Source organism: Meles meles, chromosome 8 (assembly GCF_922984935.1).
Source record: "Meles meles chromosome 8, mMelMel3.1 paternal haplotype, whole genome shotgun sequence".
NCBI classification, from domain to species: domain Eukaryota; kingdom Metazoa; phylum Chordata; class Mammalia; order Carnivora; family Mustelidae; genus Meles; species Meles meles.
Genome location: NC_060073.1, coordinates 13,706,912 through 13,767,859, shown reverse-complemented (window position 1 = coordinate 13,767,859; position 60,948 = coordinate 13,706,912). Strand labels below are relative to the sequence as shown.

At 39.3% G+C, this 60,948-nt stretch overlaps 2 protein-coding genes and 1 pseudogene across 2 annotated transcripts; all 3 read left to right on the top strand.

Moving 5' to 3' along the window:
* Positions 1-834: 834 nt before the first annotated feature.
* On the top strand, positions 835-1,745 carry LOC123949445 (annotated as a pseudogene).
* Positions 1,746-18,323: 16,578 nt separating this feature from the next.
* LOC123949956 (putative olfactory receptor 5AK3) lies at positions 18,324-19,253 on the top strand. The gene has a single exon (XM_046017719.1). It carries the CDS (start codon positions 18,324-18,326, stop codon positions 19,251-19,253), a length of 930 nt encoding a protein of 309 aa, XP_045873675.1.
* A 6,273-nt stretch (positions 19,254-25,526) lies between these two features.
* LOC123949958 (putative olfactory receptor 5AK3) lies at positions 25,527-26,456 on the top strand. Its single transcript, XM_046017721.1, has one exon. It carries the CDS (start codon positions 25,527-25,529, stop codon positions 26,454-26,456), a length of 930 nt encoding a protein of 309 aa, XP_045873677.1.
* Positions 26,457-60,948: the final 34,492 nt, after the last annotated feature.

Here is a 60,948-nt window from a genome sequence, read left to right as displayed (position 1 = left end):
TAGGGGCGCCTGGGTGGCTCAGTGGGTTATGCCGCTGCCTTCGGCTCAGGTCATGATCTCAGGGTCCTGGGATCGAGTCCCGCATCGGGCTCTCTGCTCAGCAGGGAGCCTACTTCCCTCTCTCTCTCTCTCTGCCTGCCTCTCTATCTACTTGTGATCTCTCTCTGTCAAATAAATAAAATAAAATCTTTAAAAAAAAAAAACAAAAAACATGAGTGATTTAAAAAAAAAAGACATGAGTGATTTTGTGTCCTTCCTTCTATATGCATGTGTGTACATATATAAAATGAGAGAACTATTTGGCATGTAAAGATGGGAGTTATATGCTAAGGATAGTTGTAGAAAGACATTCTGAAGGCAAACATGTGTAAACCACGACCAGATCTCAGAAAATTTCTCTAATCCATGCTACTAATTTCAGGAGTTGACCAGGATTAGATGAATAAATGGCTGAGAAAAACTTGCAAGTAAAGAAAAAGTGCAAAATCATATTTGAATATTGTTGCCAGGAAATATGGATACCTGTTTAATATAGTGGAAACATGTGTTAATCTATGTTTCTTAGAATCACACATATTAGAAGTGGATCTTCTATGAGATCTTCATTTTTGAAAATGAATCCATGGCTCACATATCACTTTCTATGTGATGATTACTTATCAGGGAAGTAGTAGAAATATAGAAAACAATAAATCATTTTTGTGAGTGTTTGTCATAAGAAGTGAACTCAAAAACAGGTGGCTGAAATATAAGAAACTTCTTTTAAGAAGTTGCAAAGATTTTCTTTCTGTTCTTGGTCATCTTCTTCTTGGTCCTTTCTAGGCTTCAGTAGCCATGACAAAACAAAATAGCACTGAAGTGACTGAATCCTTTCTTCTGGGATTTGGTGCCCTACACAAGTTTCAATACATCCTCTGCATTGTATTTCTGGTCATCTGTGTGACCACCATGGAATGATCCTACTCATCAAGACAGATTCCAGATTTCAATCATCTATGAACTTTTTCCTACAACATTTGGCCTTTGTTGATATTTGTTATTCCTCTGCTATCACTTCCAAGATGCTGCAAAACTTCATATTAGAAAATAAGTCTATATCATTTGAGGGCTGTGTAATGCAATTATTGGTTTATGCAACATTTGCACCCAGTGACTGCTACGTCCTGGCTGCTATGGCATTGGACCATTATGTAGCCTTCTGTAACCCACTTCACTATCTCACAATCATGTCTCAAAGAGTCTGCCCCCAATTGGTAGCTGGTTCATGTGTCATGGGTTCAATAAACGTTTCTGTGCACACAGGTTTTGCATTTTCACTGTACTTCTGCAAACCCATACCATCAATCGCTTTTTCTTTGATGTCCCCACAACTCTTGCTCTTTCATGCTCTAACACTGACATCAACATTATACTCCTTGTCTTTGTGGGATTTAACTTGATGTTCACCTTGTTGGTTGTCATCTTTTCCTACACGTATATCATGGCTGCCATTCTGAAGATATCTTCTGCTGCAGGAAGGAAAAAAGCCTTCACCACATGTGCCTCCCACCTGATAGCAGTAATTAGTTCCTGTACAACCCTATCATACATGTACTTACAGCCTCGGGCTAACAATTCCTAGGAGAATATGAAAGTGGCCTCTCTTTTATGGCATTGTGATACCCATTTTGAACCCCCTGGTCTATAGCCTGAGAAATAAGGAGGTAAAAGAAGCTCTAAAACTGATGAAGAAAAAGTTCTTCTAGGCTGGACACAAGTTTTTAAAATTCAGCACATCAGAGCATCAAGTACGGATATTTGACCATTGCATAATGTTTCTAAAGTTGGGAACACATTCACATCTTGCACCAATGCTTTTCAATAGGCAAGTTCTTAAGATGCAAGAAATATGGTAACATCTCATGGAACTAGTTTTCCCCTGAATAGAGTTTGAGAAATATGTCTCAGACTGCCCATATTTTATTGAGATTATTTAAAATATTAAAAAGTATGTACAGACTTCATAAAGTATTTAGTTGCTTCAAATATATTTCAGATGTGTTCTTAAAGACTAGAAGACCTCAATTTTGTATATAATCAATATTAAAATTGAAGTTCATTATTTTCCTTTCACTTAAATGACTTCCCTAAATTATTTACAAAGAAACTTTTCATATGTTCTGTTCCAATTATTGTATAAGCATGAATGTAAAATAAATGCACTGCTTTGTAAAGTCCCTTATGACTCTGGCTATACTTCCTACTTAATAGTCCAATATAAGTTACATTCTCTAGTACTTGAAAACGCTTATTTCTTATGTGATTATGACTTATGTTTGTCATTAGTTACCTTCTTTATTCCAAAACCATCTCTTTCTTGCATAAGGTAAGGAAACTTCCAGAAATATCTTCTTTATCTCTCCCTACTTAAGATAGAAAAACTAGAATGTAGATTGATCCAAAAACCTAAACAATTCACTTATGAAAGGGCAACAATCATTTTAATCTAGACAAATAATTTTAAACCACAGGAATTCAATGAGAAGTTGAAGGGAGTCCAAGAGCCCTTTGAATCAGGAAGATAAGTTGTTACCAGAAGTGCTTAAGTAGGTATATTGAGGACAAATGATGGAAACCACCACATGAATCTAAAGGGGCCATGCTAGTTACACAAAAAAGCAAGTTTCACATGAAAATAACACCCGACAGATTAAAGATCTGTCAGAAAATGTATTGTTAAGTGACAGCAGAAAGAAAACAGAAAACAACTAGAGAAGAAGAAATATTTTTCAAATATTATATCATGCATCCATCCTGAAAGAAGAGAAAAAATTAACCTGGACTTGATGTGGGATGACCAGAGTCTTCCCAGCAAAGACTCCACCTTTGCAAAGGAGGAGACCTTCTATAAAGGGAAGGTCCAAGTACCTTCAGAGACCAGGATCAGGATCAGTTGCTAAAGAGTCATTAGCAAAGTAGACAAAGGGTGCCCTGAGACCCTGGAAAATCAGAGACTCATGTACAATATGGTGTCTATTGTTAAAATACTGTATTGTATAGTAGAAATTTGCTAAGGAAGCAGAAGAAGGAAAATTGTAATCATATTAAGTGATGGATATGTCAATGAGTTTGATTGTGGTGATCATTTCACAATGAATACTTACGTCAAAATATCAAGATGTACATCTCAAATATATATAAGCTTTGCCATGTATACCTCAGTAAAGCTGGAGGGGAAAGATGATGAAACAAAAACTGGGTACATTTTGGGAAGTCTAAATGGCCAAATTGGAAATAGGGTGCAAGATGGAGGGTCACACAGTACTCTGCATTCAATACCAAGGTGAAAGAAATCCCAAAAGGAAGTAAGTTCTGTGACAAATGGACACAAGCAATGAAATCTGTGAAATTTATATGAAGGAAGAAATGGTTGTTCTGGGCTGTGACAGGGAATGGCAAGGGATTGTTAGCACTTACCCAAAAGAAAAACTTCCCTTTCCGCATATAGAGTAGTAATGGTGTGACGCATAATCATACATTGTTTCGTCAATCGCCAGCTACACCTTATTGCTTCATTAATCATCAACAGTCCGTGATTTAAAGGGTGTTTCAAGTCTGTCAACTGTCTCTAAAACATTATGATAGAAGCTCAATTAGTCAACCAAAATTTGAAGTCGATGATTAGCAAGATGACTAACTTTACAGAAAATATTAGTCTAGACCAAGATGGAAGAAAATATAGCATCACACACAAAAATGTGGAACAAGAAAGACACAAAGAAAAGAATACCTGAAAAGAAACAAAGAAAAGAAGAAAAGATACCAGAAAAGATACAAAGAAAAGAAGCTGAAAGACAAATTGTCTACTCACCATTCTGCTGCAAAATGTAGCTGGTTGTCCATTCTCCTTTTACTCCTTTTTTGTGTGGAAGATGATGCAGTCAGGTAAGAAGATTACACTTCTCGGGCGCCTGGGTGGCTCAGTGGGTTAAGCCGCTGCCTTCGGCTCAGGTCATGATCTCAGGGTCCTGGGATCGAGTCCCGCATCGGGCTCTCTGCTCAGCAGGGAGCCTGCTTCCCTCTCTCTCTCTGCCTGCCTCTCTATCTACTTGTGATCTCTCTCTGTCAAATAAATAAATGAAAAAAAAAAAGAAGATTACACTTCTCAGCTTTCTTTATAGCTAGGATGGCATATGTCTTAGTTTGTTTTCCTGGGATATGTACTTGGTAAAGATAACATATGCAGGAGATGTGAAGAATTAACCATAACCTAAAGGGCAGTCTGGCCTATGTCTTCAGCTACTGGGGTGATCTGTAAGCCCCTGGAATATCATTCCTGACAGGAGTGTCTTCGTTTGCCTGGAGAATTTGGCCACTGAACAACCTAACATTGTGATTTATGATAGAAGCTTTGAGACACGCCTCATTAGTTCTAACTTTCAGAGACACTTGGGGGCTAAAGTTGAGAATGAGAGATCAGCCACATGAGAACTGTGTCCTACCTAGAACCATAAAGAATCTGGATACTGAAGGTGAGTCTCCCAGGTCAGCAGCACTCCATGTATGTTGCTAACACGTTGGTGTTCAGGAGGGTAATATGGCTCTGAGGACGATGGAATTTTCGTGTTTGGATCCTCACAAACTTTGCCCTATGCATTTCTTCCTTTGGCTCATTTTAATTTGTATCTTTTTATTATAGTAAAACTAAAATTATATGTATAGTCCTTTCCTGATGTGTTAGCCAGTTTGGACTCTATTACAAATTACCATAGACTGAAATGGCTTCTAAAAAACAGAAATTTAGTTCTGGAAGTTTGAAGTCTGAGATCAGGGTGTCAACATGGTCAGGGTCTGGTGAGAACCGGCTTCTGGATGGCAGACTGCCAACCTCTGCTGTGTCCTCAATAGTAGAAAAAGATCTAGAGAGCTATCTAGGGTCTCTTCTATAAGAGCATGAATCCCACTCATCAGGGCTACACCCTCAAGATGTACCTCCTCCAAAACCTTCACCTCCTGATACCATCACATTGAAGATTAGGATTTCGACAGAAGGATTTGGAGGGACACAAACATTCAATCCAAATCACCAGAGTTCAGTGTGTCATTCTAATGAATTGCCAAGCCTGAGGGTGATTGTGGAAAAGCCCCCACATTTGTAACCAGCTGCAAATGACGGTGGCCCTAGGGACCCCTGGACTTTTGACTGGTGTCTGAAGTGACATCAGTCTAACGGGAACTGTTTGTCCACACTGTGCAATTTGCTAACCTTTTGGGTGGGAGTTATCCCAAGCAACAAAGAGCAGGAAGCGTGAGATATACAAAAACAGAAGTAAGGAAAGGGCAAATAACTTAGCTGGCTTACACCCTGGAAACTAGAACTCAGTCTCAGTCCGTGAAGGACAAGTCTGTTATTCAATCGTTCTGCCCCATTGCATGGAAGTCACCCAAGGTTGTCCTCAGGCTTCAGAGACATTCCTGAGGCAGAGAAACAGAGAGATACTATAGGAAAACTCTCACTAGTAGCACACACAGCACTGTCCACCACAGATGCCTGAAATCAAATAGCTGAGGAGATGTAGTACAAGACACTGAAACCTCTGCTACCCATATAACACATTTCCAGCCAGTGAGATGTGAGGGAAAATCTGCTGGATTGGGGGAAAGCTCGCATTTTCCTAATAAAGAGCATATATTTATATTCATATTCATATACACAAATATATGGTTGTCACCCTACCTTCCTGGATCCTTTTTTCTGCTTTGAAAGGGAATGTGATATCTAGAACTATAGTAGACAGTGGATTTTTTTCTTCAAATAAAGTGATCAAAGTGCTAATAGAAAATATGTACCATTCTATACACAAAAATAAATTCAAAATGGATGAAAGACCTCAATGTGAGATAGGAATCCATCAAAATTCTACTGGAGAACTTAGGCAGTAACCTCTTTGACATTGGCCACAGCAACTTCTTTCAAGACATGTCTCTAAAGGCAAGGGAAACGAAAGCAAAAATGAACTTTTGGGACTTCATCAAGATAAAAAGCTTCTGCACAGCAAAGGAAATGGTCAACAAAACTAAGAGGCAACCCAAGAATGAGAGAAGATATTTGCAAAAGACATTTCAGATAAAGGGCTGGTATTCAAGATCTATAAAGATCTCAAAACTCAACAGATCTCAAGATCTCAAATTCTCAAACTCAACACCCAAAAAACAAATAATCTAGTCAATAAATGGGCAGAAGACATGAAGAGACAGTCTCCAAAGGTGACATACAAATGGCCAACACACACATGAAAAAATGTTCATTTGGATTAGTGTGGCCAATGGTTTATCGATCTTATTGATTCTTTCAAAAAACCAGCTTCTAGTTTCATTGATACGTTCTACTGTATCTCTCGTTTCTACCTCATTGATCTCTGCTCTAATCTTGATTATTTCCCTTCTTGCATGTGGAGTTGGTTTGATTTGTTGTTGATTCTCCAGTTCTTTAAGGTGTAGAGACAGCTGGTGTATTCTGGATTTTTTAATGTTTTTGAGGGAGGCTTGGATGGCTATGTATTTCCCCCTTAGAACCGCCTTTGCGGTCCATAGGTTTTGGACCGAAGTGTCTTCATTCTCATTGGTTTCCATGAATTGTTTAAGTTAATCTTTGATCTCCTGGTTGATCCAAGCATTCTTAAGCAAGGTGGTCTTTAGCTTCCAGGTGTTTGAGTTCCTTCTGAACTTTTCCTTGTGATTGAGTTCCAGTTTCAAAGCATTGTGATCAGAGAATATACAGGGAATAATGTCAGTCTTTTGGTATCAGTTGAGTCCTGCTTTGTGACCCAGTATGTGGTCTATTCTGGAGAAGGTTCCATGTGCACTTGAGAAGAATGAGTATTCTGTTGTTTTAGGGTGGAATGTTCTGTATATGTCTATGAGGTCCATCTGGTCCAATGTTTCATTCAATGCTCTTATTTCTTTATTAATTTTCTGCTTCGATGATCTGTCTATTTCTGAGAGAGGCATATTAAGATCTCCTACTATTATTGTATTCATATCAATATGACTCTTTATCTTGATTAATAGTTTTCTTATGTAATTGGGTGCTCCCATATTGGCGGCATAGATATTCACAATTGTTAGATCATCTTGGCGGATAGTCCCTTTAAGAATTATGTAGTGTCCTTCTGTATCTCTGACTACAGTCTTTAGTTTAAAATCTAATTTATCTGATATGAGAATCGCTACCCCGGCCTTCTTTTGAGGCCCATTGGCATGAAAGATATTTCTCCATCCCTTCACTTTCAGTCTGGGTGTATCCTTAGGTTCAAAATGGGTCTCTTGTAGACAACATATGGATGGGTCCTGTTGTTTTATCCAATCTGCAACCCTGTGTCGTTTTATGGGCGCATTTAGGCCATTCACATTGAGAGTGATTGAAACTGGCGGCATCACGTTACCCGATTTCAAGCTTTATTACAAAGATGTGATCACCAAGACAGCATGGTACTGGCATAAAAACAGACACACAGACCAGTGGAACAGAGTGGAGAGCCCAGATATGGACCCTCAACTCTATGGTGAAATAATCTTTGACAAAACAGGAAAAAATATTCAATGGAAAAAAGACAGTCTCCTCAATAAATGGTGCTGGGAAAACTGGACAGCGATATGTAGAAGAATGAAACTCAACCATTCTCTTACACCGTCCACAAAGATAAACTCAAAATGGATAAAAGACCTCAACGTGAGACAGGAATCTATCAGAATCCTAGAGGAGAACATAGGCAGTAACCTCTTCAATATCAGCCACAGCAACTTCTTTCAAGATATGTCTCCAAAGGCCAAGGAAACAAAAGCAAAAATGAACTTTTGGGACTTCATCAAGATCAAAATCTTCTGCACAGCAAAGGAAACAGTCAACAGAACAAAAAGGCAACCCACGGAATGGGAGAAGATATTTGCAAATGACAGTACAGACAAAAGGTTGATATCCAGGATCTATAAAGAACTTCTCAAACTCAACACACACAAAACAGATAATCATATCAAAAAATGGGCAGAAGATATGAACAGACACTTCTCCAATGAAGACATACAAATGGCTATCAGACACATGAAAAAATGTTCATCATCACTAGCCATCAGGGAGATTCAAATTAAAACCACATTGAGATACCACCTGACACCAGTTAGAATGGCCAAAATTAGCAAGACAGGAAACAACGTGTGTTGGAGAGGATGTGGAGAAAGGGGAACCCTCTTACACTGTTGGTGGGAATGCAAGTTAGTGCAGCCACTTTGGAGAACAGTGTGGAGATTCCTGAAGAAATTAAGAATAGAGCTTCCCTATGACCCTGCAATTGCACTGCTGGGTATTTACCCCAAAGATACAGATGTAGTGAAAAGAAGGGCCATCTGTACCCCAGTGTTTATTGCAGCAATGGCTACGGTCGCCAAACTGTGGAAGGAACCAAGATGCCCTTCAACGGATGAATGGATAAGGAAGATGTGGTACATATACACAGTGGAGTATTATGCCTCCATCAGAAAGGATGAATACCCAACTTTTGTATCAACATGGATGGGACTGGAAGAGATTATGCTGAGTGAAATAAGTCAAGCAGAGAGAGTCAAGTATCATATGGTCTCACTTATTTGTGGAGCATAACAAATAACATGGAGGACATGGGGAGATGGAGAGGAGAGGGAGTTGAGGGAAACTGGAAGGGGATATGAACCATGAGAGACTATGGACTCTGAAAAACAACCAGAGGGTTTTGAAGGGGCGGGGGGTTGGGAGGTTGAGGAACCAGGTGGTGGGTAATAGGGAGGGCACGTACTGCATGGAGCACTGGGTGTGATGCCAAAACAATGAACACTGTTATGCTGTAAATAAACAAATAAAAAAAAAAAGAAATTTTGCTCAAGTCAACCAAAAAAAAAAAAATGTTCAACATCACTAGCAATCAGGAAAATACAAATCAAAACCACATTGAGATACTACCTTACACCAGTTAGAATGGCAAAAATTAACAAGACAAGAAACAACAAATGTTGGAGAGGATGTGAAGAAAGGGGGACTCTCTTACACCGTTGGTGGAATGCAAGCTGGTACAGCCACTCTGGAAAACAGTACGGGAGTTCCTTAAGATGTTAAAATTAGAGCTACCTTACAACCCATGATTGCACCACCAGGCATTTACTCCAAAGATACAGATGTAGTGAAAAGAAAGGGCACCTGTACCCCAATGTTCATAGCAGCAATGCCCACAATAGCCAAATGGTGGAAGGATGCCCTTCCCCAGATGAATGGATAAAGATGTGGTTCATATACACGATGACATGTTATTCAGTCATCAGAAAGGATGAATATCTACCATTTACATTGACACAGATGGAACTGGAGGATCTTATGCTAAGCCAAATAAGTCAAGCAGAGAAAGATAATTACAATATGGTTTCACTCATATGTGGAACATAAGGAATAGCACAGAAAACCACAGGAAAAGAGGGAAAACTAAGTGAGAAGAACTCAGAGAGGGAGACAAACTATAAGACTGGACTCCAGGAAACAAAGAGGGAGTTGGGTGGATGGGGTAACCAGGTGATGGATATTAAAGAGACTCATCACAACACGTATTGTGATGAGCACTGGGTGTTATACACAACTAATGAATCATTGAACACCACATCAAAAACTAATGCTATACTATATGTTGGGTAACTGAACATAATAATAATAAAAAATATATATATGTTGAAATAGTAGTAACTCTCTTCATCACATTAGGGGCCTATGCCACTAAATTTAGACTAGCTTTGATTTTTTTTTTCAGATAACCATATTTTTTGCTGATTATGACAAGGTCAACTTTCTGGATCTAAACACAGATTGTTAGACATATTAAAAATTGTTCAACCTGGGATGCCTGGATATTTCAGTTGATTATTGACTTGGTTTCCACTCAGGTCATGATCTCTTAGGTCCTGAGATTGAGCCCCACCTCTGGCTCCGCACTCAGTGGGGAGTCAGCTTGAAGATTCTCTCCCTCTCCCTCTCCCCACACTCTCTCTCAAATAAATAAATCTTTTTCAAAAAATTGTTCAGCCTGATTTCTAACAAAAAAATTTTTTAAAGAGTTGTTTTATAACAAGGCAACACACACACACATACACACACACACACAACACACACACACACACATCCTTAATGCCAGTAACATGAATTAAATTTATCCTTTCTAGAAAGCTGAAAAGCTTTCAGCAGAAAATAACTACTAACTGTTGTTTATTCCAATCCAACTCAGCCCCCGGAATCTCAAATTCTTGAGGGAGCTAATATTGATCCCTTAGGCCCTAGCTATAAACTCCCCAATTAGAAGAAAGCAGACAGAAAGACCCTGGAGGCAATCAGCCAGCATCGGCTGCAGAAAGAGAATCTGGAGGCAACTCTGGTGTAAGTAAAACAAAGCAAATCCCATTTTTCAAAATCAGCCACATATCATCCCACTGAGTGCTAGGAATGTTTCACCCAAGACCATGGATAAGCCCTTCATCCCTGGTGATCTAATGGCAGTGGAGAGAGGGATCTGAATTGGACTGGATATGAATGAATAATTATTAAAAGATTAAAAGAATAAATGAATGAAAGCTGTCTTCATACATTATTTGCATGGGCTATTATGACCAATTCTGAGTAACCATTCGATGCCGGGCCCTGTGCTGAGAATTTTACATAAATCACCTCACTTTGTCACATCATTACAAGCAGCTTTTACTTCTTTCTCTTCCTCTTCCTTTTTAAGATTTTATTTATTTATTTGACAGACAGAGATCACAAGTAGGCAGAGAGGCAGGCAGAGAGAGAGAGAGGGAAGTAGTCTCCCTGCTGAGCAGAGATCCTGATGCAGGGCTCAATTCCAGGACCCTGGAAGCAGAGGCTTAACCCCCTGAGACACCCAGGCACCCCTTCCTCTTCCTTCTTAAAACAGTTAAAGCTATTTCAAAAAGAAAAGGTGCTAAAGTTTTTAAGTTTAAAGACTTTCTCTCTCCACTCGCATGCCCAGGGATAACCACTAAACATTTGTTATGGATCCTTCTTGAGCTTTTTCATGGATAAAGAAAGTGAGAAAAAGAGAGAACGGATGTGAATAAATGTTTAATTTTTAACAGGGTCCATACTTGGGGCACTTGGTCGATAAAGTGTCTGACTTTTTTTTTTAAGATTTTATTTACTTATTTGACAGAGAGAGAGACAGCAAGAATGGGAACACAAGCAGGGGATGGGGTGAGAGAGGAAGGGAAGCAGGCTCTGAGCTGAGCAGGGAGCCCAAGGTGGGGCTCAGTCCCAGGACCCTGGGATCATGACCTGAGCCAAAGGCAGAAGTTTAATGACTGAGACATCCTGGTGCCCCAAGTGTCTGACTCTTGATTTTGGCTCAGGTCATATCTCAGGATCCTGGGATCTAGCCATGTGGGGCTCCTTGCTCATGGGAGTCTGTTGGAGATTCTCTCTCTCCCTCGCCATCTCCCCCACCCCCGCTCTGTGCTCAAATCAATAAATAAATCTTTTTTTTTTTAAAGTGTCCGTGCTTTACATCTTACTCTGCAGATTGCTTTGCTCATTTAACAATATGACAGGATCACCTTTCTATAAGAGCCCATATTTTCATCATACTTTTTGGACAGTGTATTAATCCCACAATATGAATCTATCCTGATTTATTTAGCTCTACTTCCAATTTTTTTTAAAGATTTTTATTTATTTATTTATTTGACAGAGAGAGATCACAAGTAGGCAGAGAGTCAGGCAGAGAGAGAGGAAGGGAAGCAGGATCTCTGCTCAGCAGAGATGCTGAGGCAGATGCGGGGCTCAATCCCAGGACCCTGAGATCATGACCTGAGCCAAAGGCAGCGGCTTAATCCACTGAGCCACCCAGGCACCCCCTCTATTTCCAAATTTTTGTTTTACAAAAATGTTACACTGTTACAATAAAAATTATGACCTTCTAAGCAATTCTGTGATCCCATCTTATAGACAATGGAACAAAGGAAGTTACATACACACTTTGTCTCTATGAGGTGGTGTGACCACAGTTCAAACCCAGGTCAGTCTATTTCCTTTCTACCAAATGGCACTGAATATAAAGAATGCTTCAGAAGCACTAGGGTTCTGTATGGGTTAATCATGTTCATAATACTCAAATACTTTTGGTAGGAGTGTGTCCCTTGTTCTGGTTTTCCATAGCTCTTGAAAATTGCTGTGAAAATTGTCCCCCAATATGCCATATGTTTTATTTAAATTCAAAATGATTAAACTGAAATGGTAAGTGTGATTACACTATCAAGATTTTAAGTTGAATGGATCCATGACCAATTCTAACTTCCTCTGACAAGTGCATTTATGTACTGGTGGAAACTCCTTGAAAAGGCTGCACTTCAACCCCTACCCCTCACTAAATATTGAAAAGGATTATTTCTTTTTCCATCACTACAGAGTTAAGCCACCCTATTTATTCCTCATGATATTTGGAAGAACCAGATTGCTCAAGAAACATTAACAACAGGTTTAGTGTGTTATACTTCCCACCACTAAAGTCACGGTCTGATCTAAAGCTATCTCATCTCAGATCTACAGCTCTGCCTGACATTACTGATATCAAGGTACAGGAGCTTTCTACTGATGTGTTGGGGATGTGGCTTTTCCTTTGTGAGGGACTTCTGTAGGTGCATGAAAATATATTTAAGATAATGTAACAACCATCCATGGAGCCACCATCTAACTTCTGCAACTTCCTTCTTATTATTTAGCAATCCATTTGAGAAATATATCCCTGTGGATGCTGTGACATCAATTTACTGAATTTTCACTGATTTACTTAATAATTTATATTTTTTCTATGATCAACAATGCTTCTTGTATGTGTATGAATATATTTATATACATACATATATATACTTATATATGTAAGTTGTATATGATAAGATATTATATAATATATATTATATATTATGTATAACATATCTTAGATATGTTATACCATATATATATATACACACACACACACATATATATGTTATAACACATATATATGTGTGTGTAAGATATATATATGCCTCCTTGATTATGTGGTCAAGAACTTCTCTAGAATATGAAACTATGATGGAAATTCTGGAAGGCATATATTTACTTTTACTAATATTTCCGAAGTTGCCTCCAACATGATCTTGCTAATTTACCTTCTCAGCAGAAATATATGACTCCACAGCTTCACCAAAACTTGGCATTTTAAACTGAGAAATGCAAAACTATAATTCAATAAGAATTAATATATAATCAGATTACTAGTGAGTTGTGTGCATTTTTTCTTTTGTTTCTTAAAAAAGCATTCTCTTACTGAAGAGAATGTTTCGATTTTATTTATTCTTTTTATTTAAATTCAGTTAGCCTACATATAGTGGTATATCATTAGCTTCGGATGCCAACAATTCATCAGTTGGGAGCAGCACCCAGTGCTCATCACACCACGTGCCCTCCTTAATGCCCATCACCCAATTACCTAACCGCCCACCCACCCCCCCTCCAGCAATCCTCAGTTTAAGAGTCTCTCATTGGCTTTTCTCTCTCTCTGATGACTTCCCATTATTCTGAGTGAAATAAATCAATCAGAGAAAAACAATTATCATATGGTTTCTCTTATATGTCGAATATAAGAAATGATGCAAGGATCATAGGGGAAGGGATGGAAAACTGAATGGGAAGTCATCAGAGAGAGTTGTATTTTCCTATTTTTGTTGACCATTTAAGTTTTCTTTCTATAATTACCCCAATTATATATTTTGTAGATTTTTCCCATGGGATAATTTATAGAAATTCTTTTTTTTTTTTTAAGATTTATTTATTTGACAGATAGAGATTACAAGTAGGCAGAGAGGCAGGCAGAGAGAGAGAGAGGAGGAACCAGGCTCCCAGCCAAGCAGAGAGCCCGATGCGGGGCTCGATCCCAGGACTCTGGGATCATGACCTGAGCCGAAGGCAGAGGCTTTAACCCGCTGAGCCACCCAGGCGCCCCATAGAAATTCTTTTTTATACTGGATAATAATCCCTTAACATTTATATGTACTGCAAACAAATTTACCTAAGTGAATTCCAATTATTATTTGGTCTTTTCTCTTTTATAATGTTGGCATTTTTAATTTAGATAGGGTTCCATTTTCAAAGTTTATTTTTTGTTCATTCACGTCCTGTTTAAATATTTTTCCGTATATCTCAAACATGGATATTTTGTTGTTTTATTCTCAAAGCCTCACAATTCAAATCTTTAATCCACTTGGAAATTATTTTTGTAAAATGTAAAGTACAAATAAAATATCTTTCTCATGTGTATAAACATTTATAGCTCCCGTTTCTTGGACCATTTTTCACTCAAGTACATGCCCTTGGTTTCATACATCAAGCTTCCAATAGACCTGTGGACTTATTCATTATGTCTTTTTATCAAGTCCATTGATCCATTTGTCCACCCTCATATCATACCATACCATAACGTCTTTATTATTACCACTTCTTAATAAGTTCTGATATCTGAGAGAATAAGTTCTCACCTTGTTGTCCTTTAAAAAACTTGTCTTGGGAGGGGAATAAGGAGATAGTGGTGGGGTTATGGACACTGGAGAGGGTATGTGCTATGGTGAGTGCTGTGAAGTGTGTAAACCTAGCAATTCACAGACCTGTATCCCTGGGGCTAATAATACAATATATATTTATTTAAAAATTATTTTTAAAAAATAATAAAAATTTAAAACTTATCTTAACTTTTTTAGATCTTTTCTCTCCCATATAAATATTAGAATAACTGGATCAAGTTGTATGTAAAATTCTTTCAAAATTTGGTTGGAATTACGTGGAATTTATAGATTAATATGGGGAGAAATGTAATGTTTATAATATTGAGTTCCTCTCCATGATCCTGGTCTGTGTTTGGGTCTTCTTTAAGCCTTTAAATAAAGTTATATCATCTCAATAAGGTCACGAACATTCTTTCTTAGATGTATGTCTAGGTACTTTATTTTTGATGTTATTGTAAATATGAATTTTAAATAACATTTTTAATTATTTCTGGTGAACAGAAATGCACTTGACTTTTGTATATTAAACTACTATATTTTTCCTCCTTTTTTTAAGATTTTATTTATTTGTCAGAGAGAGAAAGAGCACAAGCAGGGGGAGCAGCAGGCAGAGGGAGAAGCAGGCTCCCCTCTGAGCAAGAAACCTGATGTGGGACTAAAGTCCAGGACCCTGGGATCATGACCTAAGCTGAAGGCAGACACTTAACCAACTGAGCCACCCAGGTGCCCCTGTATATTAAACTACTATTAAGTAACTTCATTAGTCTCACTAAGAATTTATCTGTCAAGTCTACAGGATTTTTTTATAGAGATAATTACATTATCTAAAAATAGTGAGAGCTGTGTTTCTTTCTCATTTTCATTTTACCTTTCATGTCTTCTGCATTTTGTCCTGGCTTCCAGAGAAATACTAAACACATTCAGTCATAACAAGCATCTTTGTCTTGTTCTTTAATTTATAGGCATTGCATCTCATAATTTAATAGTAAATATAATATTTAGTTCAGCAATGTAGTTCCTATCTGTTTTCATTTTTGCTCTAGTTGACCATGAAAATTTATTGAGTACATGCATTTATTGAAATAATTGTCCTATATCTATTGAGAAAATCATATGACTTTTTAAAGAACATATTAATATGACAAATTATATCAATAAAATTTTCAGTATTAAAAAATGCTTTTGTACCCTAGATGAATATAAATAGGTCTTGATTACTGATGGAAAATACCTTTTCCCTCCTTCTGATGCTTCTTTCCTGCAAGGAAATCTGTTTATATAATCAAAGACTCTCTCCATTTTATCCACTAAGTTCCTAAAAAGGTGGCCTGATATATCTGATTGGTAAAACAGAACTTCCTGGAATGCTTTGCTCTTCCCTTATTCTTGGCAGCAGCCAGCCCACGGAATCCCATACTCCCTGCATTCCAGATGCACTTTTCCACCACATGCAAGATGCATGTTCCTGTCACTGCCATAAAGACTGGGTGGGAAAACTCTCTGTTTATGGCATTCATTGGCAGCAAATAACTTGACTAATAATATTTTGGAGTGCCTGGCTGGTTCAGTCGATGGGGCATGGGACTCTGATCTCCTGGCTGTTGGGCTGGAGCCCCACATTGGATGTAGAGATTACTTAAAAATAAAATCATTAAAAAATAAATTAATAAGCTTAAAATTTCCCGCCTGGTGTCCAAAGGTGATATTATGGTCCCCATACAGACACTATCTTTTATTTACCAGTTTGTCCAAATCCTGGAAAAGGAAGAGAATAGCTATTATCAAGAGCCTTTTGAGACCCTAGAAATTGTGTTTTTTTTTTTAATACATGGGTGGATTTGTTCAATGAATGTGCATTTAAGCTGTTTGCACCTAAATTCACAATAAGTTTGGTTCAAATTTTCTTTTCTCATATTTTACTTATTTTGGTTCCAATGTTATATTGACATGAATTGGAGAATGTTCTTTACTGTGATTTTCAGAAAGAGTTTGTATAATATTAGAATTAGTTGTTCAGAAATGTTTGATAGGACTTTCCTATAACATAACAGGGACAAGTGTTTGTGTGAGTAAATTTTAAAATTGCAAGTAAAATCATTTAATGTTTTAAAAATATTTAGTATTTCACATGTGTATACACACACACACACACACACCAACTATTATCACCCTCTATCCCCTTAATCTAATTTAAAATAAAAAATATTAAGTAAAAACAAAATAACTTTTTCAAATTATATGGATGAAATAAAATATGGTTCAACAAATACCACGTAGCAGCAAACAAGTATAAAATGGAAATTAAGTTTTATTATTATGTTTGACTCTTCTGAGTAAATGAACAGAGGCAAGAATGGGCTTTATTCAATTTTTTTTTTCAAAAGAACAAACCAAAAGGCAAAAAAAAAAAACAAATAATTATTTTAAATTTAGAGATTTTTGGTCTATGAAGAATACTATAGACAAAGTTAATAGATAATGGAATGTAAGAAAATCTTTGTCAACAACAAAGTTTTCAAATCTATATATAAAAAAGAAGCGTCCACCCATAAATTAACTCATAGAGATACTGAGAAAAAATGACTGCAAAATTCTAAGAAAAATCTTATATAATGATCAAATTCATTTCTGGTTAGAAAAAAATATTAAAATGGAAATGTCACTTTAAAACTACTTTTCCGGTATAAAAAATGTTAACAAAATACCAATGATGTTCACAGAAAGGGAAGGGTATGAGGACCCTGATGTACAATTAAGAGAAAGATACACTGGTACATCTGTTATGCAATGTGATCTGGAAAAATGTGGTTAAGTTAAATGTACGCATACCCTAAGATTCAAATGTTTGTCCCTAGAAAAAAATTTCACACTGAAGTATGCAACCTACTTTCCATTGCTAGGAAAGCAGATCGGCAAATTATGGTGTATGGATACCATAGAGTAGTGTTACTCAATGTGTGGTGCCTGGACCAGCACCAGTCGTTGGACTCTCTGTTTCCAATCTATGACATGGTAACTATTGAAGGTGAGATTGAGCATATAAAATTACAGAATTTTGACAATGCTGAGAATTTTTTATTGCTATATACAAAAGTATTGGTCCACAACATATTATAAATTTTACAAAGAAAATGGCCCTTTCCCATAGATAACTTGATAAACACTTGCATACAAGACTCTACTTGGGCATGATGTCATCATGGCCAGAGCAGAACTGCTAAGGATGTAGAAAGAATAAGATGAGAATACAGAAATAAATTAGAGCAAGATCATACAGAAGTGTATGGGCAACTCAAGATTTTCACAGATAATAATTTGTATTTATGTAAATTGGGATTTGTGAATTAAAATGTACACAGCAGAGAAGAAAGCTTAATTTTTAAAAATATGTTTTTATATGTTCTCTAATAGATATATTTAAGAAATACATTTAAGAAAAGCTGAAATTCTTAATATAATTTAGAAGTCAGTTTGTACCTTGAGAACAAAGAAACGGATCCATGGTAATTTCCCCAAAGTATACATCTAAATTTTCTAAGTCAGATGTCAAGGTAAATGGACTTTAAATGCAAAGTCAATTATCCCATAGAAAATATCCACTGACTCCACTGTGAAACCAATATTAAATCATTGCCAATTTCATAATTAGTTAAAGGATCACATGGTCTTAGTTTTCTCTGCTCTTCTTTCTTGGCAACTTTTCAGCTGATACTTAATCTCTCCCAGCCATGGAACAAAACAATGGCACCGAAGTAACTGAATTCGTTCTCCTGGGATTTGCTGGTCAGCACAAGTCTTGGCATATCCTCTTCGCTGTATTTCTAGTGATCTATCTGGCCACCCTGGTGGGGAATATGGGGATGATCCTACTCATCAAGATTGATTCTTGCCTTCACACCCCAATGTACTTCTTCCTCCAACACTTGGCATTTGTTGATCTCTGCTACACCTCCGCTATCACTCCCAAGATGCTGCAAAACTTCGTCAAAACAGAGCAATCCATCTCATTCGCAGGATGTATGGTGCAATTACTAGTCTATGGTGCTTTTGCAACAATCGACTGCTACATCCTGGCCGCAATGGCAGTGGACCGCTATGTGGCCATCTGCAACCCACTCCGCTACCCAACAGTCATGTCCCAGGCAGTCTGCCTTCAACTCCTGGTTGGTTCATACTTCCTAGGCTTCCTGAATGCCTCTGTAAACACGAGTTTTACTTTCTCATTGAACTTCTGCAAATCCAATAAAATTAACCACTTTTTCTGTGATGAACCCCCACTTCTTGCCCTCTCGTGCTCCAACATTGACTTCAACATCATGCTACTAACTCTCTTTGTGGGGTTTAACTTGATGTTCACTGTGCTGGTTGTCATCTTTTCCTACATATATATCCTGGCTGCCATCCTGAAGATATCAACTGCTGCAGGGAGGAAAAAAGCCTTCTCCACATGCACCTCCCACCTGGCAGTCATCACTGTGTTCTATGGGACTCTCTCTTATATGTACCTGCACCATGGGACCAAGGAGTCTCAAGAGCAGGAAAAAGTGGCTTCGGTGTTTTACGGCATTATAATCCCCATGTTAAACCCCCTCATCTACAGCCTGAGAAACCAGGATGTAAAGGAAGCCCTAAAAGGGATTGGAAAGAAGTCCTTCTAGTTTGAACTTTGATTTCTAACTCAACATCGTTCAACAAGCAAACCAACAGTTGTCTCTTATTTCAGCAACAGATGTGACAAATGTTTGTGAGATACAAAGTCATTCTTTAGTTATATCAACAGCAGCGGAAAGATACTGGAAAAACGTGTCAAATTAACAATAGATAAGCTTCTAATTCATGTGTTTCTTACAGAAAAATAATCTGAAAAGAGTACCTTTGGTGTTGTTTTTGTCTAATTTGAGAACCCCTCTTTTCAAATACCCAACATTAAAAAGAGAAAGTTTATTAAGGAGAAATGTATAATCATTATTATATTAGTGTCTCTGCCAATAACAGCAGAAGAAAATCACTGAGATAAAAAAATTTTTTTGGCTTCTCCTAAAACATGAAGAAATAGGAAGATCAATATGATAGAGATGAAAATCCAGGAATAGGTCCAAACCCATAAGATAATTTATTATGTGATGATGGTAATATCATAGGCATTGGGCATATATGGCTTATGTAACAAATAGTATGGAAATAAACTTTGGTATGGCATAAAGCTGGAAACTTATCTACACAAAAATAAATTTTAAGTGGCTCAATGATTTAAATGTAAAAATTAAACTTAAAGAAAACACTAAATTTTTTAAGCCTTTAAAGTGAGGAAACCCTGTATAAATACAAAACAAAACACACAGTAAATTTTCTGCATTAAAAATCAAAGTTTTCTGCACAGTAAAATGTACTGAAAAGTAAAATACTTAATATTGAGAAAGAAATGTTTGTAGGTGTTGTAGAGAACGGTATTTGACTCAAAAGAGCAATAAAAGGGGCGCCTGGGTGACTCAGTCAGTTAAGCATCCGACTTCAACTCAGGTCATGACCTCAGGGTCCTGGGATAAAGTCCCACACATCATCAGTGAGTCTGCTTGTTCCTCTCCCTCTGCTCCTCCCTCTTCTCATTCTCTCTCTCTCTGTCTCTCTCTCTCTCTCTCAAATAAGTAAAACCTTTTTTAAAAATAGCAATGCAGGGGCACCTGGGTGGTTCAGTGGGTTAAGCCTCTGCCTTCAGCTCAGGTCATGATCTCAGGGTCCTGGGATCGAGCCCCACATCGGGCTATCTGCTCAGCAGGTAGCCTGCTTCCCCATCTCTCTTTGCCTGCTGCTCTACCTACTTGTGATCTCTCTGTCAAATAAATAAGTGAAATCTTTTTTTAAAAATAGCAATACAAAAGCAAGCAAAAAACTTTTTTAAGAGGGCAGCCTATATGAACACATCATTCACAGAGAAATAAATACTAATATTTTTGTAGCAATATGGAAAGATAATCAACCTGACTTATAGGGGTAAAAAGGCAAACAAAACTAAATTATGGGGGCGCCTGGGTGGCTCAGTGGGTTAAAGCCTCTGCCTTTCGCTCAGATCATGATCCCAGGGTCCTGAGATCGAGCCCCGCATCGGGCTCTCTGCTTGGCAGGGAGCCCGCTTCCTCCTCTCTCTCTCTCTGCCTGCCTCTCTCCCTACTTGTGATATCTATCTGTCAAATAAATAAAAAATCTTTAAAAAAAAAACTAAATTATGTTATTTTTCATTTATCATAATGATAAAGTATAATAAAAGTTTCTTAACATTGTGTTAGAGAGGATTTGAAAAAGTACTCACTCCAGATTTGCTACAATGGATTTAAACAGATAGAGCAACCCTGCAGAGGCAGAAGGGAACTATCTACCCGAACTGACCACATCATGCCCTTTGACTGAGATTCCTGTACTAAATACCTTCTAACCCTAAAGGTATATTCAAATTTATGCACATTAAATTATTTATTATCACATTGTCTTTATTAGTAAAGATTAGAAACCATATTGTTTACCAGTGAGGGTGGGGAGGAGACTGATATACAGATTAAGGAATGCAGTTGCTCAACAAAATGGAATACATTCATTGAAAAGGGGGAAATTTCTCTTTCCATACAGATCTCCTAGAAGTATCAAGTGAAAGGCAAGCGGAAAAACCACGTGAAGAATATACTGTCATAATTGTGGGGAAGAAAGAAAGCATATAAACATTAATGTTTACCAAATACAATGCAAGGTTTATATCTGGGGGGAAAAAAAGAAGTTAACAGTATTGACCTCCAGGGAGGAAAACTGGAAGTTGGAATGGAGAGATAGAGGAAGTCTGGGATTTTTACTCTAAAAATTTTATTTTGTATTTATGATATTTTTACCATGGGGATGCTTTGTTATAGAAACCCCCAAAAATGGAAGGTAGAGAGGCTGGAGGGATGGAAGGCAGGAAGGAAAGAAGCAAGAAAAGAAGGAAGGGGAGGAGGGAAGGAAGCAGAGAGGGAGGGAGGGAAGCAGGAAAAATGCAATTTGTCAGAAGCAAGACAACTCTAAAAAAAAAAAAAAAAAAAAAAAAGGTCTCTAATGGAAGTAATGCAAAAACAAATTTGTCCCCTCTGGAGATCCAAACTTTTCTTCAGCAAAAAAATAACTACCGAATATTGTTTTTTTCCAATTGTATCTCAGCCCTAGAACCTCAGATTCCCAAGAGAGAAGTGTTGATCCCTAGGTCCCAGCTATAAAATCCCCGACTAGAAGGAATCCCACAAAGAAAACTCAATGCAAAATCAATTTGCACAAGTTGCATAATACAGAAAAGGATCTGGAGGCAAATCCAGTATAAGTAAAGTAATTCTCAATTTTCAGCATAAGCTCTTTCTCATCACAGCACATGCATGAAGTGGCAGAGAGAAAGGCTCAGAGCCGGAGTTCTCCCATTTCACCCCAAGACCAGGAGGAATCATTTCATCACTGGTGAGGTCATGGAAATGGAATGAGGAAACTGAGTGTTGCCTGCGAAAAGACATGAATGAACAAATAATTGTGAATCAATTGATAGATCAGTCAATCAATATTGTATGTCTTTAATGTATTCTTTGTATATTTTACTATGGCCGTTTGATAAGCACTCCATTCAATGCATGGCCCTTTGCTGGGAAGATTACATAGATTTGCTTACTTGATTCTCACAGAGCTGCAAAGCAGACTTTATTTTTTCCTCTTAGTTCTCCTTTTTTTAATTTTTATTTTTAAGTCATTAGCATTCACAGGAAGACAGTTCAAAGAAGTACAAAGATAGTACACAAAGGTACCATGTATCCTTTACCCATTTTCCTCCTGTGGTTGCATCTTACATAATTATACTACGTAATCAAACCAGATGTGCGTGACAATGTGTGTATGCAGCTCTGTGTCGTTTTATCCCACGTACAGATTTGTGCAACCATCAGCAAAATCAAGATGCAGACCTATGCTATCACAAATGCCTAATTCCATACAACCTCCCTCCTGCAACCCCTTACAGCCACACCCCTCCTCCCCCACCTGACCCCTGGCAATCACTAGTCTGTTCTCTATCTCTATAATGTTGTCATTTGGAAAATAGTAGGTAAAAGGAAACCTGCACTATGTGACCTTTTGAGTTGGTTCTATTCACTCAGCATAATGCCTTTGCGATTCATCCAAATTGTTGCTAGTATCATTAATTTGTTCCTCTTTATTGCTGAGTAATATCCTACAGTACAGATGTATCACTGTTTCTTTAACCAGCCACCTGTTGGAGGACATTTTAGTTATTTACACTTCTCAACTCTTATAAATGAAGCTGTTATCAAAAATTATGTACAGGCTTTTACGTGGGTGAAAATTGTGAGCAAACATAATTGCCCAGGAGTGTAAGTACTGGGTAAGTACCGGGTGGTATGCCAAGTGTGTGTTTAGTTCTTCAAGAAACAGCCAAACAATTTCCAGAGTGTACCCCATTACACTCCCCTGAGTAGTACAGGAGAAATCCAGCCACTCTGCATGCTCTCCAGTATTTGGTATTGTCACTGGTTTTTATTTCAGCCATTCTGATGGGCATGCAGCGATAACCCTCTTGTGTTCTTACTTTGCATGTACCTAATGCCCAATGGTGTAGACATCTTTTCATATGCTTATTCACTATCTATGTGATTCACCATCTAGGTCCTCCTTGATGAATTGCTTGTTCATATCTTTTACCCATTTCCTAATTTGATAGTTTCTTCAATATTGAGGTTGCAAGTGTATACTCTAGTTATATAAAGGACTCTAGTCCTTTGTCAGATACATTTTATTGTTTGAGTTAAATGTGGAAACTTCTTTCCCTTGCCTTCCTTTGCTCTACCCATTTATAATATATTTACCTGATATATTTCCTCCACTCATTGAGAACCATATTAGACAGGGTCAAAATTTTTGCTTCAACTGTCAAACATAACTCAGAAAACTGAAGAAAAGGCAAATCTCCTGTACTTATTCATACGTTTGCTCTTCCCATGCTGTCCTTCTTTTCCCAATGTTCTAAGATGCCTTCTTTTAAAATCAACTAAAAGAAAGAGTTTGGCAGAGTGCATAGAAAAACATTCTGTAAGTATGCAAGAAACTCATTTCAAGTGTATGATATCTGTAGGTTTAAAGTAAAAGGAAGATAAAGATACACCAGGCAAACACTAATCAAGAGAAGGACAGAGTAGCTATATGAATATCAGAAGGGATAGATTTCACTGGCGGGGGAAGAAAATAACTATCAGGCCCAGAGAGGGACGCTGTTTAATAATAAAAGGATTAAACTTCTAAGAAGAAATAGTAATCCTAAATGCACAGGCACCAGGCAATGATTTGTCAGCATCTACACTATGCCTTGCTCAGAGTAGACAAACACTAACTACTTTTAAATAAATAAACCAAAGAAGACATGAGTGTTTAACTTCTTTTTAATCTTTACTCTGTGTTTTAGGATTTTTTTTAAGATTTTATTTATTTAGAAAGAGAGAGCAAGAGTAGGGCGAGTGGGCAGAGGAAGAAGAGAGAGAATCCCAAGAATCTCCACACCTAGTATGACCCCTATGTGGGGCTCAATCGCATGACCATGAGATCATGACCTCATCCAAAACCAAGAGTCAAATGCCCCTCGTTTTCTGTTCATAGAGTTAACCTGTCATGATTCCTTGAATCAGAGGAAATTAAAAAAAAAAAAAATGAATCTACCTTCTTAAAAGAAAACAAAATACTGTGCATTAATTGTGAAAAAAATCTTTTTGTAACTTTAGCTGTTTTTCTACATTTTATAAATCTTTTCATTCATTCCCTCTTTCATTAATTAATTTATCCATGTATTCAATTAACTACTATTTTCAGAGGCAGGCATGTGCCCCAGCTGCTGTTTTCATGGAACCTATACCCATGAGAAAAGTAGAAATTAAACAAAGATGTATAAATAAACTTACAAATAATTATCAGTGTTAAACTGATATAAGACAAAAGGACCAAGCTTTCAGTTTGGCACATATAGCTCATTTGAGTGGCCAAAACAATACCTGAAGAAGGGTTAGTCAAACTGAGGTCAGAATAAAGAGTAAGAGTTAGCAATGGAAATGCTTATAGGGATGAAAAATGGACCAGAGAGTACTTAAGTCACAGAGAGGAAAGTGCTGCAAAGACCAGAAGTGGAGTAGAGCAAAGAACATGAGGAGTCCATGATGGCAGCTACATTGTTATCAAGGCAAGAAGAAACATAGATGAAGATAGGAAGTAAAGTGGGAGCAAGATCATGTGGAATTCTTTTTTTTAATATTTTATTTATTTGTTTGACACAGAGAGATCACAAGTAGATAGAGAGGCAGGCAGAGAGACAGAGAGGGAAGCAGGCTCCCTGCTGAGCAGAGAACCCGATGCGGGACTTGATCCCAGGACCCCGAGATCATGACCTGAGCCAAAGGCAGCGGCTTAACCCACTGAGCCACCCAGGCGCCCTGATCATGTGGGATTCTATGAATGAGTCAAGATTTTCAGATAAAGTAATTTGTATTTAGATGTATTGTGGTATTTTAATAAAAAATATATGGTGCATAAAGAAAGTAAACATAAATAAAAATGTTTTTTATGTTCCTTGATTGATAGATTTTTAAAATGCCAATCAGTTTGCACACTGAGAACATAGCTTCTGGTCCAAGGTGATTTCCCCAAACTGTAGATGAAGTTCTTTAAGTTGCATTGGCAAGGTTCAGCCACCTGCATGTTACCCTTTAAAATCCAAGTCCATTAGGTCACAGAAAATATCCTCTGACTCCAGTGTGAAACCAAATATTACATCATTATATCATTGCCAATTCCAAAATTAAAGGATCACATGGTCTTAGTTTTCTCTGCTCTTCTTTCTTGGCAACTTTTCAGCTGATACTTAATCTCTCCCAGCCATGGAACAAAACAATGGCACCGAAGTAACTGAATTCGTTCTCCTGGGATTTGCTGGTCAGCACAAGTCTTGGCATATCCTCTTCGCTGTATTTCTAGTGATCTATCTGGCCACCCTGGTGGGGAATATGGGGATGATCCTACTCATCAAGATTGATTCTTGCCTTCACACCCCAATGTACTTCTTCCTCCAACACTTGGCATTTGTTGATCTCTGCTACACCTCCGCTATCACTCCCAAGATGCTGCAAAACTTCGTCAAAACAGAGCAATCCATCTCATTCGCAGGATGTATGGTGCAATTACTAGTCTATGGTGCTTTTGCAACAATCGACTGCTACATCCTGGCCGCAATGGCAGTGGACCGCTATGTGGCCATCTGCAACCCACTCCGCTACCCAACAGTCATGTCCCAGGCAGTCTGCCTTCAACTCCTGGTTGGTTCATACTTCCTAGGCTTCCTGAATGCCTCTGTAAACACGAGTTTTACTTTCTCATTGAACTTCTGTAAATCCAATAAAATTAACCACTTTTTCTGCGATGAACCCCCACTTCTTGCCCTCTCATGCTCCAACATTGACTTCAACATCATGCTACTAACTCTCTTTGTGGGGTTTAACTTGATGTTCACTGTGCTGGTTGTCATCTTTTCCTACATATATATCCTGGCTGCCATCCTGAAGATATCAACTGCTGCAGGAAGGAAAAAAGCCTTCTCCACATGCGCCTCTCACCTGACAGCTGTCATCATCTTCTACGGGACTCTCTCTTACATGTACCTGCACCATGGGACCAAGGATACTCAAGAGCAAGAAAAAATGGCTTCTGTGTTTTATGGAATTATTATCCCTATGTTAAATCCCCTCATCTACAGCCTGAGAAACCAAGATGTAAAGGAAGCCCTAAAAGGGATTAGAAAGAAGTGTTTCTAGTTTAATCATCAGTTTCTAATTCTCTTGTAAACCAGGCTAACGGTGCCAATTTTTAAGAAATCAATACCAAAGAGACAAACAATCTAGGAAAAGTTGTTCAGTGTTTCTAATACTGAGCTGTAAATTAAAATAACAATGAGATAACCAGTTTCTACCAATGTAACTGGGAAAAAGTGAAAAAGAATGATAACACCTATTAATTTTTGTGATGTAAGGAACGTTCTGCTGTCACCTACTGTTAATCGGAAATTGAAGTGTTACTTCACCCTATAAGGAATCTAGTGATAAATTTTTAAAACAAAGAAAAACTCTTCAATTCAAAATTTCAGACTTGCAAATTGATCTATGGTTATAAATATAATTATTGAAGGGTTGTTGAGAAGACAAGAGTGAGAAAGTGAGTAATCCTCAATAGGGAAATAAAGATGTATTGTTGAAATTCCAACTGTTTGCATAACAAATGTCTACAAATTTAAGGACTTACAAACATGATTATTATATTATAGTTTTATGAGTCAAAAAGGTAGACCCTGCTTAACTGCACCCTCTGAGATGCTACAATCAAGGTGTCAACCAGGACTGGGAACTCATCTGGAGGCCCAAGTGGGGATGGATCTGCTTCCAAGCTCCCTCATATTATTGGCAAAATTTATCTCCTTGCAGTTGTAAGACAATTCTTGCCTTCCTGTCGACCATCAGCCGAGGTTGCTCCCAGCTCTTAGAGTCTATCCACTGTTCTTTTACATGTAGCCCTCTCCATAACCTCTCTCATAACATGGCAGCTTATTTCTTCAAAGCCAGGAAGTCATTTACAGTTAATCGGTGTAGATACCATGTAAAACAACACATCTTTGTATGCCCAAATTGTACTGCTATTTCAAGAATCAGTCTCTTCCTGAAGTTTTCCCTGCTTAGTACTTGTTTCCTCACCAACTTTTTAACCCTGGAGGTAATTCCTTCTTCTACTGAATACCCATAGCACTTTATTTGCAGCAATAAATATCATTTATTATTTATCACTTCCTCTCTACATCATTTACTTACCTATAAGACCCTCTGTCATTTATAAGGTAGTTGAGATACATCGTCTTTCTATGAGCCTTTAACATCTGGTATAGAGACTTAGACACAGTAGGTATTCTATAAATATTGAATGAATAAATGGTGATAAAATACAATAATAGGGACAGTTTTCTAACTGGAAGTTATGTGAGTATGTGCCCTACACTAGTGGTCTTTAAATACCAGTCTGTGGACAGTAGCATTCAGGTGATCAGGAGAAGTTTTTAAAGTAGAAATAATTATAGCCTGGCCTTGGGGGTACTGATTCAGTAACATTAGTCAGAGCCAAATATCTGTAATTATCTATATATGCAGAGTGTTTCTTTAATTACATTGTCGACAAGAAAATAGTAATTAAGAGCACAGGATTTCGAATGGTTTAGTATGTCATTATATCCAACCCTACCATTCACCAGCAGTGTCCATTTACAGGTTAGTCGGGCTTTGAAACCTTGCTTCCCATAATAGTGCCTATCTCCTGAGATACTTTTTGTTTGTTTGCCTGTTTGTGAGTAATAGATAGGCAAGCTAATGAATAGAAATCATAGTACCTGGCACTAATAAACTCTCAATAAATGTGAATAGTAAATGAGTATTAACAAGGATCATTTCAACATGGGTGTGGCAGACATAAAAAAAAAAAAAATGTCCTCATTACACAGACACTCCACACACATATACACAGAGTCAATAAAAAGTCTCCCAAGGCTTTCAACATGAAAATTTTCCCCTTTGGGAAACTCCTCTCTCCTTCAGCAGAATGCTAACGAATTGAAGGTTGTTTTCTTTGATCTTGTCTCAGCATCTAGAGTCACAGATGCTCCAGGGAACAGGTACGACCCCCATAGACCTCAGCTATAAACTCTCTCTGTGGAGAAATCACTTGGTGAAAAATTAGCCTGGACTAGTCTGAGAGAAAAAAATCTAAAGACAAAACCCCTGTAAATATATCAAATTGCATTTTTCCTCTTCTGCTGTGCATTATTTTGACAGATGGGAACCATAGTAAAATCTACAGGATTAGAGCAAACATGCCAATATAATTAACTCCAAGGTTGGGTAGAGTCATCTTTTTTTTTTTTTTAAATATTTTATTTATTTATTTGACAGAGAGAGATCACAAGTAGGCAGAGAGGCAGGCAGAGAGAGAAGAGGAAGCAGGCTCCCTGCGGAGCAGAGAGCCCGATGCGGGGCTCGATCCCAAGACCCTGAGATCATGACCCGAGCCGAAGGCAGCGGCTTAATCCACTGAGCCACCCAGGCGCCCCGGGTAGAGTCATCTTATCTTCAGCAAAGTAAAAAATGTAAATGGAGAGGGGTGCCTGGGTGGCTCAGTCAGTGAAGAATCTGCCTTCAGCTCATGTCATGATCCTAGAGTCCTGGGATTGAACCTCATGTCAGGCTCCCTGCTCAATAGGGAGTTTGCTTCTCCCTCCCCCTGCTCCTTCTCTCTCTCTCTCTTAAATAAATACATAAAATCGTTAAATATATATACATATATATATGTATATGTATATATGTATGGAAAGAAAAATTATTGATTGTATTGAGAAGTTATAAAATGACCAGGGAGATGACAGCTGACATATTAGCCATAGTATTCCCAACTGAACTTGAACAACTTTTATAGAGTATAAGCAATAATAAGACAAGGCCCTTCCAAGTCTGAGAAAACACCAGTCTGTGATGATGCCTGAAACAAACAAGGAACAAGAACCCTTGACAACTAAAAAAGTAGCTAAACATTCTGCTTTCCAACTGAAATGAGCAAACCCTCCCTCCCTAAACACTTTAATTTCTCTCTTTTTAGGTACAAATTGTGAAAATATCTAATCACCAAATTCCTGATAACACTCAAAACAGAATTAGTCTCCGCTTCTTAAAACCTTCTTAGAATCACCCAGCACAGGCCTAAATCCTACAAAAGTCCTTCTCGGTTTCCTCTTATTCCACACTCTGGTCCCTCTGAGGTGTGAGTGGTCTTCCTCACAGCAGCAAGTGAAAGAAGCCTAACTTTGCCTGACATGTAAGTGTCACTGGTGCTTGTCGGCTATTGCACATTGATGGTGTGACTGCGCCACACGCATCTCTTATCTCTCTTCAATCTGGCTTCGTTCTGTTATTAATTTTCATATCTCCAAAGAAATTATGTGTCCATTTTCTTAAATATAGCTAGTTTTAAAGTTAAAAAGAGGGAGCCTCTGTTACCTTTATTTCTCCTCTTCAACATACTTAAGTTTGTCATATATTCTTCTAGATGGTGTTTGTTACATAAACGCACACACACCCAGATTTTTAATTAAAAATCACTTCACATCCTACAAGGTTTTCTGCAAAATGTTTTACTCCTTAAGAGTATGTTATTAACATTTTTCCTAAGAATACGTATAGATCTACCTTATTATTTTTAGGTATTTCATGGAAGTACAAACTACAGATTAACTCTCATCTCTTTTAGCATCAACCTACCTACTGCTTATATTTTGATATCAAAAAGAGTACTGCACAGAATCCCCTGGGTTTAAAGTAAATTTTTTCCATCTCATTTTATAAAAAATTAAACTGAAGTTGAGGGAAGTTACAGCTGTTGCCCAAGATCACATACCAATTGAATAGTAGTTTTAAGATTCAAATCTAGATCTTTCCCACTGCAACTCTATCTACTTTTCATTGTAGGTAATATAAAATAAAACTTGAAGGTGGCTTGCACATAATATAGTTTGGGCAACTTCAAAATGCTTGCATTATTCATCCAGTTAAAAACACCTCCCAGAATTTCCACTGTGACAAAGATTGAATAAAAGGGATTGGATTTATCTTTCTACTTGAACATGAAAAAGTGGACAAAATCTATAAAATAATAGTTTAAGACACATCCAGGCAATAAGGAACAATGATTCTTGAGAGACAAGAAACAAATGGGCTCTAAAAACTCCCCCAGGTTTCTGCCTTAAGAAAATTTCCAGGGGCGCCTGGGTGGTTCAGTGGGTTAAGCCTCTGCCTTCGGCTCAGTCATGATCTCAGGGTCCTGGGATCAAGCCCCGCTTCAGGCTCTCTGCTCAGCAGGGAGCCTGCTTCCTCCTCTCTCTCTGCCTGCTGCTCTGCCTACTTGTGATCTCTCTGTCAAATAAATAAATAAAATCTTTAAAAAAAAAAAAGAAAGAAAGAAAGAAAGTTTCCAGACCACAGTGCAGAGAGGTTAGTGTACTTCTAAAGGAAATGGAGCTGAAAATCTGGAGAGACAAAGGTATCTGGAATTTGCAGGACAGGATACTAAAAAAAGTTGTTGCACAGAGAGAAAACCCTAGATGTGCAAAGGGTCCCCCTCAGTTATGTAGCTGAATACTGTCAGTAATAACACAGGAGGAAAGAATTTGAGGTTACAGAAGGAAATACTGAAAACATTATAGATAACAGCACCTGATGCTCCCATGAGACTGGGAATGGTGTGCTCTCACCAACCAGACTGGAGAACTTTCAGGAGTCATGGTGCATTTGATATATCACACAGAAAGAACTTTCTTCAGTAGTGGGAATAATTAGACCTAAATTAAACAGTGCTCCTGTTCCAACTAACAAATCAACAAAGCAAGACTCAAAACTCTTGTACTATTTGGGGAAGGGGAGTTAATTTAGGGTGATGGGCATTAAGGAGAGCACTTTTTGTAATGAGTACTGAATGCTATATGTGACAAATCATTACATTCTTCTCCTGAAACCAATACTACACTATATGTTAACTAACTTGAATTTAAATAAAAACTTGGGTAAAAAAAGTATCCTATTCTTTCCAAGTCAATTAACTGTGTTGCAGACAAAGCTCAAGAACATTTGTAAGAATACAAAAATATCTATCATTGAACATGGTAAAATTCACAATGTCTAGCATCCAATCAAAAATTACCATTCATGCAAAAATCAGGAGAATATAACCATAATGAGAGAAAAAATCAATGGTCAAAACTGAGCACTCCCAATGATGTTGGAATTAGCCATCAGGAACATTAAAACAATAATGTAACTGTACTCAATATGTCCCCAAAAAGTTAAGTAGGGGTTTGAAAGATCAGGTAAAGACTACAGTGTCTGATTGTAAAATGGGGTGGGATTAACTATAGATCAGACATTCCAAAAGACATGACTAGTGATCCAGAAGAGACAGCAATAGAAAGCATCCAAATCAAAAGAAAAATGAATCAAAAGAAAAATGCACAGCACAGCAGTGAGCTGTGGAACAACTTCAGGAAAACTTACATCTGTGTAATTGAAGTCCCTGAAGGACAGAAAAGAAAATGTTGACACCTGGGTGGCTCAGTGGGTTAAGCTGCTGCCTTTGGATCAGGTCATGATCTCGGGGTCCTGGGATCGAGTCCCGCATCGGGCTCTCTGCTCAGCAGGGAACCTGCTTCCCTCTCTCTCTCCCTCTCTCTCTCTGCCTGCCTCTCTATCTACTTGTGATCGCTCTCTGTCAAATAAATAAATAAAATATAACAAAAAAAATCTCTAAAAAATTTTTGACAGATAATGCTAAGAATTTTGTAAATTTGGTGAAAACCAGAAACCCAAAAATTCAAGATCCACAAAAAAAAAAAAAAAAAAAAAAAACTCCATGCAAAAATGACACCAAGATATAGCAAAATCAAATGACTCAAAACCAGGAACAAAGGGAAAATCTTAAAACCATTCAAGGAAAAAAAAAAAGACACATTGGGAGTAGTAGAACATAACTAAGCATAAAACAGATTTCTCAGAAACAATGCAAGTCTAAAGACAGAGGAGCAATATCTTTAAGAACTAAAAGAAAAAATGCTTTTATAATAAACCAAATAATTTCATATCCACCCTTTCCTTAACAGACACACAGTGAGTCCTTCTGATTTTGCAATGCCCTCAAAAAGTACCCTTAAAATGTTAAATCACCTTTTATATAAGTTACCTTTATATAAGTATATATGTATATATACATATATATTTTATTATATAAGTTCTGTCACCTTTCATATAAGTTACTGTTCATGTATCTTAATTTCAAAATTACTAAAGATAAATTAAGGTGATTTACAAAGTTCTGTCATTGTATCACCATACCTAAAGTAAGTTTAGTTATCTCTGTATACCATCTTGCTCTCTCCCCACAAGATTCAAAACTGCTTATAGAAAGAAACCAAATATTCACTAATATTACAAACTCTCCTCAAAGATGCACTGTGCGTAAAGTTTGACCTGAAGTTGAACTGTCATTTATTGTGTTGCTAAAAGGTTATTTAGCTGTGAGTACCCTGTGTCAAGAAATTTGAGGGAATCAGAGATGTCAATAATAACATAACTTCATTTGCTTTACTTTATATACCAAAATCATGTTCTGACTTTATCTTAATGATAGAGAATCAGTTCTAATGTTATTGATATTAACAAAGATAAGACCTATAATGATTAACCAAATGAACATATTGTTTTCTTATCTCTGGGCAACTTTGGAAGTTGTTGCTCTAAAGCTGGTGGGCAACTTCTTCCAAGATATGTCTCCAAAGGCAAAGGAAACAAAAGCAGAAATGAACTTTTGGGACTTCATCAAAAGCTTTTGCACAGCAAAGGAAACAATCAACAAAACAAAGAGGCAACCCACGGAATGGGAGAAGATATTTGCAAATGATAGTACAGACAAAAGGTTGATATCCAGGATCTATAAAGAACTCCTCAAACTCAACACACACAAAACAGATAATCATGTCAAAAAATGGGCAGAAGATATGAACAGACACTACTCCAATGAGGACATACAAATGGCTATCAGACACAGGAAAAAATGTTCATCATCACTAGCCATCAGGGAGATTCAAATTAAAACCACATTGAGATACCACCTGACACCAGTTAGATTAGCCAAAATTAGCAAGACAGGACACAACGTGTGTTGGAGAGGATGTGTAGAAAGGGGAACCCTCTTACACTGTTGGTGGGAATGCAAGTTGGTGCAGCCACTTTGGAGAACAGTGTGGAGATTCCTTAAGAAATTAAAAATAGAGCTTCCCTATGACCCTGCAATTGTGCTACTGGGTATTTACCCCAAAGATACAGATGTAGTGAAAAGAAGGGCCATCTGTACCCCAATGTTTATAGCAGCAATGGCCACGGTCGCCAAACTGTGGAAAGAACCAAGATGCCCTTCAACAGATGAATGGATAAGAAAGATGTGGTCCATATACACGATGGAGTATTATGCCTCCATCAGAAAGGATGAATACCCAACATTTGTATCAACATGGACGGGAGTGGAAGAGATTATGCTGAGTGGAATAAGTCAAGCAGAGAGAGTCAAGTATCATATGGTTTCACTTATTTGTGGAGCATAACAAATAACATGGAGGAGATGGGGAGATAGAGAGGAGAAGGGAGTTGAGGGAAATTGGAAGGGGAGGTGAACCATGAGAGACTATGGACTCTGAAAAACAATCTGAATGGTTTTGAAGGGGTGGGGGTGGGAGGTTGGGGGAGCCAGGTGGTGGGTAATAGGGAAGGCAGGTATTGCATGGAGCACTGGGTGTGGTGCATAAACAATGAATTTTGTTACACTGAAAAGAAATTAATTTTAAAAAAAAAAAGCTGCTGGGCAGAGCCAGACAGGTAAGTGTTTATGAGTGTGGCCACATTCAGAAGCTTAACAATACCTATAACAGCAGGTGAGGATTTAAATCATCATAAAAATAATAAAGATCTCCAAAGAGCCCCAGCTTTGGACTTCACCAGTTCCTAGAACTATAAAAAAAATCTACCAATGTGATTTCAACCACTTTCCTTTAGAATTTTCTCATTATTCCTTTTCACCTTCCACAGAGATCGCTTTTTTCCTCTAGGCAGACTCTTTTTTTCTTCAGTAAAAATATGTACTATCTACGCCTAAAACTGTAGAGCTATACAATGACCTTTTTTTTCAATTCTTCTCTTCTCTAGTAAGTGACACAGGGATCAAAACAACTTTAAAACCATAATTGCAGACTTCATTCCTTCATTTTATCTATTACCTGTCTTGTTCCTGGAAAAAGTTTAAAGCATTTTATGAAAAAAAAAAAAAAAAAGCACTTTATGGACTATCTAAATAGAAATTTTCTATTTTTTATTCAAGAAATTTTAACCCACTATAACACAAAACCTTTTTGGCAGATGCCAGTCTATAAAGGTGATTTTAATGTGAAATACCCATTTAATAAGTGAACATAATCTTCCTATTTGAGGCAAATTATTCTGCAAAACTTAATCATAAACTTCAGAAACTTCATTGTGGTAGCCTCAGTCCACACTAGCACAATAATCCAATAATTTTTAAAAGAATAAAATGTTGGGGCGCCTGGGTGGCTCAGTGGGTTAAGCTGCTGCCTTCGGCTCAGGTCATGATCTCAGGGTCCTGGGATCGAGTCCCGCATCGGGCTCTCTGCTTAGCGGGGAGCCTGCTTCCCTCTCTCTCTCTCTCTCTCTCTCTCTCTGCCTGCCTCTCCATCTACTTGGGATCTCTCTCTGTCAAATAAATAAATAAAATCTTTAAAAATAAATAAATAAAAGAATAAAAGGTAAAGAGTGTGCTTCCTTGATCCTTATGAGTTTCATATTTTCTGGCAGATGTGAGCACAAAAGGAAGCAGAGAGATGGGTAGACAAAATGAAATCTTTGCTCTAAGAATTGCAAAGGGAAAGCTGGAAAAAATTGAACACTGGGAGTAAGTTTCTTGCAAAATCATTTTGTGGAATAATCAAATTTTGCAACAGCATCATTCCATGGACAAATGTCATGCATGATCTTTTTTTTTAAGATTTTATTTATTTATTTGAGAGAGAGTGCATGAGTGACAGGGAGAAGCAGACTCCCCACTGAGCAGGGAGCCCAACGTGGGACTCAATCATGGGACTCCAGGATCATGACCTGAGCCAAAGGCAAACACTTAACTGACTGAGCCATCCAGCAGCCCCATGAAGGTTCTTTTATGTAAGAAAGTTTATTATAATCCTGAAGAGAATATCACACTTATTATTGCTCACATTAGTACAGGCTTTCTACTTGTCCACATATTATCTCACTGACCTTTAACAAAATAATCCCCATTTTCAGATTATGAAAATCCTTAATCCCTATTTTCACATTATGTAACTCAGAGAAATTGAACAACCTTTTCAAGTCACATAACTAAATGGTGGAACCAGGTTTTTAATTGAATTCCAGAGACTGCACTCTTGACACAGATAAATAAACACATACACACACATGCCCGTGAGCGCACACGCGCATGTGTGTGTGTGTGTGTGTGTGTGTGTGTGTGTGTGTGCGGTATATATCTGAGGCTCAAATGTTATCAATCACTTTGTCTGTTCTGGGCTACCAGTGACTTCATGCTCCCATATACATATCAGCATGGCAATCACTGTCTTGATGGAGTTTAACTTGAGCATTGCATTGATTGTCATGTTTGGTCATCATATTCTCCTACACATATATCCTGGCTGCAGTCCTGAGGATGTCTTCAGGGAGGAGAAGACTTCCCAGCTGGTGATCCCACCTAATAGCTGGAACAATGTCCATAGGACACTCTGTTACATGTATTTACAGCCTGATTCTAACAAACCCCAGGAGAATATGTAAGTGACCACCATGTTTCACAGCATTATGATTCCCATGTTGAACACTTCATCCACAGCCCAAGAAACAAGAAGGGATAGACACAGGATAGCAAAGAAGTGTTTATGAACTGGACTTAATTTCCTAATATTAGGCACAAGGAAACATTCAAGCAAAAGTTTTTTATAAGAAACTATTTGCTCATGGGACACTTGGGTGACTCAGTTTGTTAAATGTCTGATCAGGTTATGATCCCAGAGTTCTGGGATCAGGTCTGAGCAGGGCTCCTTGAGCAAGGAGCCTGCTTCTCTCTCTGTCTGCCACTTCCCCTGCTTGTGTGCCCACTCCCTCGTTCTGACTTAAAGCAATTTCTCCAACAGTCTCAGAAACATGTTGAGATTCCTAAATCCCTAAATTACATGAAAGGTTATCAAATTTTTGCAGAGATGGATTTATCTGGAGAGGCAACACAGCCCTTCTGCCTGATGAACAAGCCTCTCTTGCTAATGACTGATCTTTAGAAAAAATAAGAGAAATCTGCAATCAATATGCTACAGCAACATCATTCAAAGAGTATTTGAAAACCAGCCAATGCAATATTAATCTGAGAAAAGCAACATCAACTTCCAACTTAAGAAAAGTTAAGGGTAGAAAAGGGAAATTTTTGTGCCCAGGGAAATCAGGCAAGACTCCATAAAGTCATGTGAGGTAGACTGGGGCGCAAAAGAAAATATTAAGCAAACACCCATGAAGGGTGAGCAGAGCAAAATTTCCAGGGGTATTCAACAATAGAAAACTTTCCCCAGATCCTGGAAGTATACAGCTCTCATCTGATCCCATTATCCTATGCCCACATACCCTCTGCCAAGATCTGAAGCCATTAATGACCCCAGAGACAGAGACAGAGGACACCTCCAGCTGGCCAATGGCCAGTAGCAAGCTGCCATACCAAAGTCTTCTAAAATCAGGCCTAACAGCCTCCTACCCAATCAGTGGCATGGGCTGGCAAAACAATAGAAAGCTTCTCTCACTCCAGCATCACAAAATCTGATGGCTGTGTCAACGCAGACAAGCACTGTGTCAATGCAGACAAAATTTGCCCTAACCCAGCATTTCCCAAAATGGAGTCCAGAGAACTTACTCTCACAAGAAGCTCAACATGAAAAGGATTCCAAGGCCAAGTAGTAAAAATTCTAAGTTAGTATCATATTTGTTTACCACAGGACTTTCCAGAAGCATAGTATGTAGAAGTGTGCATTTTGAAACTCTAAGACAGAAAGAGTATGGAGTATTTCCTAAATGTGTTGGGCCACAGGACCCTTTGTAATCTATGGGCCATTCCATGTATTGTCTCAATTCTAAAATGTACATTTCTTTCATGTTTTAATATTCCCAGTGTTGGGATTATCTTAAAATCCACGTACATTCGACAGGGTAATAAAATTATTATAAAATTAGTGGAGACTACTTTGGAGAACAGTGTGGAGATTCCTTAAGAAATTAAAAAAGGAACTTCCCTATGACCCTGCAATTGCACTACTGGGTATTTACCCCAAAGATACAGATGTAGTGAAAAGAAGAGCTATCTGTACCCCAATGTTTATAGCAGCAATGGCCACGGTCGCCAAACTGTGGAAAGAACCAAGATGCCCTTCAACAGATGAATGGATAAGGAAGATGTGGTCCATATATACGATGGAGTATTATGCCTCCATCAGAAAGGATGAATAACCAACATTTGTATCAACATGGACGGGACTGGAAGAGATTATGCTGAGTGAAATAAGTCAAGCAGAGAGAGTCAAGTATCATATGGTTTCATTTATTTGTGGAGCATAACAAAGAACATGGAGGACATGGGGAGATGGAGAGGAGAAGGGAGTTGAGGGAAATTGGAGGGGGAGGTGAACCATGAGAGACTATGGACTCTGAAAAAGAACCTGAAGGTTTTGAAGGGGCGGGGGGGTGGGAGGTTGGGGGAGCCAGGTGGTGGGTAATAGGGAGGGCAGGTATTGCATGGAGCACTCAGTGTCGTGCAAAAACAATAAATACTGTTATGCTGAAAATAAATAAATAAATAAAAATTTAAAAAAAATTAGTGGTGACTACCCATCTGTCTATCTCTTAAATATAATAAAGAAAATATACTTTAAAAGCTTGGAACTTGTGTTTTCTGTGGAACAGTTTGAAAAATACCTGTCTTTTAAAAAGAGCTGGTTATATTGCATGGAGCACTGGGTGTGGTGTATAAACAATGAATTTTGAAACACTGAAAAGAAATTTTAAAAATAAATAAATATTTAATAAATTAAATAAATAAATAGAGCTGGCTAAATGCATTTTTTTTAAGATTTTATTTATTTATTTGACAGAGAGATAGAGAGTAGAAGTAGGTAGAGCAGCAGGCAGAGGGAGAGGGAGAAGCAGACTCCCTGCTGAGCAGGGAGCCCAATGTGGGGCTCAATCCCAGGACTCTGGGATCATGACCCTAGCCGAAGGCAGCCGCTTAACTGACTGAGTCACCCAGGTGCCCCTGGCTATATGCATTTGTAAAAGTAACTAAAGTGGATAGACTATTGAATTACTTCCCAGAAAACACCATTTGAAGAATATCTTCAGCTCTAAACAGAATACCACATTTGTATATGAATAATCAATATTCTATTCAGTCATTAACACAAGTACCTTAAAGATTCCCTATAGAGAGCATGTTGTTTACTCTGTTCTAGTTATTGTGGATGTTAAATGTCTGTCTTTCTTTTAAAAAGTATCTGATGACTCAGGCTGGCCATTTCACACAATCTACCTACTTTGGTGAATTTCTGGTCCTTGAAAACACTTATTATCGTCATTATTTACTAACTTCAGTATGAGTCAGCTTTCTTCCTCACCGAAGGAAAGTAAACTTTGTAAACAATTTCTGTAATCCCAGCTCAGGCTGACCAAAGAGCAGAAGTCAATTCCAAATGGGGTCTACTTCAGTTCCAAGAATGGTTGGTCATTCCTACCTATCAGCTCTCCCTGACCTTACCTCCAACAGGATACTACCTATGGTCTTAGAATAGCCAAAAAGTTACTATCTTAGTCCTTGGTAAGGCTGTTTAACAGAATACCACCAAAGTGGAATTTATTGTCTCACATTTTTGGAGGCTAAAAGTCTGAAATCAAGGGGTTGGCAAGATTGGTTATTTCTGAGGGCTTTAAAATAAAGGAGCTGTTCCAGGCATCTCTCTTTGGCTTGTAGATGGATGTCTTCCTGTTTACATAGTGTTCTCTGTATCTATGTGTCTGTCTCCAAATTTCCCCTGTTCTTTAAGGACACCAATTATAATATGACATCATTTTAATTTAATTAAAATATCCCTGTAATGACTTCCTCACCAAATAAGGTCCCATTCTGAGGTACTGAGGTTTAGGGCTTCAACACATGAATTTTGAACGGGCGCAATTCAACCCATAATACCATTTATAATAAAGTCCACTCAACTGTTCAGGGCACTAAGAGTCTAAGCCTAAATATCTAGACCCAAAACAAAACCAGATCAATCCTTTATTCCCTCTTCTTTTCTTAATAAATCTCTGGGTGGCAATTTGGACCTGCCATGGCCTTCCACAGTTACTGGAATTACATTATCTCCTGGCCAGGATGTCTCTTATACCCTTTAAAAAGAAATGTCCTCTGGTTCACAGATCAGGACCAGACACCCATAGAGAACTAACTGAGCACCAATAAATTCTCAAGTGTATGACTTAACACATAAGAGTATAAGAAGGTGAGAGATTGTTATTTAAAAAAAAAAAACACTCAATTTCGAGCTTAAGTACACCTTCATGATAATTATAGCAACCATTTATTTAATGACTAGTTATAATGGGCCTGGAATACATACTCTACATGCATGATTTTATTTAATCCTCAGTACCACTGCATGAGGTTGATACATTCAATTAAATCTGGTATGTAAGTAAAAAGCTTACTACAGACCCTGGTACATAGGGTGTGTTTAATAACCAAGGCTTACATACATGCCTAGTTAATAAATGAGAAAATTGGGCTTCAGAGACACCTAGAATTGCACTAATAGTGAAAAATGCAGCCTATATTGAAATCCAGGCTCTTCTCTCTCCACAACCTAAGATTTTATCTACTAAATTATGCCGCAACCCATTCCTACCTTGTGTCACAGAAGCCCAAAGGTATATAAAACCCAAGACACTCATCCCCTCCTGAGTCATGGAAGCCTTTTATGGATGTCCCTATGTAATCTTTAGAGTTTGAGAATAACTGTTTTAAGATTCAGCTAGGACTTCAGAAATGTGATTTGTGTGCTTCCTCTTTTCCCAGGACTCCTTCCCCACACACACACTCAGCAAGTCCCAGAAACTCTTTATGAGCACCAGGAATGGTCCCAGCTGTGTTTCAGGGACAAAGATGGCCAACGGCTTCCTGATTCCCAGACCTAAGTGGCTGGATGGTGGAAGGAAGCTATCCCCTGGCTCAGAGAAGCCCAAGCAGCTATTTCCACTGAATCTATTTCACATATTCCAGCATCCAACAGTCCTGGGAGCTATAGACCCCAGCTCTGTACTTGATCCACATACTTATTCACGTGAGTTCAAGAGCTCAGAGTCAGCATGGTCCTGGGGTCTGCAAAGTCAGCCTGTTTGGGGTTTCTTCAGGTTAAGAGGACTATCTCAACAGAGCTTCTTCAGTCAAGAAGATTGGAGTATAGTGTAACCTTGCTACAACCACCATTGTCTCCTACCACTCTTGTTGTCAGTGGAGGGGATACTGTGGTCCAGCCGAGCAAAACAAGGAAGGTTTTCAGAGATGCATGCTCTTTAATTTGACATCACCTTGTGAATGTACCAGATCACCCAAGAAACCAAAGTCAATTAATTGAGGTAGAGCCTTCTATTTGCTTAGTTTCTAAATCAACTGTTCTCTTTCAACTTACCTTAGAATTATCATTGCTTGCCTTAATTTCTACACCAGGATAATATTGAGGGTCCAAAAATATATGAAGTGCTTTTGCATACACCACTTTATATGATGTAATAACTCTGAATCCATTCTGTCATTGGCCCCTTTTATAGACAAAGAAAATGATATTCAGAATGGTCCAATGGCTTTCCAAATCCCTCAGGTACAGAATCACAAATCAAGATGGGCATTTATAAGTGGGGATTTTTGTTGTTTTTTATTCTTTTTTATACTGTATTTATTTATTTATTTGTCGAGAGAAAGAGTACAAGCAGGGGGAGCAGTGGGAAGAAGGAGAAGCAGGCTCCCCGCTGAGCAGGAAGCCTGATTTGGGACTCCATCCCAGGACCCTGGGTTCATGACATGAGCCAAAGGCAGACACTCATCTGAGCCACCCAGGTGTCCTTTTTGTTTCTTATTCTGTTTTCTTTCCTTTACAAATGATTGCATCTCTGATTCTCAACACTCCCCTTGAAATCTGGTGTCTTTGATATTATATAAATCTTACTTGATCAACTCCACTCAGTTTTCAATCTTGCTTGGCATTCCTTACTCAATTTTCAAAAATACATTTCTTCAACAAATGCTTCTGGGATGCATGCTTGCTGTCATAATTTGAGCTGAGTGAGGACATAAAAATGAGGAAGCTAGACATGGCCTCTCCCTTCATGCAGCTTACAGCCTAGCATTACTGGCACAATCAGTGCAGAACTTAGCTGAAAATGCAAAAGGGGATATGGTTCGACCATATTCAAACATAGGGAACAAAGAAAGGGCCTTTCATAAAAGGAAGTCAGAATTTAATTCCTGAAAGTATCCATTAGGAAGAGTCCTGAGTACTTGGAGAAATGATTCAAGAAGCTAAAATGAACCATCTATAAAGGGAACATCTGGCTAGCCTTCTAGATGTCTGCAAAAGTTGAGAAAGTTCATTAGAAGAACATTTTCACCAGGTGAAATTCTCCAACTGAGCCAGGCATAAGAGCTTCTGGAGTCTATGTTTTCTTAACTGTTCATAACAATGGTGTGAGCAGAGTCAGTCTGACTAATGCAACTAAATCACTGTCTGCACTGGGGCACAGGCCTCAGGCCATTAGTGTCTGGAGTCCTTGTCTATAGCCCATATCTCTAAATTTCACAAGGTTTCCGTGTTCTCATTTGTAATATGGGGACTGTAATAACCTGTCAAAACTTGTTAGGAAGAATCTTTGAGAAAAATGTAGTCAAATACACTGTGAAAACCCTTCTTATATAATTCCTCCTGGAGTCTCTATCTTAAGGTTTTCTTAAGCTCGAAAGAGCTACCATTTTTAGAGTATAAAAAAGTTTCTGCCATCTGGTTTGAAGAATGAAATTTGCCTTTGCAAGAGACTATCATTGTTGGAGGGAGGTCTTTAGCATTTTCAGTTTTGCAGATGTTAGGTGAGCATTCATTCTTTGTTTTTGAGAGGAAGATTACTTGGGTGATTATCCAAGGATTTAATGGGATTCGGTTGCAGTTTGATCCAAAGGCTCAAGTAGTAACGTCCAGACTTGGTTTCTTTGCATCATTTAGCTCTGCCTCTTCCCTGGGTTACCCTCAGCCTCTAGCTGGTCTCCTTCCTGATACAAAATGTCTTCTGCCGCTCCAAGCCTCACATGACCAAATCCAGTGGTAGACAGAAAGCATTTCTTTCCACGAATTCCAGAAAATATCTGCTCAGAGCTCACTGGCTCAGATGAGATTGTGTGCCCTTCTCTGAAACAGTTGCAGAGGGTAAGGATGATTAGCTCATGCCCTTGACGCTAGAGATGCAGCCAACCATTCCCAACTACAAAACTGAGTGGTTGGAAATTTACCAAAAGAAGAGAGATTAAACACTAGACCACAAGTGATAGATGTCCACTTCATTGGGGAAAGAGAGATTCCTACCCATGTCATTTTAATACAAGGTAGATTAAAATCAGCCGGGTAAAGGTGTGGGCAAAGGGCAAGAGGGCAAAGGTCAGGGAATAGGTTGATTCTGAGAAGGATCCAGGAAGGTCCTGAGCTCTAGTCTTGATTCTGCTCCCAGCACAGTGGGAGCTGGTCTCATTTCATCTTCAAGAGCCCTGGGTTCCAGCTGCTGCTGTCAATAATATACACCAACATAGTTCTCCACAGAGGTTCCTTGTCTACCAAAAAACAAAACAAAATGAAACAAAACAAAACTTAAAGTCTTTAGCCTCTCTAGTTCTAACCTTTAGGATTTTTGCTCTGGCCTCCACTGTTGACCTCCTCCTTTCTCTGCCCTCAGGTGTCCAGATACCCATGTGTCCTTTACACTGTGATGGCTCAGCTGATCTGTCCTCTCTATCTCCTGCAACCAACCAGCCTGACATTAACTGCTTTGGTGATTAATGAACAAATTTCTTATATGGGATCATTATTTGCATTTTGACGGAAGCCACCTAGAACTTGTGTTTTAACACAACAGATTTAATAGAGTAATGGAAATGTGAGTATTTTGCTTTTAATCCAGTGGGCCATGGGGCCTTTCTGAAACCATCTGTGAACGTGGCTGCCTTCACATAAAATAATTAAGGAAATAATTAAGTAGAATAATTAAGGAAAACCAGACTTAGAGAAGCCAGCCTTTCAGACTTTAATATCTTTATAATGCAGAGGGCAACAAACATATTAAAGAATTTTTTTATAAGCATTTGTAATTCCTCTTTGACATAAGAGCTCTGAGTTATTTCCCTGAAGCAAGCATGAGACATTGTGAATTATGAGACTCTGCTTCCATAGTGGCACATTGTCTTGTGTGACTCAGAGAGAAGAGGAAGGGGTTGCCCTATGGAAAGCATTCATGTCTCTGGTCAACAGCCCTCAAGAACTGATGTCTCATCTGCCAACAGCCATCTGAATGAGCTTATAACAGGACCTTCCTCCAGGAGAGCCTTGAAATAAGACCACAGATGTGGCCAACATCCATAAGACCCTGAGTCAGCTAAGCCACATCCAGATTCTTGATTGGAGGAAAGAATGGGATAACTGCCTTTCCTTTAAGCCACTAACTTTTGGGGTTGTTATACAATAAGAGAAAACTCATATAATGACCAATCAAAGGTGCTTTCAGAATCCTGCATTTTTTTAAAAAAAAAAAAACCTTTTCCTCCTCACTCTATATCTGTCCCTCACTCTACAAATCACTTCTAGGCCTTTGTTATTCTTTAAACGTCTACAATTTTTCAGGCAATATGCTGATCTAGAGAAAGTCAGAATTTGATCATTGCCATGAAACATGCTCCAGGAAATTGTATAGGTATCCAAATCTCGGAAAGGTTTTTTCCCCATTAAAAATGTAGTCCCCGGGAAGTTGTGATAAAATACTTCTATATTTTAACATTTATATCTCTAACATATATGTTTTATATATTATACATAGAGCCCCCACAGGATTCTGTTTGCTGGCACCGCATTTCAGACAAACACACATTTCATATTAAGAAGCCTGGACTATAAAAAGAAGAATAAAGTCTATTCAAATGCCCTAAAACAGCTGGTGAGTGAAAGCTTATGAACCCCACTGCCTCCCAGGAGATCATTTGGGGTCATTAGCTGACATTTTTAACAAACTTTTCACCTATTCATCATGTTCTTCCCTCAGCCCCAGCATGACCATCACTGGTAAGTGGCTTCAGTTGGTGAAAAGCAGGGGGTCCAGCCCTTAGGAAGGGTCCCCATGGTGACTCTTAACTCTAAAAGGTCAGAGCTGCTGCTAGAAGAGACACCATTGTCACTGGCAGGAACTCTATTAATATTCCATCAAAGTCCTCTAAGGCTTCTCTCTGTGTCTGACTCCCTCATTGGTTTGGTATTAGACATTAGACAGCTCACTTCAGCCTTCAAATTCCAGTGGATTTTTAGTCTAATCAACCCTAAAACATTTTTTTGTGTATCTGTCTGTTAGGGACAAGGGGAGTTGGGGTGAAGGGGGAGACACAAAAATGACTAGAATGGGGGCGCCTGGGTGGCTCAGCGGGTTAAAGCCTCTGCCTTCAGCTCAGGTCATGATCCCGGGGTGCTGGGATCGAGCCCCGCATCGGGCTCTTTGCTTAGCTGGGAGCCTGCTTCCTCCTCTCTCTCTGCCTGCCTCTCTGCCTACTTGTGATCTCTATCTGTCAAATAAATAAATCTTTAAAAAAAAAAAATGACTAGAATGAAGGTTGTTGCCTCAAGGTCAGAGATTGTACAGACCTGAATAAAGAGGTTCAGCTATAGTTCAATAATGACCACAAAGGGTGGTCCTACTCCGACTGGAGTAGGAAGCTGAAGACCTGGAGCTTTAATTTCAGCTGGGCCTCCAGACATCCCGTGTTCATGGGCAGGTTACTGCCTCTCTCAGGCTTAGTTTTCTCATCCGTACATACAGGAAAGAATTTGGGCTGGATCAGGGATGGTGAAACAGGTGGAATTCTAGGGTGGACTCCCAAGATTCCCTGTATAACCCACCCCCTCCCCCACAAGTGCAGGTGGGATCTATGTATGTGAGGGATCTCACTCCCATCAGTCTGTTAAGTTCTAAGGAAAAAGCGAAGGGATTTTTAAAGATGTCATTAAGGTCACAAATTAGTTAATTGAAAGGGAGATTATCTGACTTAATCCAGATTAAAGTCCTTAAAAAGGAGGACTGAGTCTTTCTTGAAAAGATTTTCCTGTATATCCAGAATAGAGCTTTCCTGTAGTGATCAAGCCTGGGACACAGCCATGTGACAAGACTCTCAGTGAATCCATTAGAGCTGACAGCCAGAAGAAGAAGAAGAAGAAGAAGAAAAGAAAACAAAAAACCAGGGACCCCAGTCCTACAACTGCAAAGAAGTGAACTTAGCCAACAACTAAATGAGCACGAAAGGGCATCTGAGCTCTAGAAAGGAACGCAGCCTGGCGGACACTTGGATTGCAACTTTGTGGGACCTTGAGCAGAGGGCCCAGATAAGCCATGCCCAGACTTCTGACTCACCGAAACTGAGGTAATAAATATATGTGTTTATAAGCTGCCAATTTTGCAGTCATTTGTTACACAGTAAATGGAAAACAAGTATAGATTTTAAATGAGTTCCTTCTCACCTACTAATTCTAATGATTCATAATGTCTGCCTGAAGCACCATATTGAAAAGGGTTCAGGGACGCCTGGGTGGCTGAGTCAGTTAGGTGGCTGACTCTTGGTTTCAGCTCAGGTCATGATCTCAAGGTCCTGTGATCAAGTCCCACATCAGACTCTGAACTCAAATGTGGGGAGTCTGCTTGAGACTCTCTCTTTCCCTCTCCCCTTGCCCGTCTCCTCTCTCTCTCTCTCTCTCTCAAATAAATAAATTTTTAAAAAAGAAAAGAATTCAAAATCTGCATCCTAAATTCAGCTAAAGAAGGGTCATAAATGATTAGTAATACCTACCATGGGTATCTATCAGTTAGGACTCCTCTGATTGTAAGCAACAGAAAATACCACATAAATTGACTTAAGGACACAAAAACAGAATTAATAGATCTGGCATTTATTCAGCAAATACTTACTGAACCTACTGTGAGAAACCTTGTTCTAAACACTGAAGTTACAACAGAGATGAGTCCCTGACCTCACAGAGCCCACATTTTAGAAGCTCATGGGGAAGAGACTCAGTTTCTAGAAAAAAGCTCCAACCCCTCAGTGGCAAGACCATGGAGAAAGTCACAGATTATAGGCAAACATTCCTCAGACCACAGCAAAGGTGGAAGAGCCCATATCTTTCCACCAAGTACCCATCAGTTTCTCACAAATTTAAGGCATCAGAGTAACAAGGATCTCAGATCCAGCATGCCCTCTCTGATAATCACCAGATATCATGGGAAGAGCATAGAAAATCAGTCAGACAGGGGTTTAAATCCTGTTTCTGCCACTAACTGTGAGATCACAGACAAAATACCCTATTTTTTGAAGTCTAGGTCTCCTCATCTATAAAAACAGGCATAATGACACCCACCCCCAAGTGGGATAACAGCACTCATGGCAACACCTAATCGACACCTAATAACGAACAGGAATAACAAGGATTGAGCACGGCTTGGAACACACAATGGCCTGGGAGCCACAGGTCCTACGTGGTCTGTGGGCTGCTGTGGATGACAGTTAGGACTCTGGACTCTGCAGCCAGACTGCCTTGTTTAGAATCCCAGCTCTACCCTTTACTAACTGTGGGAGGCACTTGAATTTTACAAGTGACATGAACTTCAAACTTACCTGAACATGCCATATCTTAGTGTTTCTCTCTGTAAGATAATGGCGATAATAACAGTCCCTCATTCGTAAGACTGTTGTGAGAATTAAATGAGTTCAAGAGATGTGAAACACCAGAACCATGTCTGACATGTAGTTCACACTCAATAAACTTCAGTGATTATCATTATTATTCATTTATGCAACCCACATTTGAAAGGTCCCAAAAACTATGTTAGGTAGCAGAATTGAGTGAATGTATATGTTGGTCTGCAGATTTTTTTTTTAAGATTTCATTTATTTATTTGAGGAGAGATGAGCAGGGGGGAAGGGGGCAGAGAGAGAGTGAGGAGTTGATTCCCCACTGAGCCCTGTTGAGGGGCTCAATCCCCTGACTGAGATCAATCATGACTTGAGCCCAACGTTTAACTGACTGAGTCATCCAAGTGCCCCTAGATGTTTTTAATTACAAAATGAAATCATAATTACAGCAACAAAAGAACTGAAATACTGTTGGAGCCCAGAAGAGGGCGCCTAACATTGGAAGAAGGAGGGGAGTCTTCCCAGATAAGTCATGTAAAAAAGAAGACCCAAGAGAATCCGGGAGGGGGGCAAAGCAGTTGAATACCCAACTTTTGTAGCAACATGGACAGGACTGGAAGAGATTATGCTGAGCGAAATAAGTCAAGCAGAGAGTGTCAAGTATCATATGGTTTCACTTATTTGTGAAGCATAACAAAGAACATGGAGGACATGGGGAGATGGAGAGGAGAAGGAAGTTGAGGGAAATTGGAAGGGGAGATGAACCATGAGAGACTATGGACTCTGAAAAACAACCTGAGGGTTTTGAAGGGGCGGGGGGTGGGAGGTTGGGGAACCAGGTGGTGGGTAATAGGGAGGGCACGTATTGCATGGAGCACTGGGTGTGGTGCAAAAACAATGAATACTGTTACGCTGAAAATAAATAAATTTAACAAAAAGAAAGAAAAACCAAAGTCAACCGTATCTTAGAAACATCATGCTAGTGGGGAAAAAAAAACAAAAACAAAAAACAAGACTTTAGAACAGTATACAATTTCTGTAAAGTAAAGACTTGCCTACAAAAAAATCAAAAATGCTCATGAAATATACTGAATGGGGAGTGGAGAGACAAGATTTAAAAGCATGAATAAAATTTAGTGAGAGAGAAAACAAGATCATGAACACCCAGTACTGATGATGATTGGGGGGGGGGGATGGGAGCGAGGGAAGTTTGCTAGCGATGTTCTACATTGGAAATTCTGGAATGGTCAGGTCACTGTTGGTAAAATAAGGCATCAGACTATTGACCTGAATTTTCAAAAGTAATTTTACAAGCAGGGTACACATGCATAGACACACTGAGGAGTTTAAATGTGAAAAGGCACAGACCCACCTGGACCAAGAGGAAAGAGGTGAATCAGGCCTGTGCTAGCCTGTCTGAGCCTTTTCTGCAGTTAGAAACAGGGACCCTTTCCCTTGGACAAACTCAGCAGTCACAGAGCCAACAAAAGCAGAGCACAAGCTGGATTTTGGCACCACGAATGCTCTCAGCATCCTTGTGCTGGATACAAAGGCACAACCCACACAAAATAAGGAAGCAAATGTGCAAGTGGTGGGAGCACTGCCACCTGGCAAGTCCAGGAGCACTGAGCCACAAAACAGGAAGGTTGCCAACCACAGCCTCCTGCATCAGTGCATTTCCTGGGCTTGGGAAAGACCATCTCTTGCAAAATGAGATGGCATCCCATTGTCTTCAAATGGAATGTCTACAGTGCTGCTCTAGGAAATGTACAAGTCAGCACACGACTCTTTAACTTCAAATTATTTTCCCTCTGGCCAAGACCATTTAACCCAAACAGTGCCTTTCTTTCTCTGGCCTAGGATCTTTATGGAGAAGCTATGTCCGCATTCTAAATTTTGACAAATGGCAAGATGTTACCATGTAGCAGAGGCAGAAGAGAGAGTAATAGATTATGGGACACGAAGGGATTAAAGGAATAAGCAACCTGAAGTGGTAAAGGAAAAATCATAATCACATCTTTACTTGGTAAAAAGAATTAAGAATCCGAAAAGGAATTTTGCATCCATGTATATGCATAAGTTAATGGGATCTTCACAACAATCTTGTAGAACTGGTATTAAAATCATTAGTCCTCCTGGCGATTCACAGACCTGTACCCCTGGGGATAAAAATACATTATATGTTTATTTAAAAAAAAAAATTTGGAAGGGGAGGCAAACCATAAGAGACTATGGACTCTGAAAAACAACCTGAGGGTTTTGAAGGGTCAGGGGTGGGAGGTTGGGGGAACAGGTGGTGGGTAATGGGGAGGGCACGTTTTGCGTGGAGCACTGGGTGTTGTGCAAAAACAATGAATACTGTTACGCTGAAAAAATAAATAAAATGCGGAAAAAAAAAATCATTAGTCCTGGTAGAAGAGGAAGAAGGGACATCACAAGGGGAGGGATGGGAGGGTTCACATCTTAAGGTAGTGAAGTGATGGCCAATTTTCTTACCAGGGGAGAAAACATTTTTAACTATAGAAGGACATGGCAGGCAATCAGGCATCAGTAATAGGGTCACAGACTCTGCAGACAAATTCGTTTGGATTCCAGCCAGCTAGAGGGGATTTGGAAAGTCCGTTAACCATTCTTCTAATCTTATTTCTTTATTTGCAAAAGGGCATATAATGATACCTGCATCACAGTGTTATTATGAAGCATAAATGTTTACAAAGTGCTTAGCAAAATATACCTATCACATAGTAACTCTTCAATAAATAGAAACTGCTCTTCATTCATGTATTCAAATAATATCACTAGGTGCTTCTTTGAGCCAATCACTGATTCAAGCCCAGGATACAATGTTCAGCAAAAAACAGCATGGTAATTGTTCTCATGAAGCATATGGTCTTATGGAATATACAGGCAATAAAATAATTGCCAAAATAGATATTAACTGTGAATTATTCTAAGTCAAACGATTTACCCTATTCATCCTACCACCTTTTCACTGTCTCTCATGTCTCATTTCCTTCCTTCCTTAGCTTAACTCACTCCTCATTGCAATCCTCTGGGAACACACCTTGACTCCTTTGTCCTTCTCTTGCTGTGTCATATTCTCTTGGTTAAAGTGTAGCTCTAATTCAGTCCAACCCACTGGCCTCTCTGCAGTGTTATCCATTCAACTAACCAAAATAAATCAATAAATAAATAAGTTCCCATCTTGGCTGGTCTCCCTTGATCCTATCGCCATCCCAAAGCCCCAGTTGCTACCTGGTGACCAAACCACATTCTGCAGTCCATCCACTGTCTTAGCCAGCTATTCCATCCCATCCCTCCTCTCCTCCAAACTCTAACACTGCTGCCTCATCCTACTCACACCTAGAGAATCTGGTTATTTCACAGAAAAAAATAGGAGGCACTTTCACGCTTTTCCTCCACCAAGTCTTACCTGCCTGCCGGATTCTCTGTCCATATACTCCTACGATCCCTCCCAGGCTCATGTTCCTATTTAAAGCAAGCTTGTCTATTTGCACACCAAATCCCATCTCTTTTTGCCTAGTCAAAAACATTGTTCTTTGCATTTTTCTCCTCCCTCGCTTAACAAAAGGTAACTATTGTAGCCGCAGAGAGGACCATGTCTTATATCAGTTCACAGGATCACTAGGAAATGAACACCCATTCATGCAAATTGAAGTTGACATAACCCTCCCCTTCAGGGCACAAGTATCTAAAAATTTAGTGTCCTGGTTGGCCTGGGAATTTTCTACTCAAACCAGTAGAATTTTCACATTTGCTGAGCACTAAACTGCATGAAAGGTACTCTATTCTGTTGAAAAATGGGTGTAAAGATAAAAATTATACCATTTTTAAAGCTTATTATGTGTTGAATTAAGAGCTTTATAATCACTATATCTTTTAATCCTTAGAGCAACTTGGAAATACTTCCACGTTATGACTAGGATCAGGGTTAGCTCATCTGCCTAAGGTCCCAGACAAATAAATATCAAGCGGAAATTCCAATCCAAATCCCTCTGACTCTATGCGTCTTTAACTAGTGTGTCAGTCCAGCTTCAGTTAAGAAGATTAAAAAGTTAAGAGCGGGTAAGTTTCAGACTCACCCCTTGTTCCCAGGAGATGAGATTTTCAACATAAAAATAGAAAAGCACCTAAATCTGACTTTGTTTGTTTAATGCTGATCACAGTAATCATAGATGTTAGTTAGAGGAAAATTTATCTATTGTATAAGACATGTAAATTATGTTTGAATTATAAGTAAGGTTTTAAAGACTAATATGAGGCAACAGGAATTCCAAGGGAAGAGATTTTACAAAAAAAAAAAAAAAAAGACAAAATCTTGAATTGACTAAAGACACAATTTTCAGAGGCACCTGGGTGGCTCAGTAGGTTAAGCAGCTGCCTTCAGCTCAGGTCATGATCCCAAGGTCCTGGGATTGAGCCCCACATCAGGCTCCTTGCTCAGCAGAGAGCCTGCTTCTCCCTATCCCCCTGCCTGCCACTCTACCTGCTTGTGCTCTCTCTGTGTCAAATAAATAAATAAAATCTTAAGAAAGAAAGAAAGAATTTTCATTTATATAAGACTCTAAAGGTACATTAAGATCCCCACTCTCTAGAAGAGGCCAATAACTATACCCCAACAGGAGGCCCCTCACACTAAACTCTCACACAGCCATCTGTTTGGAATTGTTGGAATTATTAAAGGAATAAAGACAATGTCAGCCCCTAAAGTTCTCCCTTTGCTTTGGCCTGAACACCTCCATCTCCTTATCTTCAGATCTGAACTTGCGGGCAGATAATCAACGGGTTAACAACTTACATCTAAAAGCTAAAAGCCCCTAGGAAAATTGCAATCTATAAATCACACCTCACTCTGTATCGATTTACTCCCTTGGCTTCCTTCTAATCCAGCTGAGAGCTAGCAGCTGATGCACAGAGTATTGATGGGGAGGAAGGAGGGGGAAGGAAGAGGAAGAAGTAATTGTAGAAGCTAGAGTAGACCCCAAGGGGCAGGCCTGCGTGGAGTCCTGAAGCTAAGATCTTCATAAGAACTTGGACACAGGAAAGGGTCAGACCAACGGTAGGAAGAAGGAGTCATTACAAGGACCTGAAACCCAATGCAAACTGGCCTAAGCAAATTAGGGAATTGATTGGATCATGTCTCCGGGCTAAATTGTGCAGTAGCTAAATGTCATCACTTTGTCTGACTCTGCTCAAATCCTTCCTCCCTGTAGGACTTTGGGCATGTTACTTAACTTCTCTGTGCCTCACCTCCCTCATCTGGGTGAAGGCATGATGATAAAAATCATGCCTACTTCATAGATGTGTTGTGGGGACTGAGTAAGTAAACACGTGTGCTATGGGTTGAATTACACCCTCCCAAAATAGATACATTGAAGCACTAACCCTCAGTGTCTCAGAATGTGACCTCATGTAGAAATAGGATCTTTGCACATGTCATCAGTCAAGATGAGATCCTACTGGAGTAGAGTAAACCCTTTATCCAGTGTGACTGCTATCCTTATGGGGGGGGGTGTGAAATACACGGGGAGACCCAAGGGAAAACACCAAGGGCTGTTGGAGGCCAACTGAAGCGCCTCAGCTGCCAGCCAGTGGACACCTGGGGCTACCAGCACCTGTAAGAGCCAAGGAAGGGCTCTCTCTTGTAGGTTTCAGAAGTGGCATTCATAGTCTGGTTGGTCTGCTATAATAGACTGGGTAGCTAGAATGGCAGAAATTTAATTTCTGACAGTTTGGAGGCTAGAAGTCCAGCAAGGTCCAAAAGGGTCAGTTTCTGGTGAGAGTTTTCCCCCTGGCTTGCAGAAGGCCAACCTCTCACTATGTCCTCACGTGGCAGAAAGAGAGCTAGAGAGCTCTCTTGTGTCTCTTCTCATAATATGGACACTAATGCTATCAAATCAAGGCCCAAACCAATGATCTCACTGAACTAACTATAATGACTTCCTCCCAAACCCCATCTCCAAATACAGTCACAATGCGGCTTAACAGTTCAACATGTAAATTGGCGACAACGCCTTGAATCTGAACCTTTACCCTCCAGAGCTAGGGAATCAACACATGCCTATTGTTTTAAACTGCCCAGTTCATAGTCCTTTGTGCTGGCAGGCTACAGAAATGGTTAGAACATGTGAAATGCTCGTATCAGGGCTAGTACGTAGTATTTAAGACATGTTAGGTGTTAATGTTACAACTCAGGCTCTGTTCACTCCAACGCCTCAAACAGCGTCATCAGGCTTTCTCAGCTTTGCTTTCCTCTGCACCGGCTTACCCTCAGGGGCTTTCTGGTTGATCCACCCTCCTGGGGGTCCCTGGGAACCCCAGCCTTCTGGACCATGAGGCTAGCAATCCCGGCAAAGAGACACATCTCGTTCTCAGTGGTTCTGGAGGAAGGCCCCGGCCGAATCTCATTGGCCTGGCTGAAGTCACACGCCCATCCCTGAACCAGTCACGATAGCCAGAGGGTGCGCTGTCTGGGCCAGACAGACCCACCCCGCAGCCAGGAGTGGAGTCAAATCCACTCGGACCACATGGACTCAGAGTGGGGATAATGGTTTGGAAATGGAAGATGGAAAAATCAGGCTGCCAGTGCTAGAGGTACCAGAATGTGGAGGAGGCACAGACAACAGATGGTCATTATGTGGGATTTCAGCAAACTGAAGTTTATAAACATCCCTGAAGTTTTCATTGGGTTTATGATTCTATACTAGTGAGAATTCCTGGCGATAAACAACAAAAGCCAGGATTAAGTAAATGTAAACAGAGAGTGAATTTTCTGGAGTCTCTGGTAGTTTAGAAAGCTGTGAGGAAGGCTGCAGAATCAGGCTTGGGCAGCGGTGAGGACTGTTAATCTTGGCCAAGGTCTTGCCTGGGTTCTCCCAGTCAAAGGACAAGGAATAGGGATTTCTTCATTCCTCATCTGGCTTCTGTGCAAGAGGCAGGACCCTTGAACCCACCTATTTAGGATTCCCCCCATCAACCCAAACAAGTAGAGCGTCTGGATGTTGAACTGAGAAAGGGAAAGATTCACTGTAGTTTTCTCCCTAATGACAGCGAGGAAGTGGTCATGAATCAAACAAGGCCTTTGGGTCTTCCAGAACCCGCGATCCAGATGGGGACAGACTCCTTCAGAATGAACCAACCCTGGTGTCCCAGGGCAACACCAGGCCCACAGAGTGACATACCGTGAGGAAACCAGAGGAACTGGCAGCAAAACAACAAGGCTGATTTTTTTTTTTTTTTTTTTAAACAAGGCTGATTTTAACAGGAGCAGAAAAGCAGGAGCTGGGGTAGAGAAAGAATCCTGGAAGAAACAACAGCGTGAGTAAAGACCTGGAGAAAAGTAAAATCAGGCAAATCAAACAGGGAAGACTTCTGAATTCAGGAAATTTGTTTTTTCAGCAACATCTCTGTGCCTCAAAGATTATCTTTAAAAACAGCTGTTACCCAACAACTACTTAGGGCTTGAAATAAAGGAAAACATTCCCACGCCAATTCTGCACTCAAAATAGAAGCTGAAGAGACACAGAAATACCCAGGCCACTATGACAGCCTGAGTCAACGCTTTTTATGGAACAAAGAGCTCCGTGGGCCCCTGAAGGCCTCACTCCTCCTCCTCCACCGCTGTTGCTGCCCCTGAGCGCCCACTGTCGGGCAGCGGGGAGGGAGCAAGGGCAAGCTGCCATCTGAAGCCAGCACCAGACTCCAGTTCCTCTGCCCCTGTGCCAGCAGGCTCTTCCCAGGAACAGTGGTGATCCTAAAAATAATAAAAGTTGTCCCCAGCATTTACTGAGTGCTTGACGGAGCTGGAGCCATTCTGAGAGCTTCTCTCAGGGGACAGTGGCAACAGCAACTTTATTTAGGAGCTGCTGCTCCAATCCCCATTTTACAGATGAAGAAACCGAGGCAGAAGGAGGTTAAGCCACGTGCCCACAGTCACTTAGAGACTCCCCTCATTCTGCCTCCCCCTGCACCAAAGAACACGCACCAAAATCTCTGCAACTTGGTAGACTTTTCCGAGGCTGAGGCTGGGGAGGGGCCCTGAGTCCAGGAAGGCCAAGAGCTGAATGAAGGTTGTTGAGTACTTGCAACGTGCCCAATTTTGTGCTAAGGATTCTAACAGTCTAGAAAATACAAACAAAATCTGTTCTGTAAATATGCGACAACATGAATGGTTTAATGCCATTGAACTGTGCATTTATAAATGGATACCACGGGGCACCTGGGTGGCTCAGTGGGTTAAGCCGATGCCTTCGGCTCAGGTCATGATCTCGGGGTCCTGGGATCGAGTCCCGCATCGGGCTCTCTGCTCAGCAGGGAGCCTGCTTCCCTCTCTCTCTCTCTCTCTCTACCTGCCTCTCTATCTACTTGTGATCTCTCTCTGTCAAATAAGTAAATAAAACCTTTAAATAAATAAATAAATAAATGGTTACCACGGTATAGTTGATGTTACATATATTTTGCCACAGTAAAAAAAAAAAAAAACTATCATCAGGTAATACTAGATGGCAGGCTAATGCTCTGCAGACATTTGTTCACTTACTCCTCCCAGCAGCCTCAGGAGACGGTGCCATTTACGGTCCCCAGGGAGCAAATGAAGGAATGGAAATTCCCCGAGGTTCTCAGAAGAAACGGAGGAGTCCCCTTGGTCAGGGTCATGCAGCTGGTACACACTTTCAGTTCCATTAGCTCTGCTGCAGGTGGTACTATTAGTAGTGATATAATGAGTTTTGTTAGCATTAATTAGTATTATTCATTACTGGTAGTATTATTGGAAATTATATTAGTACTGATACTCTTAGTACTCTCGGTACATAGTGCTAAGTACCTAGTACTCTTAGCACAGTAGTCCCCCCCCCCCCGCCCCCACCCAATCCACTACCTAGCTTTCCATGGTTTCAGTTATCAGTGGTCAGCTGTGGTCAGGCAACAGATGATCCTTAAGACACATCATCAAAAGGTCAGTAGTAGCCTAATGCTAGGTCCCATCTATGTCATTCGCCTCACCTCATCTCATCATGTAGGCATTTTATCATCCCACATCATCACAAGAAGGGTGAGTACCGTACAGATAAGATATTTTCAGGGAAAGACAGCAAAATCATATTCTCATAACAATATGCAGTATATTATTATAATTGTGTTATTTTATTATTAGTTATTATTGTTAATCTCTCCCTGTGCCTGATTTATAAGTTAAACTTTATTATACATACGTATGTGCAGGAAAAACAGTATAAATAAGAATCAGTATCATCCGAGGTCTCTGGCATCAACTGGAGGTCTTGGAACATATCCCCTGCTGATAAGCGTATCCCTTGCTGTTATTAGCATAGGCTCGAGAAGCAGCCAATATGGTTTTGAATCATAATTATACCATCTATTAGCTGTGTGATCATACAGAAGTTAGCTGAGTTCCCTTCACCTGTTTGGCCATTCTTTTTTTTTTAAGATTTTATTTATTTGCAAAGGGAGCAGCAGGCAGAGGGAAAGGCAGGCTCCCCACTGAGCAAGGAGCCCGATGTGGGACTCAATCCCAGGACCCTGGGATCATGACCTGAGCAGAAGGCAGATGCCTAACCGACTAAGCCACCCCGGCATCTCCTGTTTGGTCATTCTGAAAAGAGGGATAATGACAGGGCCTCTTCCATAGCATTGTCCAGTGGACTGAAATGAGATAATTGGCCAAAAGTGCTTAAAGTTGGGGTGTCTGGGTAGCTCAGTTGGTTAAGCTTCCAAATCTTTATTTTGACTCAAGTCATGATGTGAGGTTTGTGAGACTGAGCCCTGCGTCTGTATCTCCAGGGCGCAAAGCCTGCTTAAGATTCTTTCTCTCCAAAAAAAAGGAGGGGGGATTCTTTCTCTCCCTCTTCCTCTGCTTTCCCTACTCCCTTTCTTTAAAAAAAAAAAAAAAAAGTGCTTAAAACAGTGTCTGGCAAATAGCAGGTATTAAATAAAAATGATTGTTACTTGTTCACGGGAACAACATGGTACTTCTTGCAGCCATCAGATGATCATGACAGGAATTTCTGGAAGAGGTCTTAGATCAATACAGGCTCAGACATCTTGCTGAGTAAGGAGTTCTTTGATAAATCTATACAAGTTTAAAGCTACAGAACTTCCATCCACAAAATGCATACATGTCAAAGGAAAAAATCTTACGAACAAATTCCTAGATTCCTGAAGTTCACCTCCTCATTCCAGGGAGCCCTCTAATAAGAGATCCTACTCTGGATAACCCAGCCCAAACCCCACACCCTTTTTTATTTAGAAAAAAAAATCTTCCAAAAAGGGTAGGGCAGCAGTTCTCACTTCTGCTGCTGTAGGATACAAGAGTATAGATTTGTAACAATCTTCCCAAGAGATTCTGATTCAGGAAGCCACCATATTTTCAGAGTCATGGATTGGTAGGACTTGCCCATGGTCACTCAGGTAAAATGAGATCAGTGCAGGATTGGCCCTAAGAAACAATTCCACCTAAATGGTCCTGGCTCCAACCTGTGTTCTTTCCACTTTTTGCACAGCCTAAAAATCTTTTAAAAGGAATTAAACTTTTAAAACTTTGCAAATAACTATGTAAAGAAAGAAGTCCTGGGGCTCCTGGGTGGCTCGGATGGTTGGGCGTCTGACTTCAGCTCAGGTCATGATCTCCAGGGCTTGGGATCCAGCCCCATGTCAGGCTCCCAGTTCGCCAGGGAGTCTGCTTCTCCCTCTCCCTCTGCTTCTCCCCCTGCTTGTGCTCTCTCTGTCTCCTCTCTCTCTCTCAAATGAATGAATAAAATCTAAGAAAGAAAGAAAGAAATGAAAAGAAAGAGAGAGAGAGAAAGGAAAGAAAACAAAAGAAAGAAAGAAGGAGAGAAAGGAAGAAAGAAATCATGCAGAGAAAAAGAAAACTAGAAGGGAATCCACCAAGATCTTAGTAGCAAAGACTCTAACTTTTTGTTCTCCTTTACTTAATTTTAAATATTCTTCCAACTTTTGAACAGTAAATATGTACTCGACATGAGAGAGCTTTGAAAGTAAATCTTATGTTTGAAATCCATATGTTCATATTTTGCTTTCCTGGGCATTTACTTCAGAATATTAACCCACTGAATTTATATTTCTCCTTGCTTTTTACTTTTAAAAGTTATACTTTTACACTTAAAAAAAAATGATGGATAGGCTAGGGCACTGAAATGAATTTACTTGAAAGTGAACCAAAGTAAAGAGGGGAAGGAAAAATGTGGCATTTGATTAGCAACTCCGTGAAGAATAACAGATGCAGATCTACAATTTTTGGACTTCTCTATCAACCTCGAAGAGAAAAAGAAATAAAGAGTGCAGCCTTGGATGATTTAAGAAAGCATGTGTTTTCAGATCGTTGATGCTTTTATAAGAATGCCATTAAGAAGAAGAAGGTCAGGAAGAGAGAAAAATGCCTGCATCCTGGGAGTGTGATAACAAAAGAATAATGATAAAGCCTTCCATCTGTCTAGCACTTACCAGTCCTCAAAGCCCATTTATAATAATTAGCAATTGGAAAGAACCCAAATGGCCAACAATAGGGGAATGGCTAAATAAACAGTGGTCGATTAACTCAGATGGAATACTTCATAAAGAGAGACAATGGTGAACTCGCAGACTGAGCTGATTCTGGAAATGTCTGTATGACCTCATGTTAACTAAGAAAAAAGTGAAACACAAAGTGGTGCCTTGGGACTTCAACAAGGCATTTTTAAAAGCCTATCACATTAGCTTCTTAGGCAAGACGGAGAAATGAGGGCTTCATTGTTAGAGAAAAGAGCTGACGCCTGATCGTGGCTCCATCAGAAACTAGCTGAGTAGCAAGGGAGAGCTTAAAGATGATCCCCAGTTTATGTGGATAATGCATTTCTGTCTCTAAAATATTTTAAAAGCCTGAGTTGGGAAATTAACTTACATGTCATAAGGAGGATTCTTTCCTCAAAGATGAAAAAAAAAGTAAAATCTCTAATACATCTGGCCTTCTTGAGACAATCTTCCTGGATTTTTTTTTTAACAATTCCTATCATCTTTAATCCTATCTTCTTTCCAGTTGAACCTGATATCTGAAGGCTTACGTCTAAAGAGAGTTCACTATTTTTGGCATTCCCAATCAATTTCATTTAAAAAAAAAATTTTATGTAATTGAGAGAGCGCGAGTGAGAGAGAGAGAGCACAGAGGGAGAGAGAGAAGCAGACTCCCCACTGACTAGGGAGTCCAACTCAGGGCTCAATCCCAGGACACTGAGATCATGACTTGAGCCAGAGACAGACTCTTAACCAACTGAGCCACCCAGGCACCACCGCCCCCATCAATTTCGTTTAGTCTCAATAGGCATCGAGTATTACATATTAAGTTCATCATCACCAATCTTAGAACTTAATTTTTGCCAGTTTCCATACAAATCAGCAAACCAGGAGTCTGGCATAAGAGTGCTGGCCTTGTTTTATCTAACATTTTCATCTCAGAGATTCAGTGAAGAACTGAATCTTCAAAAGCATGAAAGAGCTCATAATACTATGCCTGACACATCATTTGTCCTCACTACATGATTACTAAATTTTATCTTGGATGCTAGTGTGAAGATTAATGACAAATAATAAATAGCTCAGACAGAATACTATTTTTTTAAATAGATTATATATTTTTTTATTTTATTTTTTTCAGTGTTCCAAGATTCATTGTTTATGCCCCACACCCAGTGCTCCATGCAATACGTGCCCTCCTTAGTACCCACCACCGGGGTCCCCATCCCCCCACCCCCCTCCCCTCCAAAACCCTCAGTTTGTTTCTCAGGGTCCACGGTCTCTCGTGCTTCATCTCCCCCACCGATTTACCCCAATTCGCTTTTCCCTTCCTTCTCCTAATGTCCTCCATGTTATTCTTTATGCTATTTTTAAAGTAGAAGTGTTTGCCTAGAGGAAGGTCCCTGCTAACACATACCAGGGCTCCTGGCTGCTCACTGTAAGCTTTTTATCCCAGCATCAGCTGGTGATAGAGAAGCTCAGACCATCAAATTTGTGAATGGCAAAAAGCCAAAAAGGGGAAGCAAATATCTTGGATGATGGGACAAAAATCTAAGTTATGGTTTATACATACTAAGAAGAAAGTTGATGGGGATGTTAGACCTTCCACTTACATTCAAAAAGATGAATTGCCCAAAAACAGGTTGAAGAAAAAGTAACTTACCCTAGCATTTAGGGAAAAGATTTAGGGACTTTGGCTCACAGAAAGTCCACTGTGAGTCAATGTCACAATTTGACTCCACAGAGAGCTAACATGTATTTAGAATGTATTTAGAATGAAGAGCAAGGATGCATTGTTTTGGACAGTTTTGAGTTTAGTTCTGTTAAACTTACTTTAAAAGGGAAATAAGCAGAATAGTGTTTGTGTTTAGAAGAGAGTGACCAGACAACTAATAAGAGGACTTGTGGTTTTATCATCTGCCATGTATTTGGAGTATCTGGTCAAAAAAAAAAAAGATTGTGCAGGATATAATGCACAGGAGCAGGTGAGCCTACTCCAAAAGCTACCAGCTATGGATGGAGAATTAACATTTACTA

Coding starts and splice junctions, on each gene's coding strand:
- LOC123949956 (XM_046017719.1), top strand. CDS start 18,324: ATGGAACAAAACAATGGCACCGAAGTAACTGAATTCGTTCTCCTGGGA.
- LOC123949958 (XM_046017721.1), top strand. CDS start 25,527: ATGGAACAAAACAATGGCACCGAAGTAACTGAATTCGTTCTCCTGGGA.